At 36.9% G+C, this 72,089-nt stretch overlaps 3 long non-coding RNA genes across 3 annotated transcripts; 1 reads left to right on the forward strand and 2 right to left on the reverse strand.

The window, feature by feature from the left end:
• Window positions 1-27,582: 27,582 nt before the first annotated feature.
• LOC114301473 (uncharacterized) lies at window positions 27,583-31,571 on the forward strand. The gene is made up of 5 exons (XR_014351091.1): window positions 27,583-27,972; window positions 29,560-29,632; window positions 29,752-29,852; window positions 30,503-30,574; window positions 31,436-31,571. It is a non-coding gene; the product is annotated as an uncharacterized LOC114301473 (long non-coding RNA).
• Window positions 31,572-32,261: 690 nt separating this feature from the next.
• LOC145807737 (uncharacterized) lies at window positions 32,262-40,942 on the reverse strand. The gene is made up of 2 exons (XR_014351092.1): window positions 40,778-40,942; window positions 32,262-32,864 (listed from the first exon to the last, which is right to left on the reverse strand). It is a non-coding gene; the product is annotated as an uncharacterized LOC145807737 (long non-coding RNA).
• On the reverse strand, window positions 33,326-36,016 carry LOC145806637 (uncharacterized). Its single transcript, XR_014349953.1, has 4 exons — window positions 35,899-36,016; window positions 34,198-35,822; window positions 34,026-34,094; window positions 33,326-33,574 (listed from the first exon to the last, which is right to left on the reverse strand). It is a non-coding gene; the product is annotated as an uncharacterized LOC145806637 (long non-coding RNA).
• Window positions 40,943-72,089: the final 31,147 nt, after the last annotated feature.

Genomic DNA, 72,089 nt, shown 5'->3' on the forward strand with positions numbered 1-72,089 from the left:
AAGCCTGCGGGTCGTTGATGTTCGGCTTTAACTTGTTGGCAATGAAAACATTTCGCTACAAAATCAGCAATTTCTTTCTTCATTCCCGGCCACCAGAAATTCAGTTTCAAGTCTTGGTACATTTTCGTATTCCCCGGATGAATAGAAAATTTTGAATTGTGGCCTTCTTGCAGAACTCTTCTTTTCAATTCAGAATCATTCGGTACACACAATCTTTCTTGAAATTTCAGTACATTATTTTAAAATTTGAAACCCGGTCTTGGTTTAGATTCCCTTTCTTCGATGATCTTTTTCAAGAAGTCATCCAGTTGCTGTTTCTCTTTAATCTCTTCAATCAGTGTTGGTTGAGCAAAAATAGCAGCTAAGGTTCCACCTTGTTCTCGCAAAACGATTTCAATTTCAGATTTTTCAAGGTCACAAAGTAATTCCTTCTGCCCGGTAAGCAAACAGGCTAAATTTTCAATCGATTTCCGACTCAGTGCATCGGCAACGGTGTTGGCTTTTCCCGGATGGTACAAAATATGTAGGTCATAGTCTTTAATCAGTTCTAGCCATCTCTGCTGTCTCATGTTCAGTTCTTTCTATGTGAAGAAATATTTCAAACTTTTTTGATCGGTATATACTTCACATGTCGCCCCATATAGGTAGTGACGCCAGATTTTCAGTGCAAATACTACTGCAGCAAGTTTCAGATCATGGGTCGGGTAGTTCTTTTCATGCGGTCTCAGTTGTCGGGAAGCATAGGCAATAACTCTCCCATTCTACATTAAAACACACCCCAAACCCTTATTCGAAGCATCACTAAATACAGTATAACCATCCGTACCTGAAGGCAGGGTAAGAACCGGGACAGTCACAAGTCGAGTTTTCAACTCTTGGAAAGCGGATTCCCTTTGGTCAGTCCAGTCAAATGATATCCCCTTTTGTGTCAGTTGAGTCAATGGTAAGGCAATTTTGGAGAAATCTTTGACAAATCTTCTGTAATACCCAGCTAGTCCCAAAAAGCTTCGGACTTCTGTCACATTTGTTAGTCTAGGCCAGTTTACTACAGTTTCAATTTTCTGCGGATCAATAGAAATTCCGTCTTTGCTAACAACATGCCCCAAAAACATAACATGATCAAGCCAAAATTCGCATTTAGACAGTTTAGCATAAAGTTTCTGTTCTCTTAGGGTCTGTAGGACAAGTCTCAGATGATGTTCATGTTCTTCTCTAGTCTTATAATAAATCAGGATGTCATCAATGAATACCACAATAAAGTCATCAAGGTATGGTTTAAAGATTCTGTTCATGAGGTCCATAAATGCAGCAGGTGCATTGGTAACTCCGAAAGGCATAACTAAAAATTCGTAATGTCCATACCTCGTCCGAAAAGCAATTTTGTCAATGTCTTCTGGTTTAACTTTCAACTGATGGTATCCAGATCTGAGGTCGATCTTAGAGAACACTTGAGCACCCTGTGACTGATCAAATAAGTCATCAATACGTGGCAATGGGTATTTATTTTTCACAGTTACCTTGTTCAGTTCACGGTAGTCAACACACAATCTCAGTGAGCCGTCTTTCTTTTTCACAAACAAAACAGGTGCGCCCCACGGTAAAGTACTGGGCCTGATGAACTTCTTATCTAGTAACTCTTGCAATTGAACTTTCAATTCTTTCAATTCAGTCGGAGCCATTCGGTAAGGAGTTTTAGATACTGGCTGGGTACCCGAAATTACATCAACGGTGAATTCAATCTCCCTGTCAATCAAATCCCCTGGTAGATTATCTGGAAAAACATTTGGGAATTCTCTAACTATGGGAATACTGTTCACATTAGCATTATCATCAGTAGATGCAGTCAATACAGAACACAGATACCCTTTACACCCCTTTCTAATCAATTTACAAGCTTTCACAGATGAAATCAAATACGGAGGAGGTACTACTCCACTTCCATTAAACACAAATTCGGGCAAACCAGGTGGACGGAAAACTACTTGTTTCATTACACAGTCTATAGTAGCATGGTATTTCGTTAACCAGTCCATTCCCAATATTACGTCAAAATGATCAATGTTCAGTGGCAGTAAATCAATATACAAATGTGCATCTCCAACAATAATTTCACAAGCAGGGTACATATATGCACAAGTCATGGATCCCCCAACGGGTGATGATACAGCTAACAGATAATTCATGAGTTCTAATGGTCTATTCAGTTTTCGCGAAAAAACATGCGACACATATGAATGCGTAGACCCCGAATCAATCAGTACATAAGCATTTTGAGTACAAATAGAGAGAATACCTGACACAACGGTCTCGATATTCTGCACGTCTCCCGGTACTAGGGCGAACACTCGGCCCTGCCTCATGGGCTCTTTCCCGCTAGCTTTGGGGTTCGGTTTTGGTGCAACAGTTGATGCTGCCACGCTTGGTGCAGCTTTACTATTGGCTTGTGGAGCAGAGGGGCAGTCTTTAACCATGTGGCCCACCTTGCCACACCTGTAACAGGCTCCAGATATTTTGTAACAGACCCCTTTGTGCTTCTTGCCACACTCAGAACAGGGTGGTATGAAACCACTCCCTTGGCTGGGGCTAGTTGTTGACCCCGTATTCTGTTTCTTGTTCAATGGGTTATGCTTGCCTTTCTTGAATTTAAAACCCTGCCTTTTACCACGCCGTTCAGACGCTGGTGTTTCAGTTTTCAGTGCCTTGATGTTCGATTCAGCCATCAAAGCTCGGTCAAGAGCATTTACATAATTCGGTAGCTTCAAAACATTAATTCTGTCCAGTATTGCAACATTAAGGCCGCCTTCAAACTTTCTGGCCTTCTTAGAATCAGTGTCCACCATGTGTGGTGCATATCTAGCGAGCTCGGTGAACTTTGTTTCATATTCAGCAACGGACATTGTGCCCTGTCTCAGCTGTTCAAATTCAGTTACTTTTCTGTCCCTGACACACTGAGGGAAGTACTTTTCAAAGAAGGCTCCTTTGAATTGAGCCCAAGCCATTACAGCGTTGTTATCGTGGATAAGCATCCACCACCTTCTAGCCTCTTCTTGCAAGGTAAAGGTGGCTAACAGTACTTTATGTGCTTCAGAGCACGGAAACACTTCAAATAACTTTTCAATCTCAAGAACCCATGCTTCAGCTTTTAACGGTTCAAGGCCTCCCTAAAAGGACAGCGGTTTCATTTTACTAAACTTTTGAGTGAGAGCAATTATGTCCCCATCATTAACATTCACATTCTATTCCGGCGGTACCGGAGGAGGAGGTGGAGGCTGTTGATTCTGTTGTTGATCTAGTCTTTCAGTTATTAGTTCCATCATTCTTTCTAGTCTTGTCATTCTTACCTCAGAAGATGAGGATTCAGATTCATTTACAGTTCTTGCATTATCTATTTCACTATAGGCAGTTATAACAGTTATCAACGTAGGCAGTCATTTGTTTAAACAGATTAACACATTAGCATATATTCAGTCATGTCATAGCCACAGACTTATCATGCTCATGTAATGCCCTAATTGTTTTTCTAGGACATTCTATAGCTCATTTGGACACGTGCGTGTGGTATAACTCGTGGTAAGTATCGCTCTGATACCACTCCGTCACAGCCCAAACCCGCCCCTAGGGGTTTAGCACCATAACCGGCCAGTAATCCGAGATTACCGAAGGCCTACTTAACAGTAATACAGTAAAACAGAGTATAGGGGCATGGCGGAAGCCAAAACAGTAAATAGACAATGTCCAATGAGCTGTGACAGTCTGTATGCAAAAAGAATTTTCATACATATATGCAGTCGGTGACAGAATAGTATACACATTGTATACAATCATTCAGAATAAGGACTTAGTCCCTATTAAACAGTGCAGTACAGTCTATACAGTTCTACACAGTTATTACAAAACAGATATAGAAACAGATAGGTTAATTTAAAACACCCCTAAGCCATAGCTTGACAGGCTCGGAATCTCGCAGTGGGGCGCAGTGGTTGGCTTGACAAAACTGGAGTTACCCCGACGCTTCTAGCCGTGGTCTGATGCCTGTACACCTACATATATATATGAGCAGTGAGCTAAAGTCCAGTGCATAACATAATGCGTAAAGAGGTTTAGAATGAATGTCCTTACAGTAATGAAAACCGTTCATTAAATCAGTATTTCAGTCGTTCAGTCAGTGCAATCATATGTGGTACATCCATTAGCATAACAGTACAGTAAACAGTAGGTCTTGAAAGACCGAATAGTCAATGATGGCCATCAATCAGTAAACAGTAGTGGTTCCAACAAGGGAACCGACAGAGATCTCTGTAATAGTAACAGTCAGTAAAAGTAGTTGCTAAGGATGCCACAATACAGTTCAGAATAGAGGACATACATTCATTCTATTAACAGTATCAATTCAGAAACAGTATAGTTCAATTGTTCAGAAGATAATCATTTTTGAACATATCTTTACACAGTTGTTACTCGCAGAGTTCTGGGCTACAGTTAGGCTAGAGCGCGTCTCCAGTCGCCAACCCTACACAGTTTACAGATTGAACACACACTAAGCTATACAGTTGGGAAAGATAATAATTTAATCCCTAATTTGCCTCGGTGTGGTTCTACATCTATATCCTCATTAAGATGCCTTAAACTAGGCCTAAGAATGCCTATGATGGAATGAGGATGTAAAGATGCACTTTAAAAGCATTTTCAGAAACACAGGGGTCTCGCTCAAGCGTAGGTTAATCCGCTCGAGCGGACATACAGACAAAGGTTTCCGTTCGAATGCAGACTCAATCGCTCGAGCTTACTTCAAAACAGTCAAAAGTGCTGGATAGGTGAAATTCATGCTTGATTGGGCACTCGACACCCGCTCGAGCGTAAAACACAAGGTCCCGCTCGAGCGTAAATTACCCCTCTTGAGCTGACCTAAAACAGAACAAAATGCTGGGAGCACGATTTCCACGCTCGAGCGACAGTCACCCCGCTCGAGCGTGAGTTCAAAATCTAGAATTTCCAGATTTGAACCTCAAGCTCAAATTCAACTACAAATGTACCAAATTCGATTCCTTTGGGCCCATTTCCTGAAAAACACTTCAAAACTTATAGTTTAACATGATTCCAAAGCTCAATTGTAAAATCAAAGCCCAAGGGTGTTTAATTCAACCCAATTTCAAACCACTTTTCATGAATAAGATGAACATGCAACATGCATGAACTTAAATCATTTTCAAGCTTTAAACACTTGCTCTAATGAGCCAATTCTTTTCAAAACAAGATGAAATCATGGACTTAAACATAATATGAACATGCATGTAACATTTTGCCATGAAAACAACTTAAAATGCAACAATACAAACATGCATGCATGAAATGAGCTTCAATTCAACATGCGAGAACTAAATCATGACTTAGCTCTTCAACTAGACATGAACCATGCAAGAATCAACTTAAAGACACAATTAAGAGGATAAAATTCATACTTAGGTTCCTTAAATACAAGTCTAGAAGCTCAAGTAAGCAAATCTCCTACAATTTCTTCCAATTTCCAAGCAAATCAACAAGTTGAACTCAATCTCTCACTTCCTCTCTCTCTCGGTCGGTTATGGCTCAAGGAAATGAGTTGAAGAAATGTTTTGTTGAATGATTAATAAGGCTCAAATATGTTATAATAAAGGGCCCACTCACAATGGCATTGCTGTAAATAAGGCAACTTGTTTAGTTTAGCTTATTTTAATCTAATTTAATCGTACTAAGGCCTCGTTTGGGAACAGGCTAATTTAGTAACTTTTTGGCTATTTGGTTAAAAAGGTAAGTAAAAAAAACTTGTATGTTTGGGATGACTTTTTGGCTAATTACGAAAAGATATGCAAAAAGTAGAGAGAAAAGAGAATCTTTGACTTTTTAGTATGAGTTGTTGGCTTTTTGGCTAATTTAATAATTTTTTGGCTAATTGGCTAAAAAAGTAAGTCCCCACACGAGGCCTAAATCCCATTTCAGATAAATACATCATTAAATCACATAAATTCTACGGATCATGAAACACTTATCAATTTCTGGTTCGGCCGCCGATAAGGCCTTCAATTTGCAGTTTAAACATAAAAACATAAACAGATAATCAAACAGTCAAACCGATAGAAATGCAATTCAAACAGATACATTCAATCAATCAGTTTCAGATTTCAATCAGTCAGTTCAGTATTTCAATCAGTTCAATTACTTATCATAATCAGTCTCAGTTTAGCAGTAATCGGTAGTTTATCGGTGAACAGTGGTGATGGTTGTTACATTAAATTAACCAATTAATGTATTATTATAGAAATTAATCATCAAACTACTTTAATCTAAAGTAACCTAATTTTTTATTTAATAACATTTTAAAATAAACATAAACATACATACATATATATAACAAATTAAATCATAAAAGTATCTTAACCTAATTTTTAAATTTCAACTCAATTTATTATTTAATAAGATTTTAAATTAAATATGTACATATATATATATGTATATAACAAATTAAATCATAAATTAATTAAAATTAAAAATTAAGTTTATTAAAAAAAATATCTAGGGAACTCTAGTTTCTTAAATTAATTTTGTGTTATGTTTTTATTTTTATTTTTTTGCTTAGTTGTGGAGGTAAGTTTATTTATTTATTTACAAAGAAAGCCAAAAATAAAAGAAGAATACATAAAAGGTATAATTGTCTTTTGATTGTTAACATTAACGGTGTTAACATTACATTTTAGTCTAAATCTATATGGGGATATATGGCTATTTTTAAAAGACAGAAAAATAAAATACTATTAAGCCATACTACAAAGAGGCAAAATAATTTTTTTCCTAATAAAAAATTAATCTTTAACTTTGATCATAATTAAACTCTACTTATCTCGTAAAAGTATATCGTAGCGACTAATTTAATTAACCATCTGCTTTCATGAAAAATAATTTTCTCATGAGTAAAATTACAATAGTAAAGGTTGTGCCCTTTGAACATGCCGTATATAATTTATTGGTAAAAATACAGATTGTTTTGGGAAGATGATTAAAAATTATTTTTTAATTTTTTTTTAAAAAAAATAAAAATTAAAAATTAAAAAGTGACTTTTAATCCACTTTTAAAATAACCCTCCATGTGGGTTCATCTTCTATTTCAGATTCAAAATCGTTGTACGATTATTGCCCACTTAAGCCTACTCCATTTTCATCCTAGCATTTTGTGTCCCAACGAAAAATTGGAGTGGTAGGACCAAACGACCGCATTATTACGAGGGTGTTTGGCAAAGACTAATTTTTAATTTTTTGATTTAAAATTTATAAAAAGATAAAATAAGTTAAAATTATTAATAAAATAAAATATCATATCAAATTAATAATTATTTTATTTTTTTTTACAAACATCATATTCAATTATAAAAAAATCTATCTATCTTTTTAAATAAAAATTTTAACCTACTAAAATAATTAAAAATTAAAATAACCTATTAAAATAATAGGTTATTAGGTTTAACCTACACCACGTGTTTGTTAGGTTTTAGGCGTGCCATTGTGAAGGCAAAACTGTTTCACTTTTTTGAATTTGTGCTGTGTAAGAGATTTTTCTTGTTGCGTCTTGATCGTCTAGATTGGATCTCTCAATAGTGTCCTTGCAGTAGATTAAAACGGGGTCGTTTTAGTCAGTGTTGGCCCTATGTAAAACCTCACAAAGCAACTGCTTTGGGCCCTAACAAATACGACCCAAATTAGAGTTCCAAATATGTCCCGGGGATTTTATTAGTACCTAAAAAATCCTTAAATATTTTTAATTTTTGTACACCTTATTAAATTATGTAGAATTATAATTACCATACACCGTAAATTACTATTCAAAGTATATCCAAATAATAAACAAATCAAAAATCTTAAATTACATTAAAAAAATCATTTCAAAAATCCAATCCTTCCAGGGTCTTATTAATCATCAAACCATGAATGAGAGTTGTGCCTCTAGTTTTACTGCTTTGATATTTTCTTTTCAAGTTTGAAATGTAAAAAGCAACTTTGATCAGAATCAAATAGTTGGAGAATGTACTTGTATTGAAATCAATAAAATTAAAGTTGCCAGTATTGAAAATTTTCCTTTCGTTTCCAAAAATGGTCCAAGTTGTAAAAGGGTAAAATTTTGAACAAAATCAACTTTTATTAAAACTTTTCAAAATAATTTTTAAAATCGATCACCACTTGACACACACAAAACTAGAACAAGAAAACCATTTTATTGTGAATTCTATTTCTAACATACTTGAATTTCAGATTTGGACCTTCGTGGTTGACGGCTCATGGAGGAAGGACAACCTGGCTGTTGGTTTTGCTTGGGTATGTTAAATAATGATCAATAGCCTACATCTTTTGTCACCACTGATGGCTGAGGCGAAGGCAATGATGGATGCAATTACATGGGCTAAGGATCAATAAAACTCTCACGATGTGTTTACATATGCACTGTAGATACTCCATTTTTGACCGACCTCAAAACTTTGACGTCATCGTTTGTGCACGCAATGATTGCGCATGTTTGTGCTTGTTTCGAGCACCCGAAGTTCTCGGTTGTGTGTCTTGTCTTTGAACCTCTTAACACTCAATGTTTTGGCCTTGTTTTTGGGCCAAACCTTGTGCCTCTTGCTTGGAGGGGAGAAAGGCCTTGCCGGCCACTTTTCCTTCTTGCCAGCCACTTGAAGTGGTCGATCGGTTAGGGGAGGTGGCCGACGGCCAATTTTCTCATTTTTCAGATATTTTCAGATCTTTTGAGCTAGCTGTTGAGCATTGAGGCTCATCCTCCATACACGTGTATGGAGGGATGAAGCAAGCTTTTTGCTTGCTTGTTCTATATAAGGGGAGGTCCCTCCCCCTTTTGGAGGGTTCTGAAAATTAAGAAGCAAAAATTTCACTCTCTCTCTCTATATTGCTTGAAAGTGAGTTTTCTTTGCATTTTTTTGCACATAACCCCCTTAGACAAACACCACTACCTTGGAGCTGAGATTCTTGAAGGTTTCGTTTGGGCTCAAAAAGCTGGTTTTAGCTCAGAGAAGTTGCTGTCTTGCTGTTGTTCTTCAAGGGTAAGCATATACCCCTTTTAAGCTTGTTTTTGTACACTAGTTTGGGTCACCTTTGCATGCTGTTTTGGCCTAGTTGTTAACTACAAAACCCCCTATTTTTAAGTGTTAAAAATAGTTATTTGAGGCCCTTTTGGAGTTGGGGATAGTCCACCATCTTTTGTGCTTTATTTGCTAAACTTGGTGCCATCCTTTAAAGCTTTTAAAACACCCTTGGTTTGGCCTTTCTACCACTCAAACTCAAAGGTTTTTCAGTGGTAGAAAGTTGGTTTTGAGGACCAAAATAGGGGGGTCCCCCCTCCTCACATCTTGTTTGCATGTGTTAATGGCCTAGTAGTTGAGCACGTTTTTCTACCATCTCTTGGCTTGTTCTCAGCATGTTTTTGGCCTTATTTTAACATGTTATAACTCTGTTTTGGGCTGGTTAGAGCACTTCTTGCTTGTTTCTTATACTTGTAATGTAATCATGCCTGTTAGCCTAACTTAATTGATATTGTAGCCTATCATTTTAGCATGTGTTGGCTCCACTCCAGCACATTTTTGCTCATGTTTTAACATGTTTAAACTCTGTTTTGAGTGGTCTTAAGCATATGAGGCTTGCTTTGTATAGCTATAGTGCAAATAGCCTTGACTAGCTTTGAGCTTCAAGGTCTTTAACACGTTTTGCTTGAGGTATTTGCATGCCATGGCATCATTTCATACATGATTTCAGTGCATGTAACCTTGTCATATCCTCACATACTTCACTTCTTCATTGCTTTTGAGGGTTGTGTATTGTGCCTCGCTTATGAGCTAACATGTGTACATGTTCTCCAAGTCTTTTGAGCTTCCATTCAAACATGTTTAGGCCACTGTTTTGACATGTTTTAAGTCTGTCCATGGCTGGTTTGGTTATTTGAGCATTGTATTGCATGCCTCTAGTGTTGTGTCTTTCACTAGTTTCAATGCTTTTGGCTTTGAACATGTTGTGCATATGTTAATTGCATGATTTAGTGTCTTTAGCATACCATATCAGCACTGAATTTATGCAATCTTCCTCAATGCTTCACTTTTGAATTTGATTTTGAAAGTGGTCTTAAGCCCCTTGTTGGCTTAAGCATGGAATCGAGGCTTTCATGCCTAATGGTTTTAGCCTTCTCTTGAGGGTTTCTACTAACCAAAAGCATGAGGCTTCTTTCATGCTTAACGTGCTTGTGGCTTAGGCCATCTTTCCTATTAGAGGACTTCCACATTGGACTTAATCGGTTAAAGGATTAATCAGTAATGTAAAATGTGTAAACAAAACGAGTAAAGTAAAACTTGTGCAAGATAAGCATGTTGTTGCATTGCATATGTTTGGATCGGACGTTAATTCAAACACAAGAAATGTGGGACGTTTCATACTGATAGTGATGAAACGTCATGCATTTCTTGGTCGTTACCACCCTCGATCATGCATGATAGGGTGGAGGCACTTTGAGTCTTATGTGCGCATTCACCAAGCTTGTACGAGCTTGGTTTTTGGGCCATCATGCATTGAGATGCTTGGTTGGTGGCTTGAAAGCCAACCGCCACACTTCTTTGAGCTTGAGACATGATGAGAAGAGTGACAGTGCATACATTTTCCTGCAAATACATTGTTGTGCCTTTGTTGTTCTCTGTTGCAGCAAAACCAGAAACCTGGAAAAGCAGGTGGCTGACTGGCCACTTGAGGTAGCCGATCGGCCACTTTCACTAACCGACCGGCCAGTTGGGGTGGCCGACAGCCACTTTTTGTGGCCGATCAGCCACCAGTTCAATTTTGTGCAGAAATGTTTCTGTTTTGAGGCAAAAGCAGTGTGGAGGTTGGTACAATGTTCAGAAACCAAGGCACGTGCACACAGAGGCAATTGACGGCAAAGCAATGGATTTCCGAGCGGATGCCAACCGAGCATGCATGCCTCCTTCGACCGTGAGGCCACTTTATCACTTTAATTAGTTAGTATAGCTAATTGTTCGAGTGTTATAATATTTTAGCTAGTTTGTGTAGCTAATTATTCTTATTGTGCTATAATAATTAATTAGCTAGAATAGTTAATTAGTTGATTTGTAATAATTAGCTTAGCTTATTCATTCGGACCCTCCTTCGAGAGGGCACAATGTTGTAATAAGTGTGCGTGTGTGTGTGCATGTCTTTCAACCCTACTTCTTTCTCCCTTTTATTTATCCGCTTTCAGTGGTTAGATTAGGACACGTTTTGTTTAGCATACCTTATGCTCGCATGTTTGCATCATTCATTTGTATTGCATGCACCGGGTTCGGTGCATCATTCAAACTACATTGTATTTCAATACTCCTTTGAATACATGTATCAAAGTGTTGCATTCATATGTCATCTTAGATAGCCGAGCCTATTTAGTTACATTTTTGCATATGTTACATTAGGCATTGTTAACATAGTTAGGATCATGCATGATTTCTAACTATCTTTTGTTTTGGCTCGGAGTACACTATAAGTGTTTATACTTTAGCATCCTTTCATGAGTGTGAGTGTTGCCATGATAGCATGCTTAAGTGATTTAACTGCATGAATGTCTATGGGTGAAGGCTTGATTGCCTGAATTGGAACAACTCGATGATTATGAGTTTTAAGCTCACTTCGCAAAGTGGCAAAATCATGTTTTAAAGCCCACTTGAGAGTGGCAAATCTGCGTTTTAGCCCACTTGAGGGTGGCACTTTCAAACCATTTTCGAAAATAAACATGAGTTGAATTCGTTCCAATTCTTGTGATTTAATCTATACTTGTATGCTGTGCGCATCACATAGTAAGCTAGACTAATAACCGAAATAAAAACACATGTGTTTATAAAATAACATATCATGCTTGGTAGAGGCCGATCTTTGATCGGGCGAGCGGGGGTGCTCATTTCAGGACCTTTCCCTCTCGTACCCAAGTTCCCGAGCCGAGGTAACTTTGGTAATGACGGACACGTGACCTTTGGCACGAGTCAGGGTTTCCTAAATTTTTCAAAATAAATTATTTAGGTGGCGACTCTGTAATCTGGCAAAGTAGTCCAGTTTTGGCATTATTTGATTCAAAATCTAATTTTCCAAAATGATTTGCCGGATTGGACTCTTTGGTGTTTATCAATCTCACATTGCACTTTGTGAGATTAGATTTAGAACCGTGACAGTAGTCCGAACTGTAGGAGACAAATTCGCGCCCTCCCCAAAAAGAGGGCGCGCGGAGAAAGTCGGGTCTAGATGCACCGACTGCCAAGTTTTCATAAATCTCCTCAATCACAAAGCATCCGTATTGGCATATTGCTCCTCTTAGTAATGATCTTTTGTGAATTACTATGCATTTCTAAGACCGACAGATCTAGCTCACAATTTGACAAGATCTGTAAACAGTTAATTAATAATATTATGGTTTTAGCGTTTATCCATATATATATATATATATATTATGGATACAATCACCAAAAGAATAAAAGTAAAATATCTATCTAATGACATTGATGGTAATTGTAAATTTTGATAGAGTGGATTAGAGTTTTGGAGTGAGGAAGAGGAAGAAAATGAAAAGAAAATAATTGAAACTTGAGGAAAATGATGAAAGACACTACAACATTTTCTTAATTTAGTGACTTTTGAAAATGCCACAAACCTATTCTTCTAATGACATTTTTTAGTCTTGTGGCATTTTAAACAAGTGTCATTTATACCCGTACCACGGTAGATACTAATGGCACCTTGTAGACACACTATTTTTGACCATCCTCAAGACTTGGATATGCTTGTAGGTACATCTGATGACAAGTTTGATTGCCCGTCGAGTACTCGAATTTCGCGGTGAAATGTCACAGGTTTGAGCTTTCCAAACCCTGTATCCTTTCTGCTCCATTTCTTGGACCATGTGTTGGTCCTTTCAACATGTTTCTTGTGGTGCCCTGCCGACCATGGTGTATGCCCTGCCAGCCATCAATGAGGCACTGCCGGCCACCACTAATGGCTGGCAGATCACCATGTTTTAGCAGATATTTTGTTAGATATTTTGAGCCAGTTGTGGCTCACTATGCCATCCTCCATACACGTGTATAGAGGGATGAAGGTAGGTTTAAGCTTGTGCTTGCATTGTTTATATAAGGAGAGGCCCCTCTCCCTCTCCAAGGGTTCAGAAAATTTAGAGACAAAAATATCTCTCTCTATAGAATCCTCTCTCTCTCTCTCTCTCTCTCTCTATATATATATATATATATATATTATGCTCAATAGTGCTTTAAGATGTATTTTCTTCACACTTTTGCATACAAACACCTAGTCAAACACCTTCATTTTGGAGCTGAGGTCCTTTGGAGCTTGTTTTGAGGTCTCAGGACTGGTTTTAGCTCAAAGGAGTTGTTGTTCTTGCTGTTGTTCTTCAAGGGTCTTCAAGGGTAAGCATATACCCTTTTTAAGCTTTGTTTTGATTAATAGCTTAACCACCTTTGCATGCTACTTTAAGGCTGATTTTAGCCTCTTAAAAACTCTGGTTTTAAGGCTTTAAAATGTGGACTTGAGTCTTGTTTGGTTAGGTGATGTTTCCCCCCTTTTACTTTATGGCTTATAAAGCCTCTTGAGCCACCATTCTTAGCCTTTGTTATGACCTTTGTTTGGCCTTTCTACCACTGAAACTCAGAGGAATTTCAGTGGTAGAAAGTTGGTTTTGAGGCTCAAAATGAGAGGGGGTGGTCCCTTTATGTCTTGTTTGCATGCATAGAGGGCCTACCAAGTGAGCATGTATTTCTCCCTTGTTGAAGCTTAGTTTAAGCATGTTTTTGTGACTTTTTGGACTTGCTCTAGCTCTGTTTTTGGCTGGGTTAGCCACCTCTTGCTTGCTTTTTATACTTGTAGTGCAATCATGCTTGTTGGCCTAACATGCTTCATGTTTTATGCCTCTCATCCTAGCTTGTATTGGCTCTATCTCAGCATGTTTTTGCCATTATTTTATCATGCCTTAGCTCTGTTTTGAATGGTCTTGGCCATGTGAGGCTTGCCTTGTAGGGTTGTAGTGTAAGTGGCTTTGACTAGCTTTGAGTGTCAAATCTCTAGCATGCTTTACTTGAGTTGTTTGCATGCCCTAATCTCATTTCTCACATGATTTCAGTGTATATAGCATAGGCACACTCTCACATATTCCACTCTTTCATAGCTTTTGAGAGATGTGCCTTACGCCTTGTTTGTGAGCCAATACGTATGCATGCTTGTCTAAGCTTTTGGGCTCCCTTTTCAGCATGTTTTGACCTTTGTTTTGATATGTTTGAGCTCTATTCAGAGCTGGTTTTGATGGTTTAGGCTATGTATTGCATTCCTCTTGTTGAATGCCTTAACTAGTTTTTGAGTTTTAGGGCCTCTTGCATGCTATACTTGTGTTGCTTGAATGATATGGCATCATTTAACACATAATTTCAGAGCATATAGTCTTGTTATATTCTCATGTTTATCACTCTTTCAATGTGTTTGAGAGTTAAGCTTTGTGCCTTGCTTGTGAGCCATGAGTTGAGTAAACATTCCTTGCTTTTTGTGCCTAATTGTTAGTGTGTTTTGGTCACTGTTTTGGAGTATCTTAGGTCTGTTCATAGCTGGTTTGACCATTTGATTGGTGGTGCATCTCTCATGTGTGATGTTCTTCACTTGCTTTAGTGCTCTTGGCACCATAACATGTCTTGTATGCATTGCTTCCATGATAGAGTCTTGTGCATGCCACCTTAGCATTGATAGATGAGTATGTTGCATTTTGCATTGCATCGTGTTCAACCAGACGTTATGTTGAACACAAGGTGGATTGGCCCACTTCATACTTAAAGTGATGAAAGTGAGCTAATCCCCTTTGTCTCCATTGCCTTTGACCTCTCATGACAAGGCCGTGGTCTTAATGTCTTGTTTGTTGTGTATTCATCGAATTTGTGCAAGTTGGATCTTTAGCCATCAAGCATTGAGATGCTCGATTGATGGTCTTGGATCCAATGATGCTTCTCTATTGATGTTTTGAAGTGATATGGTGTGGCATAGTACACACATGCCTTAGGAAGACTCTTCATTTCCTCTGTTTTTGTGCTTTGTTGCAGAATGGTGCCACAGCACACCAGTGGCCGACAGTGCCACATAGATGGCCGGCACCATTCCTTTGTTGGCCGGCAGAGGACCACTCTTGGCCGGCAGGTGGCCGGCAGTAGCCCCTCACGGCCAGCAGGCCACTGGTGCACTCCCCAGCCTTGATTTGGTGCAAACAAAGCCTCAAGAGAACAACCGGAGAGCTTTTTAGGGCGGAAACCGAGCATGCACCCTCTCCTTTTTCGAACAGAGTTGGAACAACTTAGTTTTATACTTACTTGTTAGTTAGCATTGAATTTGGAATTAATTAATTAATTAATTAGTTAAGTGATGTAATAATTAGTAAGTAGATTGCTTATTATTCGATTTGATTGTGTAATAATTAGTCTAATTAGATTATTAGATTAGTTGCTAGCTTAGCTTAGATATAGCTTAGCTTATTCTTTCGGACCCTCCGTCGAGAGGGCAAATGTTGTAATAAGCGTGCGTGTGTGTGTGCATGTCTTCCAACCCCACTTCTTTCTCCCTTTTATTTATCCGCTTTCGGTGGTTAGATTAGGGCATATTTCGATTAGCATACCTTATGCTTTGCATGCGTGCATCATTCATTTGTCTTGCATGCATCGGGCTCGGCGCATCATTCAAACTGTATTGTATTTCCAATACACTTTCTTGGATACGTGTTTAAAGCATGTTATCAAGTGTCGCATTCATATGCCATCTTAGCTAGCCGAGCCTATTTTAGTTGCATGCGTTGCATTAGGCATCTAGCATAGTTAGGATCATGCATATTTCTAATTAGCTTATGTTTTGGCTCAGAGTACACTGTAAGTGTTTATGCTTTAGCATCCTTGCATGTGTGTAAGTGACTTCCATGATAACATGCTTGCCATGAGGCTATTTGCTTAATTGATAAACTGCATGAATGCCTGTGGGTGAAGACTTTATTGCTTGAATTGGAACAATTCATCAAATGTGAGTTTTAAGCCCACTTTACGAAGTGGCAAAATCATGTTTTAAATCCCACTTGAGGGTGGCAAATCTGCGCTTTAGCCTACTTGCGAGTAGCATTTTCAAACCATTTTCAAAAACAAACATGAAGGGCCAATTTGGTAACGTTTACGTCTTCAGTTTATATTTACAAAAAATTTATAAACTGATTTTTGTTTATTTTTTGTTTATTTTTAGAAAAACATAAACTACAAACGCGTTTGGTTTAGCGAACATGTTTAAAAAAAATTTAAAATATAAAAAAGAGTAAGAAGTGGCAAGTGGTGGCGGGTGGAGACGAGTGGTGGTGGCAGAAGACGGTGGTGGAAAATGATAGCGGGTGGTGGTGGCAGAAGACGGTGGTGGAAAATGGTTACAGGTGGTGGCAGAAGACGGTGGTGGAAAGTGGTGGCAAGTGGCGGGTAGTGGCAACGGAAGACGGTGGTAGAAAGTGGTGATGGTGGGTAGTAGCGGATGGTGGTGGCGGGTGAGTGGGTGACGGTGGCGGGTAGTGGGTGGTAACAAGTGGGTGGTGGTGGTGGTGGTGGTGGCAGGTGGTGGGTGGTGGTGGCAGGTGGGTGACGGATGACGGGTGGTGGTGGGTGGTGGCGAGTGGGTGGTGGTGGCGGGTAGGTGGCGGGTGGTGGTGGTGGGTGGGTGGGTGACGGTGGGGGGTGGTAACGAGTGGGTAGTAGTGGTAGCAGGTGGGTGGTGGGTGGTGGGTGATGGTGGTGGGTGGTGGGTGGTGGGTGATGGGTAGTGGTGGCGGGTGGGTGGCAGGTGGCTGGTGGTGGCGGGTGGTGGATGGTAGTGGCAGGTGGCTGGTGAGTGGTGGTAGTAGCGGGTGACGGGTGGGTGGCAGGTGGGTGGTAGGTGGTGGTGGTGGTAGTGGCAAGGGTTAGGTGGTGGTGACTAATGGGTGGCAGGTGGGTGGTGGTGGCGGTGGTAGGTGGTGGTGGCAAGTGAGTGGTAAGTGGTGGTGGCAAGTGGTGGTGGGGGATGGGCGGTGGGTGGTGGGTGGTGGTGGCAGAAAATGGTGGTGGAAAATGGTGGCGGGTGGTGGCTAATGTTGGGTGGTAAAAAAAAAAAAACTCAAAACTCAAAATGTAAACTCATTTTTTGTGTTTTCATTTTTGGGCCAAATTTATAAAATGAGACTATTGATTTATAAATAAATAATTTACCAAACAAGTTTTTATTTGAGTTTTTTAAATTTTTGTAAATATAAACAGAAAACTGAAAACGTAAGTGTTACCAAACGGCACCGAATTATTTTGTTCCAATCCGCGTGATTGAGTCTATACTTGTTTGTTGTGCACATCACGTAATAAATATTAGCTAATAATCAGAATAAGAACACATGTGTTTTCAAAAACAATATATCATGTTTAGTAGAGGCCGATCTTTTGATCGGGCGAGCGGGGGTGCTCATTTCATGACCTTCCCTCCTCGTACCCAAGTTCCCGAGCCGAAGCAACTTTGGTGATGACGGACACGTGGCCTTAGGCACGAGTCAAGGTTTCTTAAATTCCCCAAAATAAAATATTTAGGTGGCGACTCTGAAATCTGGCAAAGCAGTCCATGTTTGGCGCTTTTTGATTCAAAATTAATTTTTCAAAACCAATTGCCGGATTTGGACTCTTTGATGATTTATCAGTCTTGCATTACACTTTGTGAGATTAGATTCAGAATCGTGACAGGAGTCCGAACTGTAGTAGCTAGAACCCAATTCGCGCCCTCTCCGAAAGAGGGGGGACGCGCGGAGCGAGTTCGGGCGGTCTACACACTTCAGCGACACTTGTAAGTTCCACTACACCATAATGACTAAAGACTTTCAATGACATTTTGATATCATGATAGACACTATTTATAACACTATCAAGCGCCATTAAAAAAAGACTTAGTGGCACTTCAGTGACACTTGTAAGTGCCATTACATTATCAAGGCTAAAGATTTTCAGTGATACTTTAATGTCATGGTAGATACTATTCGTGATGTTATTAAGTGCCATTAAAGAAGACTTACAATCTAAAAAATGCCACTGTATGGATTTTCAATGGCGCTTGTTATGCCACAATTGATATTTTTAACAACTTCATAAATGCCACTAAATCTAATTCATTTGTGCCATTAAATAGATATAAGTGTCATTGGAGCTTATTCTAGTGACACTTTGCAAAGTTACTACCACTCCTACAAAATGCTACTTATATGTTCTTTTCATTGACACTTTTAAAAGGGAATTGGCGATGTTGCTGCGCAGCCTGTGCAGCAGCAACTGTTGTGCGGCAAAATGGGTCCATTTTGATAATCCAAACTGTTCACATTTTAGAATACATCAAGTAGAACATGTCTACAAAAAATCAAGTTAATCGGATATCGTTTACCTACGCATCCTCTCACATTTGTATTTATTTTAATACTTTAAATCACAATTATTATTTATTTTTGTGGCTACAAATGTGAGTGGATGAATGGGTAAATGATATCCGATTAAATTCATTCTTTGTGGGTATGTTCTACTTGATATTTTAAAATATGAAAGGTTCGGACTATCAAAATGGGCCTCGAAATTGGCCCATTTTTCCGTACAACAGTTGTTGTTGCGCAGCAGCATCTCCAATTCCTTTTAAAAGCCACAACTAAACATGCGTAAATGCTTGCAAAATTTGAATTGATTTTATAAAAAATTGAATATTAATTGCCACATCTTATATTAATTTAGCATCCATTCATGCTGTAATATTTTCATAATAATTAACAAATATTACTACCATAGGATCATCACATCAAAAATTAAAAAAAAAAATTCAAAGCGCAATCATTTTTTAATCTAAAAATATAAATTTATTTATATTGCAATAAAAATCATAATCAAAATTATAAAATATTCTACCACACTAACAAAGTTAAAGCAAAAAAAAATTTTAAAAAAATTATTTCAACCATAAGTTCTTAAAAGCTATAGTGATATCTATCTTCTGGAGAGACAAATTATGAAAACAAATTCATTTCCCAAATTCTCAACCTCAATCGTATAAATATTCTTGGTTAGCATCCACAACTTGCAAAATCTGCATCCAAAAGATAAACATATAAAGGTAATTGTAACTATGTTAAGTTAAAATACTTGTGCAAAGAGAGTAGAAGCATACAGAAAACAAATTCCCCAGAACAGAAAGAGAAAGAAAAACAGAGTATGGTTTTGGTTTTTCTTTTTAACACAAGGGGTCAACGGTTTCTCTTCTTCAGACTTAAAAATTGAAAACCCAACAAGGCAAATTTCAAGATTTCGATAGAAACACAACAAAAAACAAAAATACACAAAATGGGTATACATGTATATACATCTATGTATTTACAAATTTATGCATATCTCTGGTTCTCTCTCTAATCTTTATGTTCTTAGTTTGTGTGTGTGTGTGTGTGTGTGTGTGTGTGTGTGTGTGTGTGTTTGAAGAGTGTGAGAAAGAAAAAATACCTAATAAACTCTAATTATAGAAGATGAAAGCTGTCACACCCCAAACCTAGACATGATCGGCTGTGGCTCACGGGGCCTTAATCCAAAGCACACGTAAGCCTAAACACAAATCCATAATCACATAGAATACATATAACAATAGTCTAGTAATAAATAAATCAAAACTCAATTCAATGACATGCCACAAGTATGCAAGGCAAAACAAGCCATAACCAACTTTCAAAAAATATATATATAATAAATAGGACACAACTCGCCTACAAAATAAAATAATTCTAAATAAAACGCAACCACAATATATGCACAAAACCCGACATAACAAGCTAAAAAAAAATAAATGAATGTCCTAGAGATCCATGCAATTGAGTCCCCGCTACGCCATGAGTCCATTCTAAGTCCATCTAATACCTATAAGTGATAAACAACTAAATCAGCTAATAGCTCAGTAAGTAGCAACATGGATAGTAAATATAGTTTTGAAAACAGGGTTCGATTCCAAAATAAGATATATATATATATATATATATCACAGAAACAAGATTGACATACAGTTTTGATAAAAACAATTTGTTCTAGAAAGAAGGTTCCGCAGTTCAACAGTTAAAATACTCATGTTTCTCAAGAACATAATAAATGACATTCTCCACTTAAAATAGATTACAACATAATCACCAATAATTTTCTGGGTACCAAGAGTAACAAATAATATGCCACGAAATTCTCAAGACAATAAGCCTGTTGGATCCAATATTGAACCCAGAGTCATCATCGAGGTGACAACTCAGGCCTTTTCTTTAAGACGATCTGATTGAAGATCACCTAACCTAGCCCAGGTCTTTTCCTTGCAATTGTTGAATACTAGAGTCATCACAGCCTAACATGGATCTATTCCCTAGTGGTTAGAGTTACCACACACAATGGAATAATTTCCCTAGACTTTTATATACAGATGGTCCCAATAATCAATACAATTTAGTTTTGCAAAACATGGTAGTTCACCATTATAAATATGAGACCATAACAAATAGTTTATAGTATGCCAAGTTTACACATGTTTCAAAAATAATTTAATTCCATTAATAATATAATAATTTATCAAAACAGTTTAGTTCTAAAACGACAATTTAATTTTCCAACAGTTCAGGATATGGAAACATTTATAAAAATATGTAACATGCAGCTACTCACTTGAAAAATGAAATAATATAATTCTCAAATAGAGTATGAAAGTCTAACTAGTGCCCTGAACTAAGTATGAAAACTACACATCACTACTAATTTAAAAATACTAAAAAGAATAATAAACTAACTATCCCACACTAAAGCGCACTAACATAGCTCAACCTTACTCACCGTTACTCTTAAATAATACCTAAGTTCATATTTTTCAAGGTCTAAAATTACTTAATACATGGGTTCAAATAGAAACTTAATTAAAAGTAATTTTAAGATAAAACAGAATTTTAAACAATTTTTCCCAATCTATTTGCTAACTTTGAAAATTAAAAACTCACTCCACACTGTTCAAAAAATTCCAAAACCCTCTGGATATCAACTAATATATCCTAAGAGAGTTAGGGTATTTTTGTTATCTTTATATACATAACCAACAATTCACTTATTATTATTATTATCTAACATTATTACTATTATTTATTTTAATAGTAAATCTTGCCTCTAAATTAGAGATTTTCACTATAAATTTATTTTAAGTTTAAAATTAATTAAAAGAGCCTCCAATAATATTTAATTTATACTTTAAAATTCGCCATCAAAATATTTGAAATTATAAAATTATTATTATTTAATTATCTAATTTATTTTTATATTCAGTTTCTCACATAAATACAACAACTTTGTAGAGTAGATGGTATGTACGGATGGCGTGAAAGATAAACTTGCTTATTTGCTCCTGCTTCTTTGTTCTGCCAAAATTAAATTTACATAACCAATTTCAAAAATTTGGGAACACCGACTCTGTCTCTAACCCTAGCTGCTTTAGAGATTTTGAGTCAGAGATTGCTTTGTTTTGCTGTGTGACTGTGTTCCCTTATTTTGTTTGTTTTATACTACAAACAAAGGTGGAGTAATAAAGTGGAGTAGGATAATAGTGTACCAAAAAATTATTTATTTATTTTAAAATAAATTTGCTCACATTTTAAGCAAATTAATAAATATTAATCTTGATCTTTATATTTTTAATTAGATTAATTTTAATTTTTAATATTATGTCAATTTGGTCCAATTAATAATATCGGTAGTATTTTTGACGAAAAATAATCACTGAATTTGTTGAGATTAACTCACCGAATTGAACAAATTTCTTATTTTGTCTTTAAAAGAATGACATTTGTCACTTATAAGCATATTTGTCATTAAAAAATGCTAACAATTAGGGCAAATTACACTATTAGTCCCTCTATTTTGACTATTGTGTCATTTTAGTTTTTATAATTTCAATTGAATCGATTTTAATCTTAAATTTTTTATTTTGTCACAAATTGGTCTAATTGATAACATGTTATATTGAGTTCAATTTTTTTTTTAATATTTAGTTTGTGCATTTTAAAAAATTTTGGAAGTATATTGGCATTTTTTTTTTTCAAAAAATGACATTAGAAAGCTTGAAATTTTTTTGATTTAGTGACATTTCTCAAAATGCCATTAAATACTAGTTTATGGCACTTTTCACTAAATACCAAAAAAAGTAACTTACATCTATATAGTTTAGTGACATTTTAAAAAAATGCCATTACAAATAAAGTTTAGTGGCAGCTTTTGATAAATGTCATTAGAACAATTTATTGTGTCATTCTTTTATAAAATGCCATAAAATTGATGCTCTTAAATCACATTTTTGTCGTAGCGATGTGGCACTTCTTTATTGAAATGCCACTAGAACCTTATATGTTTATAACTCTGTGATATTTTTCTAAAACATGCCACCAAATATTCTTTTTGTGACATATTTTAAAAACATGCTACTAGTATAGTGCCAGTAAAGTGTGTTTTTGTTGTAGTGGGGAGTTGAATATGAACAATATGTTAAGTGGTTTGGGTATACATGAAAAAAGAAATAATATTTTATTTTAAAATTTAATATGTATTGTCTGTATTAATAAGTTTATATTAAGATATAATAGGAAGTAAAATTTTAAAATCTTAATTAGACATATTGAATTGTTATTTGGGTGCGAATAAAATCACCCAATATGTCCAGCACTTACATATATGGCCCAAATTTAAAACATTCATAGGTTGATTGAAAGGCCCAAAAGAAAAGGCCAAAAAAAAAAATGGAATAAACCAAAAAGTCCTATTAGAAAGATGGTGTTAGTAAAAATTATGTTAACTTCCAATCAATAGGGATTGAATAACAATTTTAACTAAACAATCAAACAAGATTAATCAAGCGACTGTGTATTCAAATGCCACTACAAGAAAACTGGGTATATGAGACGGAACTATTTGCGACGGCACACTTGCCGTCTCAAAAAGTCACTTTTTGCGACGGCAGAAAATGCCGTCTCAAAAAAGCAGAGCATTTGCGACGGCACTAAATACCGTCGCAAATACTCTCATTTTTTGAGACGGCAAATAGTGCCGTCGCAAATGCTCTGCTTTTTTGAGACGGTAAATGGTGCCGTCGCAAATACTCTGCTTTTTTGAAACGGCATTTTCTGCCGTCGCAAAAAGTGACTTTCGTGTTTTTTTTTTAGTGAATATTTTTAAAATTTTAAATATTTTTTTTAGATATACCTTACTTAGATGTATCTACAAAATAAAAAAATTATGAAAAAATATTTTTAAAAATTAATAAATACATAGAAATACAAAAAAATGTATTGAATTATTGTATTTTTGGTATTTAGTGAATTTTTAAAAGATTTTTTTTACAATTTTTTTAATTTTTAGGTGTATTTATGTTAGGTGTGTCTACAAATTTTAAAAAATACTTAAAATATTTAAAAAATTCAGTAAAAACAATATAACACGGAAAACAAGAAAGTTTAATTTTCTCAAAAGAGTTTTTGGAAAACTCTAACCTAGCATAGTGATTGTGGTTTTGAGATAGCTTCATATATATACAGTCACAAAATGGTTTGAATAAATTCAATGGTATTTTTCTGTCGCAAAAAAAATTAAAAAAAACAATGTCGTCTTACTCTTTTGATATACCATTTCTCTTTTCATTCATTTTTTCATCTTCCCGTCTCTCTGTCTCTATCTCTCTCTCTCTTCTCTTTATCTCTTTCACTTATCACTCTTCTTTCTATGTCTGCCTGTTTCTCTCTCTCATTCTCTCTGTGTCTCTCGCCTATCTCTCTTCTCTCTATCTCTCTCATTTCTTTTTTCTCTCTCTCTCTCTCTTATCTTTCTATCTCTCTTTATCTCTCTCGCTCATTTCTCTTCTCTTTCTGTCTCTCTCTTTTTCTGTGTCTCTCTCTCGCTCATCTCTTTTCGCTCTATTTCTCTTTCTTTTTGTCTATCTCTCGCTTATCTCTTGTTTCTCTCTCTTTTTCTATCTCTCCATCTCTCTCTCTCTCTCTATCTCTTTTTCTGTCTATCTCTCTCTTCCTGTCTCTCTCTCACTCATCACTCTTTTCTCACTCTCTCTCTGTCTACTTGTCTATTTGTCTATTTCTCCTTCACTATGTTCGCCTTGTTCACTCTCTTACTCCCATCTTCTCTATTTATCGAGTTCCTTCTCGATTTATCGATCCACTATAAGAAAATACACTTTTAGCAACCACTTTGTCTATCTCTCTCTCTCTCGCTCATCACTCTATCTCTGTCTCTCTCTCTCTCTCTATCTCTCTTCTTTATCTGTCTCTCACAAAATTAAAATATTTTTAAAATATTTAAAAAATTGATTTGAATTAAGTTTTGAAAAGAGTTTTGAATTATCTGTCTTCTTTATTTATTGAGTTCTCTTTCGATTTATCGATCCACTACAAGAAAATGCATTTGTAGCGACCACTTTGTCTCTTTCTCGCTCATCATTCTGTCTCTTTCTCTGTCTCTCTATCTCTTTGCTCTATTCGTCTCTCACTCATCTCTCTTTCTCACCACCCATCTTCTCTACCACATTTACCACTACTGCAAATGCCATTTAACTACCACCACTCTTCTCTTTCTCTCTTTCACTCATCACTCTTCTTTCTCTGTCTGTTTGTCTGTGTGTCTTTCGTTCATCTTTCTTCTTTCTATCTCTCTTATTTGTCTTCTCTCTATGTCTCTCTCGCTCATCTCTCTTCTCTCTATCTCTCTCATCTCTTTTCTCTTTCTGTCTCTCTCGCTCATCTTTTTTTTCTCTCTTTGTTTCTCTCACTCATCTCTCTTTTCTCTATCTCTCTATTTTTCTATTCTCTCTCTCGTTCATCTCTTTTCGCTTTCTTTCTATATGTCTCTCTCATCTCTTGTTTTTCTCTATTTTTCTATATGTCTCTCTCTATCTCTTTCTCTCCTTGTCTCTCTGTCTCTCTATATCTCTTTTTCTCTTTATCTCTCTCACTTATCACTTTTCTCTCTTTTTCTCTCTCTCTATGTCTGTTTATTTGTCTCTCACTCTTTTGTTTCTCTCTCTTTCTCTCTATGTGTCTGTCTGTCTGTTTGTCTCTCTCCCCCATTGTGTTCACATTACTCACTCTCTCCCTCATCGCTTCTCTATTTACTGAGCTCCCCACTACAAGAAAATGCACTTTTAGCGACCACTTTGTCTCTCTCTCGCTCATCACTCTGTTTCTGTCTCTCTCTCTCTCGCTTTCTCTCCTCTATCTGTCTCTCACTCATCTCTCTCTCTCTCTCTCTCACTACTCATCTCTTTTACCAACTTCACCTCTACGACTACCATTACTACTACCATTGCCACCACTCCACTACCACCACTACCACTACTGCCACTACTGCCACTACTACTACCATTACCTCTCTTTCACCCCTGCCACTCCATTTACACTACCACTACCACAACTTCACCACTAATTTCTTTCGCTATCCCCACCACCACCACCATCTCTCTTTCACCTTTTTTTCATTAAAATATTTTTCATTAAAATATTGCCCCTACTTCTACCAAATAAAAAAATATAATATTTTTTTTCATTAAAATAAAAATGAAACAAATAAATTTTCAATCTTCGTAACTAAAAAAAAAAAAGAAATTTTTAAAAAAAAATTCATTAACTAGAAAAAATATATATTTTAACAAAAAATAAAATTTTTTGACGATAGCAACCCCAGTCTCAAAAAAAAAAAATAAAATAAAAAATTAGACGGCGTTATTTTGTTATTTAAATTTCATTTTTGACCCTTAAAAAAAATATATATATATATATATTTTTTTTTTGTTCCCGCCCCTCTTCTTTTAGCTTTCCCGCTCCCTCGCCCCCAAAAGCAAAAAAATCCCCAATCTCTCAAACCCAAAAATCCCTAATCTGTTCTTACCCCCCTCTCTTGAGATAGACGGCGACGGCGGAGACAACTGGTGACTCCACCACCGTTCCTAACCTAAATGACTTCCTGGATCTCATCCTCCTCCTCATCCTCTCATTTCCCCCTACTCTTGATGCCATTCGAACCACCTGTCTCTCTCACAAATGGCGAAACCTCTGGTTCTCTCTCTCCTCTCTCAACTTCGACTACCCTCTCTTCCCTCCCTCCGACTTTCCCTCCGACACCCGTCGTCTCTTGGGTAGGTGAGGATGGAGGGTATGGTGAAGAAATATCAGCAAAAATTTAGAAAAGTCGTCTTCTCTATCTGTCTATCTCTCTCTTTTTCTCTATGTCTCTCGTCCATCTCTCTTCTCTCTATCTCTTTCATATATCTTCTCTCTCTGTCTCTCTTCTCTCTCTCTTATTTTTTTCTCTCTCTCTCTCTTGCTCATCTCTTTCTGTCTCTCTCTCTCTTATTTATCTATTTTCGCTCTTTTTTTTTCTCTCTCTGTCTCTCTTTTTGTCTATATCTTTTCACCCATTTTTTCATCTTCTTCTCTCTCTTTTCTTTCTCTCTCTTATTCATCACTCTTCTCTCTCTCTCTGTCTATTTGACTCTCTCTCTCTCTCTGTGTCTCTCATTCATTTATCTCTTCTCTCATCTATCTTCTCTCTTTTTCATTGACTACAAAAAATTAACTTTATTTTAATGGAAAATATTATTCCTACTTTTACCAAATAAAAAAAAAATAATTTTTTATTTATTAAAATAAATATAAAACAAATAAATTTTTAACTTTACCAAATGAAAAAAAAGAATTCATCAACTATAAAAATTATTTTAATAAAAAATTCATAAACTATAACATTTGGGGGTGTGTGTAGGGTTTTGTCTGAGAACACACACAACACAAACACAACAAGCCGTCTCCTCTCCTCCTGCTCGCTCTCTGTCTTTCTCTCCATCTAGGGTTTCGCCTTCCTCTCTCTCTCTTTCACACAACGACGGCGCCGATCATCCGTCACCGCCGATCCTCCCTCACTCCCGATCCTCCCTCACCGTCGCTCGTACCTCACTGTCGATCCTCATCCCTTACCGCCGCTGCTGCCTCCCTCTCTCTCTCTCTCACAAACGACGTTGACGGTTGCTCGCCCCTCACCGCCACTCCTCCCTCACCGGCGATCTTCCCTCACTGCCGATTTCAAAGGGTATCTCTCTCTCTCTCTCTGTCGGGATTTCGGATATAGGGGGTTTTCATACACACACACACATATATATATATATATACATCTGTGAGTGTATATAGGGGGGGTTTTTGATCTGTTAAATATATATATATATATATGATCTGTTTTTTTTTTCTTCATCTATTTTTCCCATACAGATCTGCCTAGTACTTCAATTTCTATCCTTTAAACTTTACATTATACATTAGCTTAGCATACATATCCTTTCTATTTATTTATTTTAAATATATATATATATATAATTGATCTTGGGAAATATAAATAAATAAATATATATATATATATCTGTTAACTCATGAGATCAGATCAGATCATCTCACACAAAATGTCCTAAAAATGAGGAAATTGTTGTGTTGTTTGTTTCTACACAATTTTGGTATTAGAGACCTACTTTGATTCACCGCTTGGCTTGATCAGCGAGGTTGCCTTCTTGGTTGTTTTTATGTTTAGGGTATCCTGTTAAATTTTTGGTTTGTAGGATCATATTTATACGAACCGTTTTTCTTAATTATTCTTTGGTTGGTTATACAGGTGGACATACAATGATCCTCTTCGGGCAAAGTACAATGCAAAAATGGCCGGAATGAATGCACCTATAGCAAAACCCAAAGGAAGCAAGAAGCTTAAAGATTGGGAGTCTCGGTGAAGCGGAAATGTTTCTTGTGCTGCCAAAGCACCCATACAAGTCCGTAACTTCTTTCTCTATGTTGTTTTTAATTGGATTCGCATTGCAACCTCTATAGGCTTTTACTTTGTTACTGCTATTAATGTTTGAAAGTACTATTTTTGTCATTAATGTAGAACTTGTGTTACTGTCATCATGTTCGCAGTTGGTACTTTTGAAAGATGAATATTAATATGAATGCCATATATGCAAGTCTAGAAAAAATGAAATGAACTGTTTCCAGGAATGCATGGTCTGAAGGCATATTAATATATATATATATATATAATATACATTTTAACATAAAAGAGATGATAAAAGTCACGCGGGAGCTAACCTATGGCCATGAGATGAGTGGATTTTCCGGTGAGATGAGCTCCATACAATATTACCTGGACCTGACTACATCAACGCTTGATATTTGATAAAATAGTACCAATATAAAAAGATGTTAAATTTCAGAGTTTAATTGGCTTTACCAACTAGAGGGAATTGGACTCCTAATATTATATGGTATATACTTTATACACCTAAATACTTTTTATGTACTTATTGTTGTTATTAATAAGAGCAATGAACGCAATGACTAAGGATGTAATAATTTTCTCCATATTATCATTAGACATGTCTTATTTTAAGATTCAAGCAATGGCTATGGATGTAATAATTTTCTCCATATTATGATTAGACATGTCTTATTTTAAGATTCATCAATTGGAATCTTATTTCAATATAATTTTATTTTGGTAATGACATGTAGTAGTTCTTTTCCATAAATATTTTAGGATTTTATATTTTTGTGAAAGAGAAAAGTATGCTACACAAATATTTTAGTATTATGATATTGTCATTTATCATTTCAATAATATTACATACTTAAATAAGTATTCATAAAATAAAAGTATAAATTAGATTCATTTTGAGTATGGTTCATCTTACATTAATTTTGATCTATACTAAACATCTTAATTTTTAAATATTTTTTTGAATTAAAAATTTGGTACATGTATCAAGTTTTTTAATTATTTATATTTTACCAATGAAATATCATGGGATGAGATGAAGGGGACATTTGGTTAATTTCACTTCAATCCTTTAAGTCAATTGCAGAGTTCCAGGTTTGGGGAGTTAAATAGCTGACAACAAAATTTTATTTATTTATTTCTTTGTGTTGAATGAGAAACAAAGAAGCATTCGAGATTCGAGAATAGAAGCTTAAATCTCATTTATATATTTGTTGTGTGTATTTATTAATCTATTCCTTTGTATTTTATATATTCGTTGAAACTCATCGTCTAGTTACTATTATTATGTTGATGTTCTTCAATTTCATTCATATGTTGTGCTTGAGACAGACCTTTTATTTTTAAAAGTGGACTCCTAATCACATTTACAAATAGATCTGAGTTTCTCAGGCCGTAACTATTTTTTGAGGCTTTATATATATATATATTGCATTTTACAACAATAGATAGAGTGGACTACTAATAATACTTATCAAAAGGGAAAAAAAAAGTAAAAAAAGAAAAGAAAATTACTCTTCGATTGAGTGATAAATTTTATTATTTGTATGTTTATATTCCATGGTCTTGCTGGCAGATATTGCAGATAATTGAGTTACAGCTGCCTTCATTTTTCAACAACTTTGATCCTCGTGCTGCTGCTGCTAATTTCCCTTCAGGTAATGGACTTTCTAATTTTACCATTAGCTTCTCAAGTATTCATCACTGGGGTTTAGCTGGCTCTCGGCTGTGCTTACAGCTTGAAAGTGCTAACATTTTAAAAAATCTGACATGTCAGGTGTGCAAGCATATTTGGCTGGGCTTACATTCGCATTAGTTGCTTCACCTTGCAGCACTCCTGTGCTGGCAACCCTGCTTGGATACATAGTTGAATCCAAGGTACTTTTAAATGTTTATTGATATCAATTTCCATCTGAATTATTACCTTTTCGGACTGCTTTATACTAATCGTTCTGGGCCTATAATGATGGGTTAGCACTCTTATAGGAAGCAAAAAATCTGCCCAAGAAAAATTTTGAGACCCAGGAGGGGCCATGGCCCCCCTTCATCCAAACATAGGCCCACCCTTAGATCCATCTTTTAAGTTGATAGTTTGCATAATGCTGTTCTGATATTTTGTTCTGGGCCTAGATGTATGTATGACATGATACTAGGAAAGAAGTAAATAAGAAGTTACAGGTTTCCACTGCCTAATGAAAAAATAAAGATGAGTTGGGAAAAGTTTTAGTTGTTGACACATGTATGGAAATGTAAGCATGGGGAGACATGATTGGTTTTATGAGGTGTACCATTGAAGTATTATAACGATTATTCAGTGAATTTACTATCATTCCTATTTTCATGTCTTTGTTTTTCTATAGTTATATTTCCTTTTGATGTAATTTTGTTTATTGTATGTTCTGCTTTATTTTCTATTGTTTATTATTCAATTTTTATCTGCATTATTCTACTTCTTGACAGATAGAAACTGTGACATAAGTTCACTGTTCTCGTGCATATATATATTCTCTTTCAATGTCTGATTACAGGACGGTGTTAATATCTTGGCTGTTAATTATGGTTCTCCTGGTGCATGTCCATATCCTCGGCAATTGAAACTTGTAAGTTTGGGCCAACATTTTTTTACTCTCTCTCTCTCTCTGTCTCATGGGTTATTGTGATTGCAATTTTACTGCATTTGTTGAGAAAGAATGCAGAAGCTACATTAGATGTCTTTTTTCTGATCTCTTTAGGCTGCTGCAGTCAACACTTCTCCAAGAGGGAAGAAGCTGACCCAATTAGCCAAACTCAAGTGTTTGGAATCGGTTTCAGGGCTACCCTACTGGGGGCTTATATCCCCTTAATAAGCTTGTTCTTAGAAAATATGGTATCTAACAAATTTTAATCTTGGGAATGATTAGATTTTTAACTTTTCAATTTTGATTGTGAGGTGTTGTGGCTCAACATGATGTTTTAATTTGTTATGAATTCATTTATTTCAACGATGTACAAGAAAAAAATTCATATTTTTCAGCTCTAAAGCGAATTATATCAAATCAATGGAGTAGATAGGTCAGGAGGGTCAGGCTTTGGTTGGCCAATTATAGTGGTCCTTGGGTTCTGTATCAAACCTTCTAACATGACTAATAAATTGGTCAGGTTTTGGTTAACATTATGATTCTTACAAAGATTTCTCAGCCTTACAAAACCCACTTGGAGCCTCTGTTGCGATGAGCATCCAGTTTTTATTGTTCTCCATGCTGTATGAATATTATTTGAGCATGTTTGACCCAATTTTAATTGAGCTTGGTCTGATCCAATTTTGGAGTTTTTATGGCAGCATGAACTGCATGGCACGGAGTGGTGCTTGCTTGAGTCTTAACACTTTTTTGGCAAATTGACAGTATCATTTCTCAATTACCACTTAGCTTGCTTTCATATATTAGATTATAACTTCTGTTTTTCAATTACATTTGGAACAGGGAATATATGGTTATCCAATTGAGATCCAGGCCCTTTTCTTTTTTGCACTGAGGTGTGCACAACAAATGTTAAAACCAGAGGGTGGTGGCAAGGAATTGATTGAGCGAATTGACAAGAGGATTACAGCCCTGAGCTTCCACATACAAAATTACTACTGGCTTGATTTCACTCAATTGAATATTGAATTTGAACATGTACAGTTTAATTATTCTTTGTAAAATATTGAATTTGATGGTTTGATCAATTTTTATTTTTATTTTCTGTTATGATGTTTTTGTGAATGGAATGTAAATAATCAGCTCTTAGAGAGTGAGAGACGGCACCACCGTCGGAAAAAATAGAAATTTTTAATATTTTTATTAATTTTGTTATAGGTTTTACTTTTTGCGACGACATTATACTGTCGTAAAAAATAGAAATTTTATTATTTAAAATAGAAATTTTATTATTTTTAATATTTTTTGCGACGGCATTACACTGTCGCAAAAAATAGAAAATTTCATATTTTTTATACTTTTTGCGACGGCACCACACCGTCGCAAAAACAGTATTTTTTTAAAAAAAAAAGACTATTAGCGACGGTATTTTTTGCCGTCTCAAATAATATTTTTAGCAACGGTAAAATAGGGCCGTCGCAAAAAAGTCAAGAAATTTCAAACGTTATTAGCGACTGCACGGTGCCGTCGCAAAAAGTAAAAAATGCCGTCGCAAAACATTAGCGACGACACTTACCGTCGCAAAAACTCTTTTGCAACCCTTGTAGTTGCGACTCCCCTCTTGCCGTCGCAAAAAGTATGCAAAAAGTCAATTTTTTGGTAGTGTGCCTTGAAAGTATAAGGATTTTTTTGAAACAAAAGTTACAATCAACAAGATCAAATACAGTAAATAAAGAAAACTAAAGATGATTTTAAGATAAAACCACCAACATTTATTAAGGTTACAAATTATAAAGAGAAACTACTCCTAAATTAAGATAAAACTACTTCTAAAATAAAACTAAGTTGTGTTGTTGATGTCCCTTATCTTTGTCAATTCCTTGACTTTTATATCTTCCTTCTCTTTATCTTCCTTCTCTTTTTCTGGCTCATGATCGCATGATCCTTCTCAGCTTCCACCATAACTGCTACTGTATCTTCTTTCTTGTCTTTCAATCTTCTGTATCTTCCTTCTTGTCATTCAATCTTCAAATTCTGTCAAATCTTCAATCTTCTCTGTCGAACTAACTCTCGCCATGTGTCTCTTATCACTGTGAGAAGTATATCGACAAAAGATTCACCTCCCACTGCAAGTATCATCCTTTGCAACTAGCCCTCTAAACGACAACACTAGCCATTAATTGCCTCAAAGTTGCCTCCACCATTTTATACACATCACCACTTTTTTCATGCCACCTGTCCCTTTGATTGATGATGGGCTTCCACTTTGACCCTATCATGTGTCATCCTTTGATTGGTACACTTGTCGACAAGAATGTTACAAAAATGGGTGCGAACAAACGGGTACACCAATAGTCCCACTACTAAAAAAATCACTTTTTGCGACCGCTATAAACCGTCGCAAATAATAAAAAACAGTCGCAAAAGACTTTTTGCGACGGCCCATGCGACGGCAAATGGGGGTCGCGAATGTGGGGGTGGCAAATACTTTTTGCGACTGCAAAATAGCAGTCGCAAACTATTTGCGACCGCCTAATCTACTTATCGCGACTAATATTTTGCCGTCGCAAAAAAATTAAAAAAATACCTACAATGTATTAGCGACCATCTTGTTACCGTCGCAAAAAAAATATAAATAAATAAAATACCTACAATGTTTTAGCAACCTATATTCTCATATATATATATATATATATATATTCAAGTAGTATATACAATAAATATAAAGTGATATTTGCAAAAATTCTAATACACATGTATTATTTTCCATCACTTCCCTCAACAAAATTATCTTTCTTCAAAAAAAAAAAAAAAATGTGCATATAAAATATAAACTTCTATACACACAAAACAAATATCCATCAACCATCCTTAAAAGTATTTATACAAAATACTAATAGATTCAAGTACTAAAAAAAAAAAAACTGAATTTAACTCTCAATATCACCCACTCAATCATATCAACTACTCCCTCAACACTACCTGCAAAAATATACATCAATATATTAGTAACAAAGAATCAGCTCCATAGAAAAAGTTTAGTTCATGCATGCACAAAATTGTTTTTCTCAAAACATTGAGGGAAACAAAATTCACAAACTATAATCCATTATCTAATTATGAAACATTCATGCATGCACGAAATTGTTTCCCTCAAGTTTTGCCTAGCTGCTGGAGCTGATTAATAAGTCATAATGAACCAAGAAAGAAAACCTAAAGACAAGCCAGTACATGTTAAACGTAAAGGTATAAATTAATACAGAGTTATATGATACATTGAAAAGAAAGACTTGTACATTTTCTGGACTAGTGACAACATGTCTCATTTATGATTTCTTATTAAAGGCCAGCTGACAATAGGATACTGCAACCAAGGTAAAAGAATATACCAGCATATAATGGATTAAAAAAAAAAATTAAGCACAAGACTTACTGTTTTACGAACTCCAGCAGGTGACTCTCCAAAAATGTCATCACAAAACATATCATTTGACCTCTCACTCTGCAAAATCAAATAGAAACCGAAATCATGTACCTATATAGAACAAGCACTTAAAAGTAAAAAATATTCAATATCAAGACTACAAAATATGAGTTTTCTTTACTTATTTCATTTGTAGTAAAAATATTTGTGTCTGCAACTGTTCCAGCACAATGATGCATATTCTGCCACTAAAGCTGAAGGAGAGGCGCTAGTCATCAAGCCAAATGGTAAAGAACAGAGAGATTGTAGAATTTTTCATCTGAAATTGTCTCAATCCACTCATTTTTTCAAATAACCAAACAAAGCAAATGAGACTCAGGATCTGACATTTACTCTCCTTGAGAGTTGATGCTTTGTACAAAACTTCAAGACCCTAAACATGACTAGAATTTCAACTTCCTAAGACAGAGCAAGAAACAGAAAAGCAAGATAGTAACAACATTAAATTCCAATCTCAGTGACACCAAGTATCATATACAATAGAAAACACACACTATAGGCATTAGCTTGAATATGTTCTACCCGAAAAAAAGGAGTGTGCAAAATGTCGCCCAAGCTGCCTACGCAATTCAAAGTTCTAGAAAATGATATCTCTGCTTGCGTAGATAAAATGATAGTAAGGCTGTGTTTGGGTCATGGAATTGAGGGTAACGGTTTGGAAATGGAAAGGAAAATGTGAGGGAAACTGTGGAAAAAACACAGCCTAATAGACAAAACCACCAAGTTGAAACTGCTTAAACAAATCAACCGACCCACTGGTTTGGGTGAACCATGGTTTCGCGGTGGCTGGCAAAAAGCTCAATCCGCACTAAATTGCTCTGCTCCTACCCGAGAAATTCCTCACAAACATCAAACCCTAGCATAAAGTCTATAGTCTCTTTTATTTTACATTTTTTTTTTCCTATCGCAAAAAAACAGCAAATAAGTACAGAGAAGCAGCAAAAACTACAAAAAACATTCTGAGAACAGGACAAAACCTCAAAGATACCCACCCAAAAAAAAAAAAATCTCAAAGAATTCTCATATATAGTGAAAGACAATTAAATTACACAAGCAACCTATCATAATTTATACTGAAATTCAACATCTTAAACACTTCTAACAAGAAATTTGGAAGAACCAACAATTACACATCCCAAAGTTCCTCACAGACATCAAAATGTTCCATAAAATTACATATACACCAAGAATAAATTCACAGAATCACAATCAATTCATTTTCTTTGAACTCTTCATACACAGCAAATATCATAAATACATGCAGAAATATAGTAGAGTGGCATACCTATTCATTTTCTTTTGAAGCTTGCTGCCCACTAGATGCATCTGACACCTACAATATGTTAGTATAATGTGTTAATAATTTCCATATGTATATATGCAAATTGATAAAACGTAAAATTCGTCAATTTGTAAGTATTGCACCTCTCTCAAGCTCATACTCCCAGCCATACCCTGTGACTCTAAGAACAAAACACGTGCCGTTAGGTTCTTGATCATCATAGTGAACCTAGACTCAACGTCTTGTGTCACACGCTGTGTGATCTCATCAATAAATGAAGGGGCTGCTAATGATTGGGATGGGCCGCTTCCTCGCGCATACACCGCACTCCAGGGCACTCCTCTCCCATAGGTCTTGCAATACCCATGTCCATCCTTCCCAAGGATTTTATGGTAAATCCCATCGCAATACTCAATCGTATGTTGCTCCTTAGGAACTTTCCAAAGATGCGCATTATATTCCTCCTACATTTTGAAAACATAAGGACAATGTTTGGTAAAAAGCAAAATATGTGTAAAAACATGTAAACCATAGACATACCACAATTGCTACCACATCAGGATCATTCAGGTTGTGTGCCCTCTTCCAGAGACTCATCTTATCTATTCGCTCTCCTTTATGTGTCATCTGCATTTTTTTTCAAGGTAGGAGCTCAAGTCTTCACAACATAATAAGTCAAAAATGCAGCACTAGGTGCAGCCACAACTGCAGCCACAAGTGTCACACCAAGTGCACTAGGTGCGGCTGTGGCTGAAGTCGAAAAAGCACCCCTTATGGAGGAAAGATCTCAGTAGTTTACAGAAGATGTTAACCTCAAAAAGCACCACACAATCAACAAATCGTTGTAAGCACGCATGGAACTTGACATGAGGGATTTTTTATGCTACCACAGTAAAATGACAAGGCCATACTAAATTAAAGCTATTAACCGAGTTAATATATAATGAATTAAAAAGAAAAATGCAATAAATTAGGTGAGCGATGCATATCAGAAAATTTATCTGTTAACAGCACAAGTTACCATTTAAAACTTCTCCTTTAATAATTGCAGATGCTCGAAGAAAGGCAAACATAAGTAAATAGTCCGCACAACACATAGGTAGATGCAAATGATGACCAGTGTAAAGTGAAAAGCATAATAATAGCGTCAAAAAAATATACATATTGTACAGAATATGCAGAGAGGCTCGGACAAGGAGAAACCGAGGCCCTGTTTGGATCGACCAAGACCTCTGAAACAATCTCGCAACGAATGCTGAGACCGCCTCTCTGAATTAGGGCTCGTCTGGTACGAGATGGTTTGCAGAGCACCGGAATTTGAGACGACCTCGACAATGAGGAGGAGCTTCCGCCGGTGTTACTGAGGAGGAGACTCTCCACCTTCGCCCCTGCAAACGCACTCGAAACGGCCAACATTTTATAAAATGCGAGAAAATTAAAATTTGAACCTCACGAAAAATACTTGGCTTCAGTGGATGTGAAGAAGAGATCGTTTTCCAACATTTTCTCGGCAACCAAACACAATAATATCACAAGAAAGCTAAATAATGTAAAGAAAAAGAACGAAAGAGACGCACCTGAAGCTGTGAATCCCTCACATTTTTTGCAAACTTCGAAGCTTGTGATCCAAAGGAGAGCTTCGACCAGTGATCAGAGGATTTGCCAAAACAAAGAGAACGAATACCTACACACAGAGAGAGAGAGAGAGAGAGAGAGAGTAAATTGAAAACCTAGATTTCCTAAGTCAGATAGAGAGAGAAGCAGGAGTGATAGATTAAATTAACTGATTCGATTCAATTCATTTAGTGATATCATTAAACAGAACATAGAGTGATGATTACCAGACGAAGCAAAGGAGCTTCGGGATCTGCAATGCGAGTTAAGGCTATGTCAGAGCTAAATAGATCCGACTCGGCTTGAAATCGGAGAGCAATGTCGGAAATTAGAGAGTTTCAAATTGCGAGAATGAGCAGAAATTTCGACGGATTTGAAGGCGACGAAGACTGATCCGACAGCGGAATAAGCAGCCGTGGAAGCTCCGGCGATTGAAGAAAGAGAGAGAGATGAAGAAGAAGAAGATCGCTACAATGTGTTGTGGTTGATTAATTTGCTTTGGAAGCTCCGAAGAGTGTGAGAATGGCGATGCATATGAAGAGCTTCGACCAGTCAGATTCGAGCGAGAGAGGGTGGAGAGTCAAAAGAGAGTCGAGCGAGAGAGATTTTGAGAGAGAGAGAGTTCATACAGAGAGATTTGGGGAATAAGTGAAAAAGGGCAGATAGTTTTTTAACAACGCGGGTCTTCTTTTTTTTAATGTAAAAAGTGATTTTTTGCGACCACTAAATTATCCGTCGCAAAAAAATAAACGCAAAAAGTCATATTTCTAGTAGTGTCCCTTTTGAGTTTTTGGTATACAAAAGTCTTATTCACTTTTAATTGTTATTATGAAATTTTATTTTTTATTTTTTTAATGACATTTTTATAAAAAGTATCACCAATTATTAGTTTTTAGAGGAATTTTAAAAATTCGTTACAAAAAAAAGTTACTAATTGTCATTATTTAGCGACAAATTTAAAAATTATCACAGAAAAAGTCAATCATTATCGATTTTTAGCAACAAATTTAAATAAATAAATAAAACTAATTATCAATTTTTAAGACTTTTTAACCTATAAAAACACTAATAAAATTTAATTATGGACAAATCATTATAACAGAACCGGTAAGTAATTACTCAAAATAAATTTCCTCAACAACAAACAGAAATAAAAGAGGGCCCGCTATTAACCATACGTCAACAACACTAGTTTTACAATATTCCAGATTCTTCGCCGTAAGTTTGTGCTTTGGCTGTGAACAATATAAAGAAATTGCTTTGGAGCCCTAACTTTCCTGTAATTTAATTTTTCTAATTCTTCAAAATTCCAAGACTCAACTTTTGTGATTCTTATAATTTCCCTTGATAGAAATCTATCACAGCGAAATTTCAAAAACAAATTGCAAACTTGGTCCTTCAAGAATTTTGATTTACAATAATTATAATATATTTAATCTTTAGATTAAGATTTTTTATTTGGAATTTGTGATTTTCAGATCTTATTTACCAACTCATTCAATTGTTTTGAAATTTCAGATTTCATCTTGCAATTTTCAGTAGTCTACAAACTGAATCTGATATCAGCTATGCTTGCAAAAGTTCCTTCAAATTTTCACATTTCGTATTTTTTAAACCAAATTTTATAAATCTTTGTAATAATTTCTTCATATTTTAGTCTGTGTAACTAAATTTTAGTAATTACAATTAGCAAACTTTGTGTTGATATTATAAAAATAAAAAAATTTGTGAGTATTTCTAATTTTGTCAACCATTTTTTTTGTGTGTGTGAGATATTTGGCCAAAATGGATGTAAGGTGGGGACCCACTTTTAGATATGGCTTTTTGCTAGAGAAATCGAAGGATTAAGCGTGTCAATTTTCATCATTGGGTGCCTAGAGTGAAGCGCCAAGTATTAGGATCGGTTAAAATGAAAAATCTATAACTAGCAAATGACGATCAACATTTTGACCGATTGGATTTTGGATTTTTTGAAGGAATCTTCTTGATCTAGTTTCTCTACTCTTATCTTTGAGATAAGATTACTTTTAATCTTGTATCTCTTTATTTTGTGAATGTTTATGTGGTGCTATTATGACATTGATGTTATAATTTAATGTTTGAGTTTACAAAATTGGGTTTTGCTTCTTTTCTCTACATTTTCTTAAGATTTCTATTAATGACTACGGATTATGAAGATTTTAGTTGGGAAATAACATTTAACATGATTTAGGGGTAGAAGTCCAAAATTTATGAAAATCCTAGTTGTAAAATTTGGGGAAAAAAGAAAATTGAATTTTAATTCTTTAAAATTGATGAATGGATTATGATATTTTGAATATGTATTGATTGAGATTTGTGAAATTGGAACCTCTTGAGATTTTTCTTGAATTATGAATATTACTCCTCATTGCTCCATTAAATTACTTGAGTGGTGTACATTACTCTTTACCTAAAGAATGTATGAATAATTGGAAATCTTGGAAATGTTATTTAAGGGGGTGGTAAATAGCACGTGAGTCCGGATAGGGAGTTGGTTTTGAAAAGAGTTGTGTGTTAGTACCCATGCAGGAGAGAAGGTTTAAGCGCCCAATTGCCCTGTCTTGAGATTGTCACCAGACGAATTTGGGAAAGTGTTTTTGGGTATCCATTGATCTTGCCGTATTGTAGTTGATAAAAATGGAAAAACGAATAATTTTGGGTGTGCATTCCCTGCCGTATTAATAGTAGGCAAATGTGGGAATATTTTGGATATGTATATGTATGCATTGGGACTTTTTGTAGGGACTTCATGGCGTATTTGCCCCCGGTGTTAAATTGTGAATTTGTGAAAGTTATGAATTCATGTATACTTTCTTCCATTAATAGTATGAGTTGAATTTATTATGTTTGGTTGAGATAATGACATACGGATTTTCGAATAACTAAGACAAGAAACTGAAATTTATAATATTTGATATGTAGTTCAATAGAAAAGAGGACTTTTGGGATTAATGTTATTGTTTGGTATAGTAAGATTTCAGATTAATCATGTCATGAATAATGTTTTAATTTAATTAATTTGGGGGCGTTATAGTAACTGTAATATTCTATGAGTCAAACATCATTTGGTGCAACTGTTATTGTCGTGTCAAGGCTGTTGGTCCCTATAATAGATAAAGGTAATTGTTAAGACATTAAAATGAGAATTTTTACATGGGCCAAGTAATTGCGGTAAGGAAAATGCTAGGCGACCCTTCTAGCTCCATAAACTTCACATAATTGCGTCTCTCTTTTTTCTTCCTAGAATGCTCTCATCTCTCTCTCTCTCTCTCCCTCCCTCCCAATATTTCTCTCATTTTCCATGCTCAATTTTGTTTATAACAGAGGAGTGATGGATTTCTCCAAACAAAACATGATGGACAGTAAAAAATAATCCATTCGAAGACATCCATTACACATCAAACACCCTACTAATACTTTTTATGTCAGCATAGATGAACAATACACATTAAATGTTGAAGTAGCAAGATTAGTATTTTATAATAAAAAAATAAAACAAAACAAAACAAAACACAAAATATAAAAATAATTTCTTCTAAATAAATTGCAATTTAAAAAATTAAATATAATAACAAACAAATACACAACAAAGAGATGAAGAAATAGTAGTGAAGTGGGGAGACAAGTTCAGGTGGGAAAGGGATTTGGGTGGTCGTGCAAATCGAAGAAGGGGTCGTCAAATGCATAAAGACATGGGAACGAAAAAATAGCGATTTTGATGTTGTACATGTAGTCTATAAACGTAGAGAGTGATAGAGGAAGGGAAAAAAGGAGAGCTTTGTACCTGCAGATCTTGATGTTGTTCTCATTGATGATGATTAATCGTGAAAAAAGTTTTGATTTCATAGTTCTTAACATGAAGAGAATTTTACAGTTAAGGGATTTCATAGTTAGCGTTACATTGTGAGAAAGGGAAGGAAGATGGAGGCTAGAGGAAACAAATGATGACATTGGAGCAAGGAGGGCATTTTTGTTCGCTTTTTTCTTACATCCTCAGAGTCTACTGACTTTTACTTATTTTTCCACTTTCCACTCATGTTACAATTATAAATATTTGTCCCATTGATTTGGTATTATTGCTTGTTCAATTTTCTCTTAAAAAATGTTAGGACTTTTACATAATTAAATCACAAAAAAATTATATATGTGATGCACACTCATGTAAAGATGCGAGTATTTGTAACACTATATGTGATTTGATTTTGTGTTCTTTAATTTTTTTTTGAATTTTATACGTGTTTATGATTTATTAGTATTATCTTTTTTTTAGACTAAGGAAAAGAGTAAAACTACCATAGACTAAATTTAGGGGATAAAGCGTGAATACAACATTGGACTCAAGCCGGTGCTTATGAGTACAAATGTTAAAATCAAAATTCTATAATATGATAATTTAATTTTGATTAAATTACACTAATCTCTCCTTATATTTAGAGAAAATATAAAACATTCTATAGTTTTAAGTAAATATATTGACCTTTCTTTTAGTAAGATTAAAAAGATTGGAATTAATGCATATAGTGTGAATATCCAAAGATAAAACAAGCTAAAATATATGTAACATCTCGAATTCTGCAGGTTCACTCGAGTGGTGAATCGAGGCTCCCAGTATTTTTTCTACAAGTCATGTGTTGAGGGAGACCGCTTGAGCGGTTAATTGCCCGCGAAGTATGGCCACCAGTACTTTTCATTTCAAACCTGTAATTTTTGAGAAGCTCGTTTTTATTGCTCGAGCGGTGGAAAGACTGCTCAAGCGGTCGGTTCGGAGAAGCCAACATAAAAATCGACTGTTTCTCATTTCTTTCTCACTTTGTCATATCCTTTCTCTCTCTCTAACACCTATTTCCGAAAACCCTAGCTCCAAACACTTGATTTCCTCTGGTTTTACCAAAGATCTCTTCAAAACATTGCATTAGAAGTAAAGAACTTGTGAGGATCAAAGCTTTCACCAATTGGAACGTGTTTTTATCAAGTTTTCTTGTTAGGTCTTCAACTCCTAGCTTCCATTTCGAGGTAGGAGTACTTTTAATTTGGTATATTATGATTTGAGGTACATTTGTAGTATTTTTTTAGTTATAGTGTGTAGACACCCCATTTTTGACTGACCTTAAGACTCAGACGTCATCGATTGAGCGCTCGGTGATAGTGCATGTTGTGCTCGTTTCGAGTTTCTGGAGTTTTGGCTGAGTGCCTTGCCTCCAAGCCTCTGAACTCTTTGTGCTTTGGCTCGGCTTGTGAACCGAACCTTGTTTTCCTTCCCTTGAGGGAGGGAGAGGTTTTGTAAACCCCCTTTTGTGGTCGTAGACCACTTTTCCTGCTTAGAGACTAGTTTCCGATTTTCGGAGCCTTCGGCCGCGCGCCTTGTCTCGGGATCGCTTAACGTTCTCCGTTTGGCTTGGTTTTCGAACCATGCCTTGTTGCCTTGGCCTAGAGGGCCACTGTGGTCTGGGAGACCACTTTTGTGGTCGTAGACCACTTTTGGCGCTCATAGACTAGTTTTTGAGGCTACTGGTTGTGCGTCTTGCCTCCCGGACTTTCGTCTTGCATCATTTTTGGTTTGTTTTTGGTACAAACCTTGTTTTCCTTGTTTGGAAGATGATACAAGGGTGGGAGACCAGTTCTTCCCCTTGGAGACCACTTTCCTTCCTGCCAGCTAGTTTTTCTGGTCAGGCAATTGGTTTTCTTGGTCATTGGGCCACCTTTTCTGGTCGGCCACCACACTATTGACTTGATTTCAGTGTGCAGACCTCTCCTACCCCTGGCTGACCAATTTGCTTTTTGGGAGACCACTTGTGGTGGTCGGCCAACCACTACAAGTAGCTGGCCGACCACTTCAAGTGGTCGGCACCTTTCCATCACCTTTTTGGAGATATTTTGAGGCTAGCTGTTACAGTTGGAAGGCACATAAGCCATCCTCCATACACGTGTATGGAGGGATGGCTTTGGGCCAAAAGCTTGTCCAACAAGCTTGTTGCTTGTTCTCTATAAGAGAGAACCTCCCCCTCCCTCCTCTAGGTTCAGATTTTGTGGCTTGAGCTATAGATACACACTTGTCTCTATATTTCCTTGTTGGTTCTTGTTTTGTGCCTTAAAGTGTATATTCATCATACTACTGCACACAAACACACACTCAAACACCATTCTTTTGTTGCTGAGGCTCTTAGAAGCTGGTTTTGGAGTTTTTGGAGAGGTTTGAGCTTAGAAAAGTTGTTGAAGTTGTAGCTTCAATGGGGTTCTACAAGGGTGAGTTTCTACCCTCTTGAACCTTGCTTTTTTGCTTAAGCTTTTAGCCCTACTTGCATGTTGTTTTAGGCTTAACTCCCTACTGAAAAAAAGTTCTGATTTTTAGTCCTTAACTTGTTTGTTTAATGTCACTTTTGTGTTGGGGGTAGTCTACCCCCTCCTGTGCTTTGTTGGGCCTTGTTTTGAGCCTTTCTTTTTAAGCTATTGGGATCACCTTGTTTTGGCCTTCTCACCACTGAAACTCAGAGGAATTTCAATGGTGAAAATGGTGTTTTAAGGTCCCAAATAGGAGAGGGTCATCCCCTCTGCTTGTGCTCTTGAATGCTTGCTTCATTTGCCTCATGTTTGAGCATGTTTGTTAAGCTTATGTTGGCCATATCTTAGCATGTATTTGGGATTATTTTGGTATGACATACTACTGTTTTGACTTGGTTCTGTCACCTCATGCATGCCTTATACACTTGTAGTGTAAATTTCATAAACTAGTCTCGTATGCTTCATGAAGTAGCATGTCATTCTAGCTTGTTTTGAGTCCATCTCAGCATGTTCTTAGTGTTGTTTTGCTATGCCATACCTCTGTTAAGGTTTGGTTTGATAGTCCCATGCATGCTCCATGCACTTGTAGTGCATTTCTATCAACTAGCCTAATGTACACCATGCTTTAGACCATCATTCTAGCATGATTTTGGCTTAACTCTAAGAAGTTTTTGTCCATATTTTAGCATGCTCTAGCTCTGATTTGTGTTGTTTTGGTCATGCATGCCATGCTTTGTATAGCTATAATGCATCCTAGCTTGTTAGCTTTGTGTATCAAGTCCACTAGCGTGCATTGCTTGGCCTATTTGAATGATTTGGCATTATTTGTTATGAGATTTCAGTGCATGTTTCATGGTCATACACTCACATCTTCCACTTATTCCATGCTTTGAAGGGTTGGTCCTTTATGCCTTAAACATAAGCCATTGTGTATGCCTTCATGCCTAAGCTTGCGAGCTATCATTTTAGTGTGTTTTGGGGGTTATTTTGCCATGATATAACTCTAATTTTTGTTGGCGAAGCCATCTCACGCTTGGTCTTAATAGGTGTAGTGTAATCCTCCCTTTTGGCCTTGCGTACATCATGTCTTATGCCCTTCATGCTAGCATGTTTTAGCCTTACATGCATGTTTTAGACTCATTTTGACATGTTCTAGGATTGTTTTGGGTTGCCTTGACTATATGCTTCAAGTTTTGCATAGTTATAGTGCAAGTGCCTTGACTACATGCTTCATGTATTGGGCACCATAGCATGCTTCACTTGCATCATGTCTATGATTTGGCATCATTTCTCATGACATTTCAGAGCATGTAGCATTGCCATGTTCCCACTTCATTCACCCTTTGAGTGCCTCTAAGGGTTGTGCATTTGTTGTCTTGTTTGTGGCCTAGCATGTATACCATCTTGCCTAGGTCCTTGGGCCCCCATCTTAGCATGTTATGGTATTTGTTTAGACCTAATTAGGCTCTGTCCATAGCTGGTTCATGCCTTTGTGCCATGTATTGCATATATCCTTTGTAGTCCTCTTTGTTAGCTTTAATGCTTAAGGACCTTTGCATGCTATACTTGTATTGTTTGAATGATTTGGCATCATTTCATACCTTATTTCAGTGCATTTAGTGTTGTTACACTCCCACATTTGTCACTCTTTGAGCACTCTTGAGAGTTGTGCTCTTAGGCCTAGTTGATAGGCCAATGCATTGAGCATGCTTGTCTTGATCTTCATGCCTTAGTTCAATCTCCATGGCCACTGATTTGGGCATGACTGAGGTCTATCCATTTTGGTTTAAGTCCATCGAGCATGTTATGTGAATGTTGTTACATTGCATCATGTTGTTGCATGCTTATGTTGCCATGCATTGTGTATGCATGCATTAGCATTGTTTGCATGTCATTAGCTTTGTTAAGTTGATCATGTCACATTGCATTGAGTATGCTATATTGTTGTTTGCATTGTGTATGCCATGTTATTCTTTGCATTGTGTATGCCATGTAGTTGCATTGTGTTTTGCATGCCTTGCATTGCATGTTTGCATGCTTAAGTTGCATTGTATGTTTGCATGCATGTTGTTGCTTGCATTGTGTTTGGATAGGGTATTAGTGCAAACATGAGAAACGAGGGCGTTTCATACTTGAAGTGATGAAACGTGCCTCAATTCCCAGTCCCCGACCCTCTTGATCATACATGATAGAGGTCAAGGCTTTATGTGTTTATTTATGCATTCATTCATATTGAATTGTGCAATTTGACTTCTCGGCCATCATGCATCGAGATGCCCGATTGGTGGCCCGAGGGTCAAAAACCACACTCCCTTGAGCTTATGAAATGATAGGGAGGATGGTTGTGCACACATACCTTGCAAATACATTGCTATGCCCTTTCTTGCTCTCTGTTGTAGCAAACTAGAGAAGTGCAGCAACAAGTGGTCGGCCGACCAAAAAAACTAGCTGGCCGACCACTTTTTTTGGTCTGCAGCAAAGAAAAGTGGTCGGCCAGTGGCTGGCAACACCAACAACTGGTCGACCATGTTCCTACAGGTCCCCAGGGTGAGTTGGAAGCTTTCTGGAGCTTGGTGCAAGGTTTTGAGAACAGTTGCAAACAGAGGCAAATCGGGGCATCGAGGCGGATTTCCGAACGAGGCGACCGAGCATGCATGCACTCTTCTCTCTCTGAGGACATTTCTTTGCTGCTTTACTTGGCTAATTTGCTTAGCTAGTTTATGCTTTGGTTCTGTATTTAAGTAGTTAATGCGTTTAGCTGCTTATTTGTGTTGTAATAACTTAATTAGTTAGCTTGCTAGTTAGCTAGCTTTGTGATGTAATAATTAGTTTAATTAGCTTAGATTAGCTAGTTAGCTTTTTATTCGGACTCTCTGTTGAGTGGGCCAACTGTTGTAATAAGCGTGCATGTGTGTGATGTATGTCTTCCAACCCCCCATTCTTTCTCCCTTTTACTTACCGCTTACAATGGTTAGTTTTAGGGCATGTTTCGATTAGCATCCTTATGCTTCGCATGCGTGCATTCATTCATCTGTTTTGCATGCACCGGGCTCGGCGTATCATATAAACTGCATTGTATTTCAATTCCAATTTGAATACATGTATCAATAGTTGCATTTCACATGACATCTTAGAATAGTCGAGCCTATCTTAATTGCACTTTTGCATGTGTTGCATTAGCCATCTTAACATGGACTAGGATCATGCATGATTTCTAACTAGTTCCCTGTTTTGGCTCGGAGTACACTGTGAGTGTTTATGCTTTAGCATACTGCATGTGTGTTAATGTTGCCATGAAAGCATGCTTACCATGAGGCTAACTGCTTGAGTGTTTAACTGCCTGAATGCCTATGGATGAAAGTTGGATTGCTTGAATTGGAACAATTCATCAAATCCCCGATTTAGCCTACTTGCGAGTAGCAAACTTCAATCATTTTTCACAAACGAACATGCAATGTTTTGTTCCAAATTAGGTGATCTAGTCTATACTTGTATGCTGTGTGCATCACATAGTAATTCTAAGTTAATAACCGGAATAAGAACACATGTGTTTTCAAAAACAAAATATCATGTTAGTAAAGGCTGATCTTTTGATCGGGCGAGCGGGGGTGCTCATTGTATGACCTTCCCCTCTCATACCCAAGTTCCTGAGCCGAGGCAGCTTTGGTGATGACGGACACGTGGCCTTAGGCACGAGTCAGGGTTTTCTAAATTTCTTCAAAATAAAACATTTAGGCGGCGACTCTGTATCTGGCAAAGCAGTCCATGTTTGGCACTTCTTTATTAAAATCAGTTTTCCAAAACGATTTGCCGGATTTAGACTCTTTGGTGATTTATCGATCTCACGTCGCATCTTGTGAGATTAGATTCAGAACCATGACATTGAATCCGAACTGTAGTTGCCTAGAACAAAACAATTTCGTGCCCTCGGGCGCGGAGAGCAGAGTTCTCGGGGGTGGTCTACATAGTGATATATGAGATGGTTTTGTCATATAAAATGAGTTTGATAAACAAAAAGGAGCTTATACCTAATTCTTGGGAAAGATTATGAATATTTCTTGTTGATTATTGATGTTGATGATGAATATTGGTTCTTTAATTGTAAAAGGAGGAAAAACCCCAATTTCTCATAAACTGTAGCTTTTAAATTTGATTTAATATTGGTGTTTGGTTCAACTGACTCTTAAATATTGGAATTAGGTGAACGATTATGGCAGAGGTGTTGAGACATGAGATTTTTTGAACTTTCTTGGATACATGTATTGAGATTGATGAATGTTGAAATTATAGAATTAAGAATTAGAGAAATTCCTTTTGTTGTTAACATTGTTAAATCTTGCTTATAAATTGAATACACTTTAGGTAAATTGGATTTGAAAACTTATGCATCATGTGCATTATAATTTTCTCATGTGATTTGACAATCTTGTGAATATTTGGAAATGTTGGAAAGGGTACATAGCATATGAATTCGAGTAGTTGAGTCGGGTTTTGGAAATGGCTGTGTGTTGCATTGGTACCCGCATGCCCTATCTTGAGCTTATCGCTAGACGAATGTAGAAAAAGGTTTTTGGGTGCCCACAAGCTTGTTGTTTCAGGAGTCAGGAAATGTTAAAAAACATAGTTCTAGGTGTCCACGAGACCGTTGTTTTAGAAGTTGACAAATGTGGAAGTGAAAGGTTTTGGGTGCCCATACCCCCACCTTTATTAGAGTGGAAAAATATGAGAATATTTTCCATATATAAATCTATATATGTATGTTTGGTTTCATGCCTCTAGCTTGGGACGTCTGTGGACACCCTATTTTTTACTAGCCTTGAGACTTAGGCGCTCCCTTTTGAGTTCCTAATGGTGAAAACGAGAGTTGTTAATCTTTTTAAGTTCCACAACAAGAGTTCTAAGGATGAAGCTTTAAACCCTCAAACAACCCATTTTGGACAAAATGTTTTTCAACCAAAATGGAAACCTCTTTCAAAAATGAGTTTTAGTGGCGTAATTTTAGATGTTAATACAATGTTCTGAGGCTCATATTTTCAAAATTAAAGTGTTGTATTGTTTCAAACAAACAAAACGAAGAATCTAGTAGAAGTGAATGGGAATAATGAAATCCTTTGAAATGCCTATTTCCTACTGGCTGACTGGACACCAAATGATGGCTAGCCACAAAAGTATTTGGTCAATCACCAAGAAGCTCGGTGTGGATGCTCTTGGGGTTACCAAGCACGCTCAACAGTTTAGACTCCCGATCTCTTGATTTAGTCTCACTAGTGCAATGTGAAATAGAAAATGAGAGTCCAAATCCGACAACTTTTATAGAAAATTCATTTATTGCAAGATATGCTAGAAATGGACTACAGAACCAGATCTCAGCGTTGCCACCTAATCTTTTGGGAAAATTAGAAAATCCATGACTCGTGGCAAAGGCCATTATTCGTCATAACCAAAGATGCCTCAGTTCGGAACATTAGGTATGAGGGGAGGGGGGGAAGGTCATGAATTGAGCACCCCCCGCTCACCCGATCAAAAGATCGTCCTCTACTAAACCATGATATGAGTTTTATAAACATTATATGCTCATGTTTTGAGTATTAATAAAGCTAACATTACTATGTAAAGTAATCAAGTATAAATTGTGTCATTTATTTTGGTATGCTTTGATTTTATGTATTTTAAAAGAGTTTTGAGATATGTACAAATCAAATGAAACTAAGCCCATGGGCATAGAAATCAAAATTATTCTAATTTAAATGACATAACCTCCATTCACTAGCAACCATAGAGATATATCAATTAAGCAAGTAGCCACATGGTAAGATGCTTTCGATATAGTAAGAAAAATCATCCATAGGCAGGATACTAAAGCTATAAATGCTCACCTAGTGTTTACTCACATCCGACTATGAAGATGAAACAAAAGTTAGTATAATATGCATGATCCTATATGCAAAATACTAATGCAATACATACATAAGAATGCGACTAAGATTTGGCTACTAAATACATGATGCATGAATCATCTCAAGACGTGAATTAGTGCACAAAGGCACATATGAATTGATAAAAACCCACGGATGCAAATTGGCCGAATCCTAATGCGTGAAAAATGGATGCAAGGCATGGATATGATAAATAAAACATGATGCAACATATATAGAAAGCTTGTAAATAAAAGGTAAAAAAGACGTAGGATTGGAAGTTATTATAACAATTTAAATAAGAAAGGAGGAGAGAGAGAGAGAGAGGGGGGAGAGAGAGAGAGAGAGAGATATTATTACAACACTCTAAATAATAAAAGAAAATAAAAATGGGAGTGGAGAAATTATTATAACATTGGATCGATCCAACCAAACTACTACTGAATCTTACAAATCATATTAAATAAATAAAAGAACAATCCAAAAGCTCTAGAACAACCTAGGAGAGCACTCCTCAGAAACTGTTTGCTTTGTACTTGGGAGGAGGCATCTAGCTAGACACAAAAGGGGTCGGCTGTAGAAGAAAGTGGCTGGCCAAATTCTTCTTAAGGCTAGGATTTAGGTCAGTGCAGATTTCCAGAATAGAAGCCAAAAAAACACTTTATGAGGGGTGCTTGTCCCTTCTACCCTATCTGCTCACAAGGATCACTTGGGGAAGAGGTACATGACCTATAACCCTTAACAATGTTATAAACAAATATATACGACATATATTTTGAAACGAATCAACAATTAAATGAATAAAAAACAAGAAGAAATTCAAGTCCAAGATATGGACAAGAACCCACAAATTCTCTTTGTGAATAAGGGCAAATCAATACCCAAATCCATGCTATTACGTGGAGAGCGTAGATTAATGCAAATCATTTCTTGGTGGAAGCTTTGCTTATTAAAACAAGGCATTCATCGAATTCATTGAAAACTCATCATTTATTTATAGAACAAGGATGGTTGCAGTCCTTTCTATGTTTACAAATGATTGGAAAGTGAGATTTTAGCATCCTTTGACCCAAAATCTCTTATTTTACTTCCAAAAACAACTCATAAAAAGGAGAAGAAAAAAATCTTTTCAACATCAAATCCCAAGAATCCCCTAAGTAATCTCATGAGACAACCCCTCTACTCATTATCATTGAGCATAGGTTAAAACACATAGATTAACATGCTTAAGGGAGAGGATAGGTGAAGAATAAGGGTATAACTTAAAGAAAGCTATTCTATATATTGAACTTGTGAATGGATGGCGAATAGTTACTCCCAAACACATCCACAAGGATCCAAGATACATAAGAACTTGAAGTTAAAGACAAGGAAAGCAAAAAAGTAAAGAAAAAACTATTAACTCAATGGATGAGTGGCTAAATCTACTCCCTCCACATCCATGAGGACTCAATTAACACGTCTATGTACAACAACAATGAATTATAACACTAGCAAGCAAGAAAAGTGTGTAAAAGAACAAGAAAATAAAGAGAACAATCCACTCAATGGATGGGTGGCTACATCCTAGTTCCCTCCACATCTATGAGGACCCATCACATGATTACAACAAACCAATAATGAGATATAAAGCTTATAAATGAAGAAAATGAGGGAAAAGATGAGAACAATGATGGAAAAAAAATTCATGCTCTTACCTTTTCAAAGCAAGGAAGAGTTTTTGATACTAAACTTGCTTCCAAACACCCTCAGGGTTCTAGGATATGGCTTGAATCCTCAGCAAGAAGTTCCAAGTTTAAGCTTCAATGGTGTTTTTGTTGTGTAAATCTCAAGAAGAGAGGTGGAGAGTTGTAATCTTTAGGTTCATGGTGGTCTTTGCTCTTAAGCCATCTCTAACTTTGAAACCAAAATTTTCCAACCGTTAACAATGAAAAGAAAGGGTGTATTTATAGACTTTTTTGGAGGTAAATATCTAAATATTTTATGGAAGATATTTGTAAAAGATATTTTTGGAAGATAAAACATCTAAGATATTTATGATAAATATTTGTGGAGGCAAAATATCTCCAAAAAATATCTTTGAAAAAAATATCTTACGTGCATGGAAGCTAAATGCAAAATATCTAGATATTTGTACCAAACTTATAGAGGAAGCTAAATGTGAAAATATCTTAGATATTTGCATTAAAAAAAAAAACTCGAAATTCTCGAAAATGCACAGTACCCGGACAATTCAGCCGGCCACAACATTATTCATCTGGCCGACTACATTTTTCATTTGGCCATAAATTGTTGGACGGCCAAATAAAAAATATATCGTTAGATCAATAGGGTAAAGTTAGCATGATTTGAAAGGAGAAACATGTATTTGAGAGGATTCCATCCCTTCCATTCATTCCTACTATATTCTTTGCTTGATCTACTGAAAAAAATAACATTTGGAGTTTGAAAAGGTGAGCCTCGAGATATTGTAGAAATGTTTAGAATTTCACAACTAAAAGATTAAAAAATACAAAGGTCGAAAATAGTTTGGGCAAAACGGGTGTAAGGTTGGGTTTAAAGCTTCAACCTCATTCTCCTGGTAAAGAATTCATAAAATAACATATTCTAACTTTCATTATCAGGTGTTCGGAAGAAAGCGCCTAAGTCTTAGGGCCGGTCAATTTGGGGTGTCTACAGTTGCCTTTCTTTGACAGAACTCGATGCGTCATTTCATAACGTGAGTGAATGTCAAAGCCCGAAGACGACCTTTTTGACAAGGCTGTAAGACGTGGGCAAACAAACAGAATGAAGATGTAGCTGGTTAAACCCAAGGGTTGTCTACGTATCCTTTTGCAAGGAATCAAACCAGTATAGTTCAGGGACCGAATGAAAATGAAATGCAACTGAGAATTGGACTTACACATTACGTGAAGCCCATTTTGTTTGAAAGTTGGGCTTACGTGTACCACACGGCCAATTTGAACATTGATGGTATGTGGTGTGATAATGATAAAGCTGCAAAGATGGCACATGAAAGAGGCAAACCTTGTGCAAATGACATGAAGCATGCTAGCAGTTGCAAATGCAGTAAAGAATGTTATTCAAATGTATTTTCTACATGAGTGATATAAAACGAGATGCACAAACATGTTTTCTACATCAAAGAAAGAAATGCAAATCCAAAAGCACTCCACGCGAGAGGAGGAAAGGTGGTCAAGGCCAAACACATTCCAAACATGCCTCGACGTGAGAGGAGGAAACACACTCTAATCGCGCCGAAATTGCGAGAAGAGGAACACCACACTCTAACCGTGCTAAAATTGCAAGAAGAGGAACAAAACACTCAAATCGTGCTAAAGTTGCGAGAAGATGAACACAATCTAACCGCATTGAAATCGCGAAAAAAGGACCGAACTCTAATCGCGCTGAAATCGCAAGAAGATGAACACACTTTAACCGCGCTAAAATCGCGAAAAGAGGAACAAATTCTAATCATGCTAAAATCGTGAGAAGAGGAACACAACATTCTAATCGCGTTGAAATCACGAGAAGAGAAACACAAAACTCTAACTGCTCTAAAATTGCGAGAAGAGGAACACTCTCTAAATGTGCTGAAATCTCAAAAAGAGGAACATAACACTCTAACCGTGCTAAAATAGCGAGAAAAGAAACACTCTCTAATAGCGTTGAAATCGCGATAAGAGGAACACAACACTTTAACCACGTTGAAATCATAAGCAGATGAACACTCTCTAACTGCACTAAAATTGCAAGAAGAGGGACACAACACTCTAACAGTGCTGAAATTGCAAGAAGATGAACATTCTACTCTAATCGCACTGAAAACGCGAGAAGAGGAACACAACACTCTAACTGCACTAAAATCACAAGAAGAGGAACACTCTCTAACTGCACTGAAATTGTGAGAAAGGGAACAAAACACTCTAACTGCATTGAAATCGTAAGAAGAGGAACACAACACTCTAACCACGTTGAAATCATGAGAAGATAAACACTCTCTAACCACGTTGAAATCACGAGAAGAGGAACACAACACTCTAACCATGCTGAAATCGCAAGAATATGAACTCTCTCTAACTGTGCTGAAATAGCAAGAATAGGAACACAACAATTTAACCATGTTGAAATCGTGAGAAGAAGAACACCGCACTCTAACCACGCTGAAATCACGAGAAGAGGAAGGGTGTTAACCAAGAGGAAACAAAGGTGGTGTTAACCAACAACCTTAACCATACTTTCATATGGGAAGATGAAGGTATTAACCAAGAGAAAACAGACCAAACACCCCTTATGCATAAAGGGTAAAGGCAATAAGATAAAGAATGCAATGCATGCAATACAACACACGGTAGACGCGAAAAGCGTATACCTCATAGCTTCAGAAATAGGCATACAAGCCAATTGACAGTTGGACTTACATGTTTTCGCACTGCCTAGAGAGCTGATGATCTATGCAATGTAGTGCAATAGAATGATGATAAAATGTGAAGATGGCAATATGCGAGGTAAGCCTCGTACAACTGATGATGAAACGTAACGAAAGATGCAGATATGAGGAACGCAACTTTTTTGAATGCAAAAGGGATCGTGCGATGACTTTATGTGAAAAGAGTGGATGATGCATATCTCAAAACATGGATAGTATGAAAAGTAGTGCATAATGAATGAAGCGAGATATGCATAGTATATGGAGCGATGTATGACATGACTTTATGAGATGAGCAGGATGGAGAGTGGTGCATCACATATCTCATGAATACAAGGCAATGTGCATGTTATACAACATTTATGCAACAAAAACATGACAACCTATACAATTTATTAAAGTAAAACCTACTCCGTGGGTTAAACCTAAAATTGAGGCAACTCAACGCAACTCAATTATTGATATTTGCAGTACAGAACAAAGTCAAGAGCTAGAGGAACCAATCATGCAATTCACATGCATGAGCCAAAGCACATATATCAATCCGAGGAGAGAAGGCGACCAAAGAGAGTCGTGAATTGGTCGGGGATAACTGTCAAACGTTGAATCATATCAAAATCATCAAGGGGGTTAAACCCACCCTTACTCAGGGAAAAGTGCCAGACGGATAGTTGGGAAAAAAGTATAGTTTATGCCCCTTGTTTAGCTGATAGCCAAGTTAGATGTACACTTGCCCCTGGTATCCAGTCATTGTTTGTATATTTCAACATTATGCAGATGCCTGCAATGGAGATCATCAGATTATGGAGCAGCTGCCAACCAATCAGATTCATAGTTTTCTCATGCCCTAGAGTGTTGAGAACTTGTTCTAGGCCCTTGTAGACTGCTCGGAACTCCTCTCCTCGCGCGAGGGCGCGAATCGTTGTTTTTAGCTACTACAGTTCGGACTCCTGTCACGGTTCTGAATCTAATCTCACAAAGTGCAATATAAGACTGATAAATCACCAAAGAGTCCAAATCCGACAAATCATTTTGGAAAATCAGATTTTGAATCAAAAAGCGCCAAACATGGACTGCTTTCCCAGATTTCAAAGTTGCCACCTAAATATTTTGTTTTGAGAAATTTAGGAAACCCTGACTCGTGCCTAAGGCTACGTGTTCATCATCACCAAAGTTGCCTCGGCTCGGGAACTTGGGTACGAGAGGGGAAGGTCCTGAAATGAGCACCCCTGCTCGTCCGATCAAAGGATCGACCTCTACTAACATGATATGTTGTTTTTGAAAACACATGTGTTCTTATTCCGGTTTATTAGCTAGCTTACTATGTGATGCGCACAGCATACAAGTATAGACTAAATCGCGAGAATTGGAACAAAACATCTCATGTTTGTTTTTCGAAAATGGTTTGAAAGAGCTACTCGCAAGTAGGCTAAGACGCGGATTTGCCACTCTCAAGTGGGCTTAGAAAACATGATTTTGTCACTCTCAAGTGGGCGTAAAACTCACATTTCGATGAATTGTCCCAATTCAAGCAATGAAGCCTTCATCTACAAGCATTCATGCAGTTATATCAGTTAAGCAAATAGCCTCATGGCAAGCATACTATCATGGCAGCCACTTACACACATGCAAGGATGCTAAAGTAAAAACACTCACAATGTACTTCGAACCAAAACAAAAGCTAGTTAGTAATTAATGCATGATCCTAGCTATGTTAATAATGCCTAATGCAACACATGAAAAATGCAACTAAAATAGGCTCGGCTATTCTAAGATGTCATGTGAATGCAACTTGAAAACATGTATTCAAATCGGTATTGAAATACAATGTAGTTAGTATGATGCGCCAAGCCCGATGCATGCAAAACAGATGAATGATGCACGCATGCGAAGCAGAAGGATGCTAATTGAAATATGTCCTAAAACTAACCATCGAAAGCGGTTAAGTAAAAGGGAGAAAAAAATGGAGGTTGGAAGACATGCATCACACACACGCACACTTATTACAAAAATGCGCCCTCTCGACGGAGGGTCCGAATGAATGATAGCTATGCTACGCTAAGCTAATTAAACTAATTAGTACAAACCAACTAATTACCTATGCTAAGCTAATTAATTATTACAAAACTTTAGCCAATCAAATGAATTAAGTTACACCACCAAATGCTAATTAACAAATAAAGCCCTAAATCAGGTTGCCTCAACTCTACCTTGAACAAGGAAGGATGCATGCTCTCAATTCCCGTCTCGAAAAGCTCTCCAAATGCTCTTTAGAGGCTCTATCTGCAGGGTGTCCTTGAGAATTAGCTGCTGGATCTCACTAAAACAATGCTGGGGAGTGCATCAGTGGCCTGTCGGCGATGAGAAGCTTCTGCCGACCCCCTTGCCGACCGAATATGCACACTGCCAACCAAGGATGAAACGCTGCCGGCCATAAATAAGAGGGTGCCGGCCACTGATGTGCTGGGATACCAAGCTGCAGCAGAGCACAAAATAGAGAAAATGGAGGGTCTCCCAAGGGTATGTACGCACTATGCCACTCCATATCACTTCAAAACATCAATGGAGGGGGGATCATTGGATCCAAGACCATCAATCACATATCTCGATGCATGATGGCCAAAGATCCAACATGTGCAAATTCAATAAATGCATGACAAACAAGACACCAAGACCATCTCCTTATCATGAGAAATCAAAGGCAATGGAGACCATGGGAGATTGGCTCATTTCATCACTTCAAGTATGAAATGAGCTAATCCACCTTGTGTTCAAACACAACACCGGGTTGAACACAATGCAATGCACACAAACAACATGACATGCAAAACTCTCATGCTAATCTTGACATGTTAAGATGGTATGCAAGACTCTAACATGCAAGCATTCATGCACAACATGTTAAGGGGCCAAGAACACCAAGGCTAGTGAAGAGGATAACACTATAAGCATGCATCATAATGCTCAAACATCCAAACCAGCTCAAAATAGAGTTACATCATACCCAAAACAATGGCAAAACATGCTGAAATGGAGACTCAAAGGACTAGCCAAGCATGCATATACACTAGGCCACAAACAAGGTAACAATGCATGACGCTTAAAAGCACTCAAAGGGTGAGAGAAGTGAGAACATGGCAATGCTATATGCTCTGAAATAACATGGTAAATGATGTCAAATAATGTATATGTCACAAATGAAGCATGCTAGGAGGCTCAAAGCTTGAAATTAGCATAGGCACTTGCACTATAGCTATGTAATACATGAAGCAAAAGGCCAAGAACACCCAAAACAGTCCTAGAGCATGCCAAGACAATGCTAAAACATGTATGGAGCAAAGCCAAAACAAGCTAGCATGAAGGGTCAAAACATGGAGTATGCAAGGCCAATAAGGAGGATTACACTACACCTACCAAAACCAAGCATGAGATAACTTAACCAACAAAAATCAGAGTTGTATCATGGCAAAATAGGACCAAATACACACTGAAATAGTGGCCCAAAAGGCTAGGCAAGGTGGCATGCACAATGGCTCATACTTAAGGCACAAAGTACCAACCCTCCAAGGCATTGAAAGAATGGAAGATGTGAGGGCATGGCAATGAAACATGCTCTGAAATCACATAACAAATGATGCCAAATCATGCAAATAGTCCAAGTAATGCATGCTAGATGTTTGGATACTCGAAGCTAGTGGGCTAGAATGCACCATGGCTATACAAAGTAATGCATGCATGACCACAACAACTTGAATCAGACCTAGAGCATGGTAAAACATGGACAAAAGCTTGCTGGAGTTAAGCCAAAAACATGCTAGAATGATGGTCAAAAGCATGATGCATGTTAGGCTAGATTGCAAGATTACACTACAAGTGTAGAATGCATGCAAGTGGTGACTCAACCAAGCTAAAACAGAGGTATGCCATGCCAAAATGAGGCTGAAAATGACATGAGATGGAGCCAACATATGCTAGATAAACATGCTCAAACATGAGGCCAACAAGGCAAGTAACCAAGATACAAGGAGAGGGGATGACCCCCTCCTATTTGGGACCTCAAAACACCCTTTCCACCACTGAAATTCCTCTGAAATTCAGTGGTGAAGAGGCCAAACAAAGGTGATTACAAAAGCCTAAAGGATAGCACAAAAACAAGGCCAAACAAGGCATAAGAGGGAGGTAGACCACCCCCAACACCAACAAGGGCTCAAACAAACATCTTAAACACTTAAAATCAGAACTTTTTTTAGTTGAAAGCAAGGCCTAAAACAATATGCAAGGATGGCCAATATGGTATACAAACAAAGGCTTAAAAGGGGAATACACTCACCCTTGAAGCTCAACTTTGAAACCAGCAGCTTCTGAAGCAAAAACCAACTTTCAGAGCTCAAATAACACTCCCAAGAATCTCAGCTCAAAGATGGTGGTGTGTTGCTAGGTGTTGTAGTGCAAAAAGGAAGAGAAATTAAACTTTAAGGCACAAACTAGCACAATATATAGAGAGAGAGTGAGAAATATATATAGAGAGAGATATATTAGCTCTAAAGTTGTTGAACCTCTGTAAAGGGAGAGGAGCCCTCCCTTATATAGAGGCATGCAATGCAAAGCTTGTTGAACAAGCTTGGAAAGGGCTTCATCCCTCCATACACGTATATGGAGGAGGGATTAGTGAAAACCAGCTGGCTCAAAAGATCTAGCACAAAATCTGCTGAGACAAGGTGTTCTGCCGACCATCAGTGGTGGCCGGTAGTGCCTCATTGATGGCCGGCAGGCTTCATCAATGGCAGGCAGGGACAATTCCATGGCCAGCAAGGCCAAAATGTGGTCGGCAATGCCTCACAAGAAGCATGTAGAAAGGGCCAACACATGGTCCAAAAATGAGACAGAAAGAATACAGGGTTTGGAAAGCTCAAACCTGTGACGTTCTGCCACGAAACTCGAATACTCGACGACCAATCGAACTTGTCATTGGATGTACCTGCAAGCATATCCAAGTCTTGAGGACGGTTAAAAATGGGGTGTCTACACCCCTAAAGTAGTGATGGATTTCTCATATACACTTTGCAATGATCATGGACTTGATATCCCTTGCGCAGGCACTCTCAGTTTGTTTATGATTTCCACACATGAACTTGTTTTGAATTTGGAGCGAAGATTCATGTATGGAATTTTGACCATGCCACTCTATTGACCTTTAAGCCATGCACACACTAACATACACAATAGAGACTCGATGAGTGCAGACCAAAACACACTCTCGACACAAAAACAACAAGACTTGCAATTGACCCCAAATATGAAGGAATGAGAGAAAAGACTCAAAATGGCTGATCATTCATTGTGCCTCTAGCATTTCTCATGTTCACTCATTTATTCAAGAACCTTCTTTAGAAATAGATTTTTACAAAAGGTCACATGTTTCAATTTCCCTTGGGCTTAAGTCGAAGATTTCACTAAACTGATAAGTTCAAGTATCGAAAATTACTCTACCTATTGATTCAAACTAGTTTTTTCTCATTCGACACGAATATGCTATGTGCAGTAGTTATTGTAGCTCCTGGATGGATGTAAAGCTAAAGATATGAATTAAGCAAGGATATTGGGTCGAACCTCAGAAAGAGGTTGCCTACGTATCTCAGCATGAGAATTAGATCTCACGTAATTCACGGTTAAGGTTCACTTAGGTGTTGACACTCTCCTTTTGCACTCTAACTTTTGCTAGAGTCGCCTTTTTGGATTTTCGGCCCTGCGAGCTCTTATTTTTTCATTTTTCACTTTTTCATGCTCTAAGTTTTACCTCGGTCGCCCTTCGGATTTTTAGCCCAATGAGCCTCTCAATGGTAGTGTTACAATATTTGCAGTGAATTTGATCAGTAATCATCCTTTCCCTAAAAATAGAACTTGTTTCGCGTTGATTTAAGCTTGGTTCTCCCTTGATTTGTGCAAGTCGTCTTCATTGCTTTCACTCCACTTTCAAAGTGAATTCTCCTCACAATGTGGTACTTCATTGCATTGGCTTCTTTGAATTCGTACAGAACTTCTTTCCTCATAGTTGATTGGATTTCATCCCATGGATGGGCTTGATAGTTAATTTTTCTTTCTATTTTCTTCTTATTCTTCTCTTTCTTTTTTGATTTTTCTACTTTCTTCTTCTTTCCTTTGAGTGATGAGAATGCCATGGGAAGGAATTCTAGGATTTGTGAGGTTTGAAAGCCATCTTGTGCCTGCCAAAATGATCGCTAGAGTGTGAAGAGAATTCTGAAAATAGTGTAAGACACACACACGATTTTGAATTCATCCTCGCAAGTTTGCAAAGAAAAAACTGCTTCAATTTTGGAATGATCATGAAGAGCATTGCGACGACAATTTAGAATTTGTTTCGACCATTGGGGGATCCTCTTCAATGCTCGAGCTTATGAGTGAAATCTCATTCTTATTAGCACATTGGACTATTTACACATTTCCTTTATTTGAAAATTTCAAAGCTTTTCTTGTTTTCATTAGGTCACACATAGATTACTGTAGGCACAATTAAATGATTAAAAACTCAACTCTTTTTCTTCTATTGAAAAAGTGGAGACCCGAGGGTACACAAGATCAACTAAAAAGGAAAAACCCAACTGACACAATGACACAAGAAAAGATAAAGAAAATAAGACTCTAACTCGGCACATGACTTAACCACCCACAAGACACAACTCAGAGTTTGACCAAAATCACATCATTAGTATCCCAAATACAAAAGGTTCTTCATTTTCCAAGTCTATCGACAAAATTCATGGCAGAATTCAAGTAACCCATTGGTGGGTCTCGTCCTTCTTTTACTTCAGCATTACTATCGAAACCCACTTGGTAGCCTCTAAACTTCTCTTCAACCAAAGCAACTTCCTTTTGCAATTTCTCACACCATGCCCCTAGTTTAGAAGGTCCTTTCTAAGCACTTTTAACAATTGCCCCTAGTTGATCTTGAGATTTATTATCCTAACCATTATTGGTGGCAATAGTTAAGGGAGCCTCCTACTTTACTTTAATTAAGGTTGAGCTCACCAAGATTGAGTAAGCATTCTACCTCTTCAAAGAACTGTTCATTCTACTATTCTTTCTCAAAATTTTAGATGAGGTAAAGATCTAAAGATTCAAGAATGAACACCATGGGTTTAGACTCGTTAGCAGGTATGATGTACTAGCTAGGGTCAAAGTTGGTTGTTGGCCAGACATGGATGGAATTTGTATTGTGGGGTAGTAATGGGTTGGTAGTGACATTGGATTTTTTAGGTGGAGTTATTGTTTTGTTGTCGATGAGATCTTAAATCTCATGATGAAGGCGGTAACAATGATCGGTGTCATGATCATGCTATTGATGAAATGCGTAGTATTTCATAGGGTCATGCCAAGCTGGGAGAATATCAGTGAGAGGTCAGGCTTCAAGAGGTTTGAGGTGGCCTTCCTTTGTAAGGATTTGAAGAACTTTAGACGAGGCCATGTAGAGGAGATTGAAGGTGCGCTTTTGGGAGCAGCAAGCACCAGTCCTAAAGGCATTGGCAAAGGAGTTGGTGGGTATAGACTGGGTATTTATGGAAAAGACTCCTATAGGTTTGGGATTGGAGTTAGGATGGGTATTTCTAGTAAAGCCTTCTGTTGTTTGTTGACCCTCGATTCAAAGTGCCTTTGACCTGGCTTCTCATATTGAGTTCACCTGCGGTAACTCATAATTTGGCATTGGGGTATTAAGCAGCAAATGTTTCATTCACAGTATTTTTAACAACTGTAAGGACTTGCTACTTGTTTAGGCCATTGGTCTTCAGAGTCTTAATAAACCATTGGAGATGTGCACAAGGATCAATACCTACGTTAGACTCATTTTTACTACTTGCTTCAGCCATGTCAAGGAGATAATGGCTATATCTGGGCAAGGCCCATTTGCTATTAACATGGTATCACCCAAGCTCGAGATTTCTTTGAACAATGAGTCCAATTGGGCTACTCTTCTATCTTTACCATCAACATTTATCACAATTTCGACTTTGGGTTAGCCCATTCAATTTTGGCTTGCCCCAAGATTGGAGAGCTTTTCGATATGAAATTCCCAGCATGGGATATAGTAGATGATGGGGCCAAAACCTCGAAGGTTAAATCTGCCACAGTTCTCTAAAGGTCTTTAATCATTCTCAACATCTCAAAAGTAGTGCATTCAGCCATTGGTGCACGTGGTGTATCTGAACTAGATTGGTCTAGATGGATTGACAGAGCTCAGCCTTTTCATAGTTCACTTTTTGGGGTTTGAAGGGACTGAGGTTCAGGTGCATCCATCACGCACAAGTCGATACCCTCTAAAATGAACACCTCAGACTTGGGTAGATGAGACGAAGTGATGTATATATTGGGATTATAGGTGGACAGCAGTATATAGATGAGGTTAATGCGGGGAAATGGTGGTATTTAGTTATGGTTAGGCAATGGGTTAGTAGTGATGTTTGGCCTTTGCAGTAGAGCTATGATTTCATCGTCAATGAGATCCTCGATCTTATGACAGAAGTGGACACATCGGTCAGTACTATAGCCATGTTACTGATGGAAGGAACAATATTTAAATGCATCATGCCTGGGTAGAAGAGGGTCAGGAAGAGGTTTAGGATCTAGAAATTCGAGGTGTCCCTTATCCAATAGCACTTTCATGGCTTATGATAGGGACATGTAAAGAGGGTGAAAGCTTCAGGTTTGGGGTTAGGTTGAATTGTAAGGTTGTGGGTTGGTTTTAGCAAGCAGGTTAGTTATTTTGGCTATGATGGTAACAGTGCTAACTTTTAAAGGTTTTGTGGCTGTGTTACTACTGCTAGTAGCATTGGAACCACAAACAAAGGTCTTCCTCTTGGGTTTTTGTTCAGCTAATATGATCTAATGCTTCCTCAATCTGGACCCCCATTTCATGCAGATCTTTAAAGGTAAAAAGAGGAAGGACTATTATCTTTTGTAGCATCTCGCCATGTAGATTTCTTATGACCAATTGAATTTGATCCTCCTCTGAAGGCTTGTTGGTCATCTTGGCCTCCTTGGCTCTCCATCTTGTTATAAATTCCACAAAGCTCTTTTTGGGCTCCTGATGGGTTGTTTCTATGTCCTAAGTGGTTACTTCAATTTTTGCATTGTAGGAGTACTGAGTGATGAATGCCTCAACCAGCTCCTTCCAACTTTGTTTCACTGAATCCTCCAATTTAGCATACCAGGTGGTAGCTATACCCAACAAAGTTCGCCCGAACAGAGATGACTTTTGGGCTCGAGCTAAGCTCATCGACTTTAAAACATCTAAAAATAATTGGATATGCATCATAGGGTCCCTTGATCCATCAAACCAGTCTACATGTGGCATCTTGAATCTTTCTGATAATCTATCAACAATTTCAGTATATCCATCCTCGATATCAGGGATAGAGTTGATACCTTGTGGCTTTTCGAACAACTTCTCTCACTTGGCTATCTTTAGCATAGCTGGATCAAACTCAGTAAGATCATGGGAAAAGAGCCCCTCGATAAGATGTGCTTGAGCTTCAAAAGTTGGAGCCCAGGCCGGCTCTTCTAGTTGGCCAAGACCCTAGAAATTCTCAACTGGTGAAGGTGAGTCTAGAACCAGATGATTAATTAGCAGCGGATGTGTAGCAGCAATCTCGGCTGTTTGTTGCATCCCAGCAATGGCATTACCCTAGACAACTATTGTGTGGTTAAGAGTATCCATAGTCTGTTGGAGAGCTGTGAGCATGTCTACTAGATCCACTAGATTTTGGTCCATTATAGGATTGGTTGAATTAAAAATTGCGGAACTGGGTGGATGTGACCTTGTCGGAGATGGCTTTTTCGAGATTGGATGGGTTGGAGTGCTTCTTGATTTGGATAGGTCAGATTATATGGAGTGAGATGGGTTAGGATTTTTCTGAGTTGGATTGGATTGGGCTTTTTCTGAAATGGGGATGACTTCTAGCTAGTGACCCACCAAAGCATATAGAATCAAGCACTCTTGACCTTAGTGAATCCTATCATCAAAACAAGTACCTCATCAGATCATAGTACTGGACATGTTGATCAAAACAAAGAAAAATAGAACTTTTGACCCCTGGTTTTGATCTTGCTATAGAGTCAACCATTCAATACAACCCCCAAATTCTAATCCTCCACCAAACAAGCACAACCCCTTGGATTCTGACACCAAATTCTGATTTTGATATGACCTCATTTTTTGAAAGAAATCCCCTAAGAAAATAAGACTCTCCAAGGCTTGGGTGCCCTTTCTCTCAAGATTTCACATTTGTACAGCAAGCATTTTACATTTGCACATAAACAATCATTTCAAACACCCCTAGAGGTTACGGTTTCCCTGTACAAGCTTTGAATAGATCTAGAGCTTCACTATTCAAACAAGTAGTATCATCACATCTTAGACACGGAAAAGCATCATGCTCTAGTTTTGGAAGTTGCTATAGTTCAATGTATGCACTAGGCCAGTTTGGTCAAAAAGGGCACCTCAGCAAGACACCGATATACCTACCCTACCCAACATCTATAAGTGAAGGAAGGATCAAACAGTACGTTGGTGGTCCAGATCCGAGGCTTGTATTCCCACTGTAATAGAGCCCATGTCTGGCAAGCCGTCTGGGATGTTGGATGGCAAATACAATGACTTAAGAATACCATGCATGAAATGCAATGAATATCTATATATAAATAAATTTCAAATCATGGAGTTTGAGTCAAGGTCTCTTAGTTTCCCCAATGGAGTTGCCAAAAACTGTGGGATGCTTTTGGGGTTACCAAGTACGCCCAACAGTTTAGACTCTCGATCTTCTGATCTAGTTTCACTATTGCAATGTGAAACACAAAATAAGAGTACGAATCTGGAAACTTTTATAGAAAATCCATTTATTGCAAAATATGCTAGAAATGGACTACATCATCGGATTTCAAAGTCACCACCTAATCTTTTGGAAAAATTAGGAAACCCATGACTCGTGCCAAATGCCACTGTTCGTCATAACCAAACATGCCTTGGTTCTGAACCTTAGGTATGAGGGGGGAAGGTCATGAATTGAGCATCCACACCCACTCGATTAAAAGACCTGCCTCTATTAAAGCACGATATGAGTTTTATAAACATTATATGCTTATGTTCTAATTATTAATAATGCTAACATTACTATGTAAAGTAATCAAACATAGACTGTGTCATTTATTTTGGTATGCTTTGATTTTATGCATTTTGAAAGAGTTTTGAGATATGTACAAATCAAATGAAACTAAGCCCATGGGCATAAGAATCAACATTATTCTAATTTAAACGACACAACCTCCATCTGCTGGAAATGATAGAGATATATCAACTAAACAAGTACTCGCATGGTAAGATGCTTTCGACATAGTAAGAAAAATCATTCACAGGCATGATGCTAAAGCTATAAATGCTCACCTAGTATTTACTCGCATTCAGCTATAAAGATGAAACAAAAGTTAGTATAATATGCATGATCCTAGATGCAAAATACTAATGGAATACGTACACAAGAATGCAACTAAAGATTCGGCAACTAAATACATGATACATGAATCATCTCAAGGCGTGAATTAGCACACAAAGGCACATATGAATTGATAAAACCCACAGATGCAAATTGGCTGAATCCTAATGCATGAAAAAAGGATGCAAGGCATAGATATGATAAATAAAACATGATGCAACATATATGGAAAGCTTGTAAGTAAAAGGGTATGAAAGACGTGAGTTTAGAAGTTATTACAGCAATTCGAATAAGAAATGAGGGGGAGAGAGAGATAAACACTCTAGATAATAAAAGAAAATAAAAAGGAGTGGTGGAGATATTATTACAACATTGGATTGATTTAGCCAAACTACTGCTAAATCTAACAAATAATATTAAATGAATAAAAAGAACTATCTAGAAGCTCTAGAACCACCCAGGAGATGTCACGACCCAAACCCGCCCCTATACATTTTGCGTCGTAACTGGCCAGTAATCTTAGGACTACCGAAGGCCTCTAAACAGATTAAGCAAAATTAAGGGGCTAGCGGAAGCAAATATCAGAATATAATGTCCACAGAGCTGTGTAGACATACATGGGACAGAAAATTTAAAACTTATATACATACATGTGACATCATGTTTACATTAGTCATACATTACCCACATATACAGAACGTACAAAAACTTATATCAACTTAAACAAAAGAAAACAAAATTTTTAAACATAGTTCACAAAACTTGACCACTTCTCAAAACGAAAACATCATCGGGAGGTACAGTGGTTAGCTGACAGAATAGATCTCCAGGCAATCATCATTGAGCCTGGTCACGTGCCTGATCACCTATATACATAAATAATATAGTGAGTTGGAGCCCAATGAATAATAAAAGAGTAAAGGTTTTAATGAATGATGTTCGTAATATATTCAAAAATCAGAATTTAGAGTCAGAAACAAATGCATATTCATATTCAGAATACACAGATAGTCATACATGGTACATTCATTAGTGCTAACAAAATAGATGACTCGTAATTATATGGGATATACAGATGACCCATGATCATATGGGATGGTCAGAAACAGAGCAGATACATAGCAAATAATGGTTATGCTTAACCAGTTCCGTGATGGAACCTCTGGTACCAAGTAACAGATATCGTATGATGCTAAGGATGTCACGAATACATTTTAGAAATTCGGACAATCATTCATTCATACAGAGTATAGCATTTCAGAAAATTGATCATATCATATCATTCAGAAAATATTTAAAGATGAGCATAACTTTACAGAGTTATTACCCACAGATTGCTCCAGTAGCAAAATAGACAAAGCAAACAGATCTGATAGTCTATTGCGTGTGACCTACACAAACACATAACGGATACACATTGAAACACACGCTTGGAAAATACTTAGCTTATTTCTTTTCTATCTTGTGTATTTCTAATCCTTATCCTCATTATTATGTCTTAATTGAGCCTTAGGAATGCCTAAGATGCAATGAGGATGTCAAAATGTAATTTGAAACACTTCGTCAAATTTTCAAAAACAGGCCAGTTCGCTCAAGCGCAACTTCCTTCACTCAAGCGGACCGCTTGGTTTGCAAAACTTCTGAGAGCTCTTATTTTACGCTCGAGCGTAACTTTTGGTTGCTCAAGCCAAGGTTCAAAAATAAGGGTGGTTACTTGAGCACAACTTTTTTCGCTCAAGGCAACCCCCAAACTTTGCAAAACTTCTAAGAGCTTGCATTCTTCACTCGAGCACACCTATTTCCGCTCAAGCGAAGAGTGCAAATTCTAAAATTTCCAGATTGATCTCTAATCTCCAAAACTCAATTTCGATGCATCACAACTCATTCTTTTGGGCCAAAACTTGAGAAAACACTTGTAAACTTATAAACATCATGAATTAAAGATCATTTTGCAAAATCAAGGCCCAAAAACAAGCTAATTGTTCAAAAGCAAACTTGAATGGTATGTATATATAATATGCATGTAACCCTTTGAACTTAAACCTTCCAAAGCATGATCAATTGAGGTCAAATGGTATGAAATGTGATGAATTCTTAAAACCAAGCTAGAATTATCACATGCATGAAGAAATTTCTTGGAAAACATCCTTAAAATCGTATGAAATGCACATGCATGCATACAATGTGTTTAATTCTTGCATAATTAAGGTGATCCTAACTTATGTTCTTCAATCTCATGTAAATACTCCTACACAACACATGAATTCATCTTTCATAGGTTTTATGTATAAGAATTAGAAGAAAATCTCATACCTAAAGTATGAATTCAAGGTGTTTAAGCTTAATTCTCCAAGTCTTTTACCAATTTCTTTCTATTTCCTTTATTTTAAGCTTTGATCTCAATCTCCCAAGTTCTCTCTCTCTGTCTCTCTCTCTCTCTCTCTCTACATTTGATGCTCAAAAGATGATGAAATGTGTGCGTAGAATGGAAGGTTCTTGAATTACACAACCTTATATAGGCTCATTAGTGAGCTTAATTAATATTTCCTTAAGTTAATCAATTATCATTATTTTATTCTAATTATGTGGTTCCAAATCAAATTTCAATTCAACCTACCATAATTTCCAAAAAATTCCAAATTACACATTGACCTAGTTGATTTCTTGTTCGGACGCCGATAAGGCCTTCAATTCACATACCAAAACAGAAACACAGACAGATATTCCTACCATTGACAGATATAAATAGAATTAACACATAGCACATGTACTTAACTCAGAATTTCATCTTAATTACTAATTAAGCATTCTTACGTAAGGTTTATTAGCTAATCACAAGTTAGGGTTGTTACAAGAGAGCACTCACCAGAAACTATTTGCTCTGTTCTTAAGAGGAGGTATTTGGCCAGATATAGAAGAGGTTGGCTAAACAGGAAAGTGGCCGACCGAATTCTTCTTCCAGTTGAGATTTAAGTCAGTGCAGATTTCCAGAATAGAGGTAAAAAAATTAAAAAAAAAAAAAGCACTTTCTAAGGGGTACTCGTCCCTTCTACCCCCTCTGCTTATAAGGATCGCTTGGGGAAGAGGTAGATGGGCTATAACCCTTAACAATGATATAAACAGATATATACAACAGATATTTTGCAACAAATCAACAATTAAATAAATCAAAAATAAGAACAAATTCAAGCCCAAGATATGGATAAGAACCTACATCTTCTTTTTGTGAATAAGAACAAATCAATACCCAAATCCATGCTAGTAAGTGGAGAGTGTAGATTAATGCAAATCATTTCTTAGTTGAAGCTTTGCTTATTAAAACAAGTGATTCATCAAATTCATGGAAAACTCTTCATCTATTCATACAAAAAGGGTAGTTGCACCCCTTTCTATGTTCATAAATGATTGAGAAGGGAGATTCCAACATCCTTTGACCCAAAATCTCTTGTTTTACATCCAAAAACAACTCATAAGAATGAGGAAAAAAATCTTTTCAACATCAAATCCCAAGAATTCCCTAAGTAATCTCATGAGACAACCCCTCTACTCATTATCATTGAGCATAGGTTGAAACACATAGATTAACATGCTTAAGGGAGAGGATAGGTGAAGAATAAGGTTATTACAACCTAAAAAAAACTATTCTATACACTGAACTTGTGAATAGATAGCTAATAGTTACTCCCAAACACATCCACAATGGTCCAAGATACATAAGAACTTGAAGTTAAAGCCAAGGAAAGCAAAAAAGTAAAGCAAAATCTATAAACTCAATGGATGGGTGGCTAAATCTACTCCTTCCACATCCATGAGGACTCAATTAACACATCTATGTACAACAACAATGAATAATAGCACTAGCAAGCAAGAAAAGTGTGAAAAAGCACAAGAAAATAAAGAGAGCAATCAACTTAATGGATGGGTAGCTACATCCTAATTCCCTCCACATCCATGAGGGCCCATCACATGATTACGACAAGCCAATAACGAGATATAAAGCTTATAAATGAAGAAAAAAATGGAGAAGATGAGAAAAATAATGAAAAAAAAATTCCTACTCTTATCTTTTTAAAGCAAGGAAGAGTTTTGTATTATTAAACTTGCTTCCAAACACCCTTAAGGTTCTAGGATATGGCTTGAATCCTCAGCAAGAAGCTCCAAGTTTAAGCTTCTCAAGAAGGAAGGTGGAGAGTTGTAAGCTTTAGGTTCAAGGTGGTCTTTGCTCTTAAGCAATCTCTAACATCGAAACCAAAATTTTCCAACCCTTAACAATGAAAGGAAATGGTGTATTTATAGACTTTACGGGAGGTAAATATCTAAGATATTTTATGAAAGATATTTGTGGAAGATAAAACATCTAAAATATTTATGGAAGATATTTATGGACACAAAATATCTCCAAAAATTATCTCCGAAAAAAATTATCTTACTTGCATGGAAGCTAAATGCAAAATATCTAGATATTTGTACAAAGCATGCAAAGGAAACTAAATGTGAAAATATCTTTGATATTTGCAAAAAAAAAAACCAAAATTTTTGAAAATACTCTGTGTCTGGACAATTCAGCAGGCCACCCCATTATTCATCTGGCTGACTACATTTTTCATCTGGCCATAAATTGTTGGACGGCCAGATAAAAAGTATACTGTTACATCAGTAGGGTTGTAGACACCTCATTTTTGACCGCCCGCAAGACTCAGACACTTGGTTTAATGCACTCAATGATGAAAGTTGAATTGTGAATTCGTAGCGATTCGGAATCAATCAAGCTTCGGAAATAACCTCACGTCTTCAACACTTACCTTGTTTGAACCCATGAGTTTCATTTTTGGACCTTTTCTCACCCTGAGCTGAGTTTGAACCAAAAAAACATGGGAGGCCATCAAGGCCCGGCCGTGCATCAGTGATGGCCAGCCGTGGCTATGAATGGCCAGCCGGCCTTCAATGGCGATAAACATTGTTATGGGTGAGAGGCCGCCAGCCGTCCATTTTTGAAGATATTTATTGCCATTTGAGCTTGAATTCTATAAAACCGAAGCACTGGGATTGTTTTGAGGGTTGAACAAAATTCTAGAAGGGATACATACACCTTGAGAGCTCTTGACTCCTCCTTCTTCCATTGCAAGTCATCTTTGAGCTAACCTAGCTTGCTTATACCACCTATATACACCATATACAACCTTGCCTTACCACCCTAAAGCCTTAGTTGATCTTGGAGAACTATAATTCAAGCTTGAGAGTGCATTGAAACTAAGTTTGGAACATCAAAAACAAGCTTACTTCTTGAAAGGTATAAGCTTGTTTTCTCTTCTCTTGCCTTCATTTCTATCATTTACTTTATACTTCTTGCTGTTTTGAATTATTTTGAGCTTGTTTCAAGTGTTTGGAGTTGGGTTTGAAGAGTTACAAAAAGGGTAGAGAGCTCTTGCTCTTTCTATACCTTTATTCATAACTCAAACCTTCTCATTTTCACTCTTTTCCTTTGGTATTTTCATTGATTTTTAGAGGTTTAGAAAGGCTAAAAACGTTGTTTTGAAGCTTTAAAAGTAGAGGGGTTAGCCACCCCTCCTTATCCTTGCTTACTAGCCTGAATTCTTTTCTTTATTGTCTATTTTCAAGCTTTTTTCATGCAAGTTTAACCTCTGATTTTCATGTATTAAGGGATGTTTTCAGGTTCTCTAGGCCTTTTCAATTGATTCATGCCTTGTTCAATACACTTATGGTCCCACAAGTTGGTATACTTATTACTTGTTATGCTTTCATTGTTCATTTTCCATGTTTGAAGTCTAAGTTTACTAATCAATCAACCATTCCATATCTCTCATTCTTGAGAATGGTTTCAACCAATTGAGGTTGTTCAATACATGTAAAGGAGACATACATTGAATGGCTTAATCTCTTCGGAGATTCATCGTCAACGGTGTAGTCTCCTTCTCATGTCTTAGAAGAACCTCTTGTTTGACATTATTTCTTGTTTAGAGGACTTTAACATCACATTTGGACAAATGGACTAATGACTGGCAATGACTAAAACAATTGGCTTAAAACTTGGATTAACACACTTAAAGAAAATGGCTTAATAGCTTGAACTTGGCCAAACGTTATGCCAAGTTTCTTGTGTCAAGGGTCATCAAGCATCAATTCATGGTGTTTTTGATGTCCTTAAAGCATTTCAACTTCCTTTTTTGAGTTCATTCCATGACAAAAGGGAGGGGTGGTCATTTGCATTACATTTATTGATTTTTGTCCAAAATGATATCCGAGATCATCAAGTGATCATATTGCTCATTGATGGTTTTGGAATCAATCCCAACCTTTTCTTGAGGCTTTCCCGTGACAGAGAAGAAATGAAGGACAAACAGAGCTTGAAAATGCTCTATCTGCACTGATTTCACCTCAGAGCACAGACACAAAGCTTTGCACCAAATCAATGCATGGCCGGCCCTCTGTAGGCCTGGCCGGCCATCAGTAATGCACAGTCGGCCCTTGGTGTGTGGCCAGCAGTGCAATTTTATAGAAATAGAGGCAGTGGCTGAAGGTGAAACATAGATGGCCTGGGCAGACATAGTAACTTTCAGGCGATGCGCATGCAACCTTCATCCATCTTCCATTATGCTCATATCGAATGCGTTTGGTTATTTAATTGTTTCATTAGCATAATGAATTTGTTGTAATATTTAATTAGTCTAATTATTTGTAGCTAATTATTCGGTGTTATAATATTTAATTAGCTTAGATAGTTAGTTAATTACTCATTTCAAGTGTTGTAATAATTAGCTTAGCATGATTAGTTTATTCATTTGGACTCTCCTTTGTGAGAGCATAATGTAATAATATGTATGTCTTCTAACCCCACGTCTTTCTCCCTTTTATTTATCCGCTTTTGATGGTTAGATTAGGGACATGTTTCAATTAGCATATCTTATGTTTGCATCCATTCATTTTGTATTGCATGCACCGAGGCTCGGCACA

This window comes from Camellia sinensis, chromosome 14, assembly GCF_055761805.1.
Source record: "Camellia sinensis isolate YWXY chromosome 14, ASM5576180v1, whole genome shotgun sequence".
Lineage (NCBI taxonomy): Eukaryota > Viridiplantae > Streptophyta > Magnoliopsida > Ericales > Theaceae > Camellia > Camellia sinensis.